At 41.9% G+C, this 63,253-nt stretch overlaps 1 protein-coding gene across 3 annotated transcripts; it reads right to left on the reverse strand.

The window, feature by feature from the left end:
* Positions 1 to 1,304: 1,304 nt before the first annotated feature.
* On the reverse strand, positions 1,305 to 32,502 carry LOC137286136 (uncharacterized). 3 transcript variants are annotated; one of them, XM_067817818.1, is made up of 8 exons: positions 32,281 to 32,502; positions 30,398 to 30,458; positions 13,273 to 13,323; positions 12,694 to 13,032; positions 9,539 to 9,597; positions 6,295 to 6,561; positions 5,580 to 5,695; positions 1,305 to 4,344 (listed from the first exon to the last, which is right to left on the reverse strand). In XM_067817818.1, the coding sequence occupies exons 2-8, from the start codon at positions 30,402 to 30,404 to the stop codon at positions 3,093 to 3,095; spliced, it is 2,091 nt and encodes a 696-aa protein (XP_067673919.1). In that variant the 5' UTR covers positions 30,405 to 30,458; positions 32,281 to 32,502; the 3' UTR covers positions 1,305 to 3,092. The 3 variants fall into 3 exon arrangements, with proteins under 3 accessions (XP_067673919.1, XP_067673910.1, XP_067673926.1); XM_067817809.1 differs by having other exon boundaries at positions 2,363 to 4,344; positions 27,650 to 30,458; XM_067817825.1 differs by lacking the exon at positions 12,694 to 13,032 and having other exon boundaries at positions 2,363 to 4,344.
* Positions 32,503 to 63,253: the final 30,751 nt, after the last annotated feature.

Here is a 63,253-nt window from a genome sequence, read left to right on the forward strand (position 1 = left end):
GGTGTGACCCATCGTTCTTTGACACCTAGGTAGGTATAACCCACCGTTGTCTGACACCTAAGTAGGTATGACCCATCGTTGTCTGACACCTAAGTAGGTATAACCCATCGTTGTCTGAGACCTACAGTAGGCATAACCCATCGTTGTTTGACACCTAATGTGGGTATCGCCTATCGTTGTCTGACACCTAAAGTAGGTGTAACCCATCGTTGTCTGAGACCTAAGTAGGTATGACCCATCGTTGTCTGACATCTAACTAGGTATAACCGGTCGTTGTCTGACACCTAAAGTAGGTATATCCCATCATTGTCTGACACCTAAAGTAGGTATTGCCTATCGTTGTGTGACACCTAAAGTAGGTATCGCCTATCGTTGTCTGACACCTAAAGTAGGTATAACCCATCGTTGTTTGACACCTAAAGTAGGTGTGACCCATCGTTGTTTGACACCTAAAGTAGGTGTAATCCATCGTTGTCTGACACCTAAAGTAGGTGTAACCCATCGTTGTCTGACGTCTAAAGTAGGTATAACCCATCGTTGTCTGACACCTAAAGCAGCTGTAACCCATCGTTGTCTGACACCCCAAGCAGCTGTAACCCATCGTTGTCTGATACCCCAAGCAGCTGTAACCCATCGTTGTCTCACACCTCAAGTGAACTGGCTCTTTGGATATTTTGACGATTGCTACACTTAGGCTGTCATGGTGCCCTACTGATTATTCGTCATGTGATGCTTGTTAGCATTGTAAGCGTGACGACACACTTTCATTCATTAAACGTCTTCACGTGGTACTGTATTCAGCTGTGGACAGATTGATGGAACCTAGGTTTCAACCTGCATAATACTGTTAAAAAGGTACCAATCTGATCACATTAGTGGCGTCACATGCTCATGCCATACCCCGCAATATGTGACATCATGCAATATGAGCCTATGTTCAATCAAGCAATGTGAACCTATGTGACACCCAGCAATATGTGACATCCAGCAAAATGTGACATCCAGCAATATGTAGCACCCAGCAATATGTGACATCCAGCAATATGTGATATCCAGCAATATCAACGTATGTGATACCCAATAATATGAAATTATGTTATTGATAACAATGTAAAATAGGAGTAGGCGTCGTCTAAGAAATTAGCAGCAGAAATTTATATTGTTCAAATAGTTGGTACAGTTAATAAGATTGCTGTCAAAAGGCAGCTTCGCCGTTCATGTAGAGTACGAGCGGCAGTAAGGCTAGTAACACACCGACCACACCTGTATAATGTCTTCCCTAGCTTCACATGAACACGCTTATATGTGGAAATATCTCATTTATTGATACATCTGAATTTCCTTCTCCCGGAAAAAGCACATGCCAGCCACCAGGAGGACGAAAAGATAGATCTTCCACTGGCCCCCGAGACCGTAATAGAACATTGGTTGATGCGGACGTACAATATAGCAATACACACAACACTGCCCGTCGTCCAACAAAAACACAACAGAATTAACTTTGGAACTGCACGTTGTTGCTGTTCATATCCACCTGATCGTATATACAACTATCCACCTGATCGTATGTACAACTATCCACCTGATCGTATGTACAACTATCCACCTGATCGTATGTACAACTATCCACCTGATCGTATATACAACTATCCACCTGATCGTATATACAACTATCCACCTGATCGTATATACAACTATCCACCTGATCGTATATACAACTCAAAGTCTGCTACTGATGTACCCCTAACTATATGGTTTATGGCGAGCTGGGTCGTATCCCTGTGAGCATTACAATCGCTAAGAGGATGATCACATTTTGGCATAATCTACAAACCACATCTTCCCCGTACAGGTTGTCATCGCGTGTATTTCATATCTTCAAATTAGACAACTATTTTAATCTCCGTAATAATAATGCATGGATATCTCACCTAAAAAATATTTGAAACAGCTGTAGCCTATCTTATGTATTTGATAACCCCTGGAGTGTTTGTAAACAGTGGCTAGCCTCAATGGTCGAAACAACTCTTAAAGATCATATATATATCTGCCGTCGTTTGAAAAGTATGTAAACCTGTATACGTTTCTCGGCATCAAACCATCAATTAATGTATACCACGAATAAACAGAAATTATTATCTTTGTAACTCACCGTCGATAGCCGACGAATTTCACTACCTATTTAAAATGTTCGTTTTTTGACTGTATAAGATCCCAATATATCCCTACTTATTACAGCAAATGACCGAACCTTGCAAAAATGAAACTACTGTTTACTACTGATTATTCACTTGTTATGAATATTTCAACATTTATAAGAACAATCAATAACACGATAAATGGATAACACACTAACATATTCATTGTTGCCAAGTGACCATAACAATTTATTATTTATATGATGACTTATACCACCAATAGTGGTCTGTCGGAATAAACAATGAATTGAATTGAATTGATAAGATAAGATAAATCAACAATACATCAAGGCTGAAATAGCCGGGTACCTGTTACCCAATCAGACCTGGAAAACCTGGCATGAGGAGACAGAGATGTGTCATTTCCACGTCATTGTCAGGGAACATGTGCTGCTTGGGATTGCACCAATGTCATGGAAGACCGCCTGTACCAGAGACATGCACCTGGTGGACTGAACAGGAGGACAGGTTCCTTTTTCAACAATTACACACGTTTCATAGAGTGATTCTCAGCAAACGTGGGTAGTATAAGGGCAGGTGCCCCGTTATACCGTGACAAATGTGTTTCTTCGCTTGAGACACTGGACTAACGACGCTGGGTACATATGCTCATTCAGTCGAAAAGGTGACATACAGTTCAAACTCTTTGTCATGGAAATAAAAGCATCCACACCCACTTGTGAACCCTCGACAGGAGAAAATATAATATTTATACACATCACTATACTGTGAGGTGACAGTTGACAGGCAGGAAAATACCAATGTACGAATGTGCAAAAGAGAGAAGTTAATGTCCATAAACGTCTACTTTCTTAACAACACTACCATCTTCCTCCAGTTTCAGCCCCCCCCCCCTAACCCCACCCCCACCCCCCTTCCCCTCTTCTCTCCCTGCTACTTCTCCTCATCAGACATATCTTCTGTTATGACCATGCTTGTGGTAATGATCTTCCTCCTCAAAGTGTTCGCCTTCGCCGGTACCTCCTCTACCTGCTGCAAGACATTCACGATGTCGCTGAGACTCTGCATTACCACCTTAGCTGCGTCAAACAGGCTCTGATTCGGAAACACCACTGACGTTACTTCTTGTTTTCGGTAAAGCTTAAGCGCTAAAGCTGTCATCCGGGTTGTAGCACAGTTCTTGAAAACAGGAAGTGGACAAACGACCTCGGACTTAGCCACGAGTTTGGACACATTGGGCGTCTCCCTGATCACCGCGGAAGACACGGACTTCAGTTTGGACCACTTATGGCCAGTTCCCCTCCGAGACTTCTCCATGGACTCAATCAGCTTGTCCAGATTACACACCATCGCCCGCGAGAAGTCTGCTAGTTTGTGCTTGGTCTCCTCCCGTTTGGCCATCACTGTATAATGTTCCATCAACTCTTGCAGCTTTGTCTTCGCGTCATGCAGTGCGGTCCCCGGGTCCCCCTCCTCCGTGAGTACCATGGCTGCCTCCCGACATCCGTTATGGAAGGTATTGCGCATGTCCGCCTTCGCGCTCAACAGCATGGCCTTGTCATATTTCTCTGGGTCCTTGAGTGGGGTAAGACGATCGCTGAACCTGATCGTTCTGGTCACATGATGAACTTCCCCCTCAGCGTCGCAGTACTCCAGGTTGATACAGACAACATCCTTGTCGTCGTCCCTGTTGTAGGCAGACAGGTCGATAGCGATGCTAAAATGCTTCTGACTTCCGGCCTGCAGGTCGTGGAGGTAGTATGTAATGTTGGGAACCTTCTTCCCACTGCGCCTGCGTCGAACACTGTGCTCACGCGTACACTTCTCCTCCATCAGTGCGGCGCCATTGCCCGGCTTGATGTCCAGGGTCACATACTGAGCGATGGCGGACTTCCGCAGCATAAGCGGAATAAGCATGTCCACTTCCGGGTGGGCAAGATCGCTGTCGACGTAGTAGTAAGCGTCGCAGCCGCAGTGCTTTGAAACGAGGTACATCGCATCAGACACATGACCTCCCGTTGTCACGCATGACACACTAAGCCACAGTTCCGCTAGAGGGTTTCCTGAGTTTGGGTTCGACTCCCTTATTCGCTGACGCACGGCATGGACAACATCGTCAGCGTTGGTGATGCCAGAGTTGATCTCTCCATCCGAGAAGACAATAATGGCGTTCCGATATGCGGTGCTGCAACAATCGTACACCATGTGCACTATGGACCTATGGATGTCAACGTGAAATGACGTCCCCAAAAACATTTCAACCTCTCATACTAGGTTTTGTATTTACATACATCAAATACCACAACACCCACACCCTGGTGTCCACACTACACCCACATCACCTACAGCAACCACTCACCATCCTGATGTGCACCCCTACACCCACACCACCTAGAGCACCCATTCCCCACCCTGATGCCCACTCTACACCCATACCATCTACAGTGCCCACTCGCCACCCTGGTGTCCACTTTAAACCCATGCCACCTACAGCACCCATTTACAATCCTGATATCCACCCGCCATCCACACCACTAACAGCACCCACCCACCACCCTGGTATTCACCCCTACATCCACACCACCTAGAGCACCCATTCACAACCATGGTGCCCCCCCCCCCTACACTAACACCACCTACAGCACCCACTCACCGCTCTGGTGTCCACCCCTTCACCAACACCACCTACAGCACACACTCACCCTCTGGTGTCCACCCCTTCACCAACACCACCTACAACACCCACTCACCGCTCTGGTGTCCACCCCTTCACCAACACCACCTACAACACACGCTCACCGCTCTGGTGTCCACCCCTTCACCAACACCACCTATAGCACCTACTCACCACTCTGGTGTCCACCCCTTCACCAACACCACCTACAGCACATATTGTGTCCACCCTACGCCCACATTTTCTACAGCACCCACTCACCACTCGCTTGTCCATCCCTGTACCCAGAATGCCTTTTTGCTATCCTGGTGTCCACCCCAACACCCAGCATGCCTACGTGCTATCTCGATGTCCACCTCTACGCCCAAAATTCCTACTTGCTATCCTGCTGTCCACCCCTACAGCCAGAATACCTACTCGCTGGCCTGGTGTCCACCCCTACACCCAGAATACGTGTTCGCTGGCCTGGTGTCCACCCCTACACACAGAATACCTACTCGCTGGCCTGGTGTCCACCCCTACACAGAGAATACCTGTTCGCTGGCCTTGTGTCCACCCCTACACAGAGAATACCTACTCGCTGGCCTGGTGTCCACCCCAACACCCAGAACGCCTACGTGCTATCCCGATGTCCACCTCTACGCCCTACTTCCCTGCACTTCCTACTTGCTATCCTGGTATCCACCCCTACCTCCCGAATACCTACTCGCTGACCTGGTGTCCACCCCTACACCCAGAATACTTACTCGCTGGCCTGGTGCCCGCTCTTGAGAAGCTCTACTGCCCTGTGTATACCCTTGACAAGGTCAGTCCTGCTGTCGATGGCCTTGTCGATCTTGGAGATGGCCTCTTTCAGGTTTCCCTGGTAACGAAATGGTGGTAGATGTAATTGTGTATTAGCAAGTAATGGCTGGGAGAGTGAACATGTCCCTTAACAAACCAATGTGCTCGAAGATCACTACCGACTACATGACATGAAAACAAAATCGCATCTGGCTCTCGACTGGAGTTTAATAATCGCAAGAAAACATATTCTGTCTGCTGTAAAATGATTAATTATGTTGCAAACGAGTCAGTGAATAAAATACTTTGCAAGCGAAATTCCATAAACTACACGTATACATATTGAACTCAGAAACAGCTGATAGAGTGGTTTTTCACACATTGTGCTATTCACTAATCGTATCTTATTTAGTTAAAGTAAAACCCGTTTGTAGAGACATGTTCTGTATTGACGCTGAGGAATTCATTGTTTGTATCCTCCATAATCTTTAACAACGTTTCTTTGTGAAATGACCACTTATGAATTCCTTGTAGCAAAAAAGGAAACATGTCACAACCGGGTTAGTAATGTATCACAAAAGTACCCGAGCATACCGAATTAACTTTGAAACACGCACCCGTCTCTACCTCTGGCATAGGTCTATAGAATTTTTACACGTGAACTTTCTCTTTGCCTACCCTTGACCTCTCATCGACCTTGGTGAGCGGGCAGACAACTCGCGTCCCCTCCCCAAAAGAGACGATGCCGAAGTAGTCATCTCCCTCCTCCATTACGTCCACGAGATCGGCGGCCATCTTCTTGAGCTTCGTCAGCTTAGAATGTTGTCTGCTCCGTCCGCACTTCAGCAGCATGCTTCCGCTCACGTCAAACACGCATACAACGCGCAGCTTGACCTTGTCGATGACGTCATGATGCAGTGTCGAGAGTTCAAGGACACCACGCAGCTGAAGAACACGTTGTGGCTCTACACACATTATTACATCAATAGAGCTACACACATTCTTACATCCATAGAGCTACACACATTCTTGCATCAATAGAGCTACACACATTCTTACATTCATAGAGCTACACACATTCTTACATGAACACAGCTACACACATTATTACATCCATAGAGCAACACACATTCTTACATCCATAGAGCTACACGCATTCTTACATCAATAGAGCTAAACACATTCTTACATCAATAGAGCTACACACATTCTTACATCAATACAGCTACACACATTCTTACATCAATACAGCTACACACATTATTACATCCATAGAGCTACACACATTCGCACACCCATAGTGCTACACACATTCTTACATCAATAGAGCTACACACATTGTTACATCCATAGAGCTACACACATCATTCCATCCATAGAGTTACACATATTCTTACATCCATAGAGCTACACACATTCTTACATCAATAGAGCTACACACATTCTTACATTCATAGAGCTACACACATTCTTACATCAATACAGCTACACACATTCTTACATCAATACAGCTACACACATTATTACATCCATAGAGCAACACACATTCGCACATCCATAGAGCTACACACATTCTTACATCAATAGAGCTAAACACATTCTTACATCAATAGAGCTACACACATTCTTACATCAATACAGCTACACACATTCTTACATCAATAGAGCTACACACATTATTACATCCAAAGAGCTACACACATTCGCACATCCATAGTGCTACACACATTCTTACATCAATACCGCTAAACACATTCTTCAATCAATAGCACTAAACACATTATTCCGTCCATAGTGCAACACACATTCTTACATCCAAAGAGCTACACACATTCCTACATACATAGAGCTAAACACATTCTTACATGAATAACGCTAAACACATTCTTATATCCATAGCGCTACACACATTCTTATATCCATAGCGCTACACACATTCTTGCATTGGTGGTGTCACACATATTCTTGCAATCAAAGTCATACAAATATTCTAAAAGTCATAGTCGTACAGATATTCGAACATTTATGGTGCAGCACATATTCTTACACAGACATTGTCCACTTGTATCCATGGTGCCTACCCTCACACACTCTATACTACACGTATCCCAACACACCCTATGCAACACGTTTCCAAACACACCCTATGCTAATCCTATCAGTACACACACTATGCTTCCCGTATCTGCACACACCCTATACTACACGCATCCACACACACCCAATCCTATACACGTATCGTCACACACCCTATGCTACATGTATCGTCACACACCCTATGCTACATGTATCGTCACACACCTTATGCTAAACATATGCTCACACACCCTATGCTACACGTATCCTCACACACCTTATGCTACACGTATCCTCACACATCCTATGCTATACGTATCCTCACACACCCTATGCTACACGTATCCTCACACATCCTATGCTATACGTATCCTCACACACCCTATGCTACACGTATCCTCACACATCCTATGCTACACGTATCCTCACACACCCTATGCAACACGTATCCTCACACACCCTATGCTACATGTATCATCACACATCCTATGCTACATGTATCATCACACACCCTATGCTACATGTATCATCACACATCATATGCTACATGTATCCTCACACATCCTATGCTACATGTATCCTCACACATCCTATGCTACATGTATCATCACACATCATATGCTACATGTATCCTCACACATCCTATGTTACATGTATCGTCACACATCCTATGCTACACGTATCCTCACACATCCTATGCTACATGTATCCTCACACATCCTATGCTACACGTATCCTCACACATCCTATGCTACACGTATCCTCACACATCATATGCTACATGTATCCTCACACATCCTATGCTACACGTATCCTCACACATCCTATGCTATACGTATCATCACACATCCTATGCTACATGTATCCTCACACATCCTATGCTACACGTATCCTCACACATCCTATGCTACACGTATCCTCACACATCCTATGCTACACGTATCCTCACACACCCTATGCTACACGTATCCTCACACATCCTATGCTATACGTATCGTCACACATCCTATGCTACACGCATCCTCACACATCCTATGCTACACGTATCCTCACACATCCTATGCTACACGTATCGTCACACAGTCTATGCTACACGTATCCTCACACATCCTATGCTACACGTATCCTCACACATCCTATGCTACACGTATCGTCACACATCCTATGCTACATGTATCCTCGCACATCCTACGCTACACGTATCCTCACACATCCTATGCTACACGTATCCCCACACTCCCTATTCTAAGCGTATCCTCACACAGACTATGCGTCTCGTATCCTTACACATCCTATGGTACACATATTCACATACACCCTATATCAAACGTATCGTCACACAACCTATGCTTCCCGTATCCAAACACACCCTTTGCTACATGTATCGCCACACACCCTGTGTTACACGTGTCCATACTCACCCTACACTATACGTAGCCGCACTCATCCTATGCTACACGTATTTACACACATCCTACGCAACACGTATCCTCGCACAGCCTATGCTACCCGTATCCCCACACTCCCTATTCTAAGCGTATCCTCACACACCTTATGCTACTCGTATCCACACTCACCCTTTGCTACATGTATCGTCACACACCCGGTGTTACACGTATCCATACTCACCCTGCACTATACGTAGCCGCACTTATCCTATGCTACACGTATTTACACACATCCTATGCTAAACGTAGGCTCACACACCTTATGCTATTCGTATCCCTACACACCCTATGCTTCCCGTATTTGCTCACACCCTATGGTACACGTATCCTCACACACTCTGCATTACACTTATGCTCACGGAGGAGTAACCCTGCCCTCGTCTCAGTCCTGGACGTACCATGTTCTGGGATTCTGTCAGAAAGAGTTCAAAATCCACGCAGTCCTCTCCTTTCTTACCTGTCAGAAACAGAGGACAGGACGTGAGAAATAAAGGACATGATGACATGACGAGAAACAGAGGGCAGGACGTGAGAAACAAAGGGCATGACGACATGACGCGAAACAGAGGACAGGACGTGAGAAATAAAGGACATGATGACATGACGAGAAACAGAGGGCAGGACGTGAGAAACAAAGGGCATGACGACACGACGCGAAACAGAGGACAGGACGTGAGAAACAAAGGACATGGTGACAGAAACAGAGGACAGGACGTGAGAAATAAATGACATGATGACATGACGAGAAACAGAGGGCAGGACGTGAGAAACAAAGGACATGGTGACAGAAGCAGTGGACAGGACGTGAGAAACAAAGGGCATGACGATATGACAGAAACAGAGGACAGGACGTGAGAAACAAAGGATATTGCGACAGAAACAGAGGAAATGGCGACAGAAACAGGACATGACGACAGAAACAGAAGACAGGACGTGAAGAACAAAAGACATGACTACAGAAACACTGGACTTCTCCCGTTTTGGAGGATTTTTTTGGCGTAAAGTGTTGTAAAGAATTCGTCAATTGTCCTGACATTAATCTTTTCAACGTTGCTAATTTGTTTTACAGTGCATCAGTTCATGTGTATATAGTACCTTTAAACAGTATCGAATATTTTGCAAAAGCTACTTTAGAACAGTTTACTGAAACAAATGGCTACATTTATACTGGCGAGTTTAAACTTTTGATTGGTTGTATATAAAGGTAGGCAAGAGCGAGGTGCAAGGAGAGGCGGGTAGTCAGGTTTCCCTGATGTTCAACCAGTGTAAGGAATGGGTATGTATTTATACTGTTCTCATTGAGATAACAGTTCGTGACTCTACTTCGGCAAAGAAACATGCAAAGGCTCGAAAGGACTATGCAAAATGTTATGGATCGTCGAAGATTGCGGGGTCGTGGGCAGAGGCTGTGTGGGAAAGGCAGCCATGCATCAACGTGTAGACCCAAGTGGACTCCATGCTGTCTGTAGCAGGTATGTCGAGGCGGCTTTAGGTCGACAGTCTGGGCTGACGCGGGTCGTGAAATTCATATTGGTCACTTGGAGTATTGCTACAAAACCCAGACATACAGTTTCCAGGACGGATCTGCCAATGCCCTTGATGAGGCATATTTCTGATAACCATAAATATCTCGGATCTCCCCCACCTCTCCTTGACACAGGTATCTACGCATGCCATAACTAGGAATGTTGCATCACTCAGCAACTTCATAATACCAGAGGTCACAATATGAACTACCTATTAAGAAACAGGCAAAATGTCATGTTTCAGACGGTGCTCCAGCTCGCTAGGACAACAGAAAAAAACTGGGAACAGCAGTTCTGTAACAGTCGGGTGTCTCGCTAGGACAACAGATAATGCTGGGGACAGCAGTCCTGTAACAGTCGGGTGTCGCTAGGATGATGGAAAATGCTGGATACAGCAGTCATGTAAGAGACGAGTGTCTCGCTAGGACAACGGATAATGCCGGATACATGAGTAGTAGATAGAATCTAATATACTGCCACGAACTTCTGTATGTGTGCAGTTTTTTGACAACGTGTAGAGACAGGATATAGTTGGCAGTACCGTGACTTGTCAGTGTTTGGCTTTTAGCAATATTCCTGCAAAATCAAAATGTCCCCTTGTTGGGAATCGAACTTGGATCTTCAGCGTGACGAGCAAACGCGTTAACGACTAGACTACTCCATCGCATCTCCCTGAAGTGAAGGAAATTAATATAAGTTTATTGCTGGATTGTGCCATGACTATTGAATTGTCAAAGCGTTCCAGTCAGTGGTTGATTTTGGCGTTTCCGAATACGTAATCCCAGTTATTACCAAAGGTGCTCAATTGGGGACAGATGGTGAAGAGCTGGAACTTGCCTTCGTCACCACGCTTCGCCAGTTTCGGTGCTGCCAGTGTGACACAGTCCTGATTCACAACAGCTTGTCACGTCGGTGTTGGCACGTCAACGTCATGCCCTTGAAAGATTCAGAGACCATGAATGCTGAGTCGTCTGGTCACAGTACGTCTGCTGACTGGATGTCCAATCCTGTTGGCGCTTGATGACGTCACAGTGACGCATCGGTTCCTCAAGTGAAACAGCAGTAAATATCGATCTTCTTTTTGGGTAGTGACCTTCAGTCTACCACCCTTTGGCCTGTGCAGTACTGTCAGTCTGTTGTAGACGTGTGACAGGTCTTCCGACGGTGGACATTTTTTCACAAAATACGAAATGCGAGTATTCAGTGGGAATAGACATGTTGTGTTCGAGAGATGTGTTCTTACCTATTTACAAACAGATTGACAATTAGTCTGATAGTTCACAGTCGCATTTATTATGGTGGCGGTTCTTTGTTGCTAGTTTAGTTTAATACCTTCCCCAGTGACACCTTTACACACCAAGACAAGTCCAACAGGTGGACACACAGGTCATGCGTGCCTTGTATGTACATTATCTTTATGTAGTTTGTATGGGTATGTCCTTTGTGTGCCCTGTGTATCTTGTATGTGAATGTCCTTTGTCTGTCTCCTGTGTGTGTATCCTGCGTATGTCTTTGTATGTCCTCTGAGTAAATGTCCTGTAGGTCTTGAATGTATGTGTCCTTTGTGAGTCCCTGTGTCCATATCTTGTTTATTTGTTGCATGTGTAGGTTAATTGTGTGTTGTGTGTGCGTCCTGTCTGTGTCTTGTATAGGTTTGTCCTTTGTGTGTCCCCTGTGTTTGTGCCCAGTATGTGCGTTGTATGGCTTTGTCGTTTGTGTGTCCTCTGTGTGTCTTGTGTGTATGTGTCCTTTCTGTGTCCTCTGTGTGCTATGTGTGTATATTTCCATTGCCTTCTGAGTGTGTCTTGTATGTCCTTTGTGTGCCTTCTGTGCGTGTGTCCTGCGTGTCTCTTGTGTGTTTATGCCCTTTGGGTGTCCCCTGCGTCCGTGTCCTGCGTGTGTCTTGTGTACATATGTCGTGCGTATTCTTGTGTATGTCTTGTATGTGTATGTCCTTTGCGCGTCCTGTGTAGTTTTCCTGTTCAGCCTATGAAACGTAGAATGATTCATGTTTTTTAGTCACTTACGGGTTGATGTGCGTCTCAGGACCACCTCCTGTACTTCGCCCTGTATACCGTTCTCCGCCGACGACGTCCTCCGGGGTATATAATCGATGGACCGCTCACGATGAACACCGTTCACGATGCCAACCGCAATGTCCTCCTGTCGTGGAAAGCTAGACGTCCTGGAGTCTCGCACTTGTACCGGAGATGCCCGAGGCGGGATGGCAGGGGCCAGCCCTGACGCCATATCGTTGTAGTCGTCGTCAAAGCTCACCTTCCTTGACTCTTTCCTGTGTCCCTCCCGTCGAGGCACAGTGACTAGATCCCCTGGGCTCGAAGTAGGGGATGACGGGCGCCTCGAAACTGTGAGATGTAAGATATTATCTATCTGACTCATCTAGAGGAGACGGGTTTGTTTTGGAAGCTTAGGTACAGTTGTAGCTTGACGTCACAGAAACAGACATTTGGCTTCAACTCACCCCTTGTCGTCGCTGTGTAATCACAGTACTTCAAAACATTTCCGCGTACTTTCAAATTATCAGGCAGTGTATCTATATACTGCAGTTATCTCATACACAGTTATGCATCTGAAATGTTACCTACCCTTAGGTAAAGCGGCATACTCGACTGGTATCTGGAACTGTTTAGGGTTTTCTGCAACAAACAATGGTTCAGTAGGAACTGTTGAAAGGTAGATAAGGAGATATACAGAGATGTCAGATACAAGAGACTCATCTAGTCAGGTGTCAGAGAGGTGTCAGATATACTGAAGTCAAGCGGTGAGATGTCACAGAGGTGACAGTTACTGTGAAGACATGAGGTGAGGTGTCAGAGACCTGTCAGGTATGTGAAGTCACGAGGTAAGGTGTCACACAAATACCAGCTACTGTGACGTCATGTAGTGAGGTCTCCCAGTGGTGTCAGATACTGTGAAGTCACGTAGTGAGGTGTCACATATACAGGTGTCAGACACTACTGTCATATGGTGAAGTGTGACATGCAGAGGTGTCAGATACTGTGAAGGCACATAGTCAGGTGTCACGCAGGTGTCAGATACTGTGATGCCATGTAGTGAGGTGTTGCATACACAGGTGTCAGTACAGTGGAGTCATGTAGTGAAGTGTTGCATACACAGGTGACAGATACAGTGAAGTCATGTAGTGAGGCGTTGCATACACAGGTGTCAGTACAGTGGAGTCATGTAGTGAGGTGTTGCATACACAGGTGTCAGATACAGTGGAGTCATGTAGTGAGGTGTTGCATACACAGGTGTCAGTACAGTGGAGTCATGTAGTGAGGTGTTGCATACACAGGTGTCAGTACAGTGGAGTCATGTAGTGAGGTGTTGCATACACAGGTGACAGATACAGTGGAGTCATGTAGTGAGGTGTTGCATACACAGGTGACAGATACAGTGGAGTCATGTAGTGAGGTGTTGCATACACAGGTGTCAGTACAGTGGAGTCATGTAGTGAGGTGTTGCATACACAGGTGACAGATACAGTGAAGTCATGTAGTGAGGTGTTGCATACACAGGTGTCAGTACAGTGGAGTCATGTAGTGAGGTGTTGCATACACAGGTGACAGATACAGTGGAGTCATGTAGTGAGGTGTTGCATACACAGGTGACAGATACAGTGGAGTCATGTAGTGAGGTGTTGCATACACAGGTGACAGATACAGTGAAGTCATGTAGTGAGGTGTTGCATACACAGGTGTCAGTACAGTGGAGTCATGTAGTGAGGTGTTGCATACACAGGTGTCAGTACAGTGAAGTCATGTAGTGAGGTGTTGCATACACAGGTGACAGATACAGTAGAGTCATGTAGTGAGGTGTTGCATACACAGGTGTCAGTACAGTGAAGCCATGTGGCTTCAGAGGTGTCACAGAGCTTTCTGATACTTTGAAGTCATGTGATGGCATGTCACAGAGGTGCAATGCTATGAAGTCATGAACTGAGATGTCACAGAGGTGTCTCATATTGTGAAGTCATGTGGTGAGGTGTCATATAGAGAAGTGTCAGATACTGTAATGCCATATGGTGAGGTGTCACATAGATAGGTTTTTAGATACTGTAATGTCATATGGTGAGGTGTCACAACGGTGTCCGATACTGTGAAGTTATGTGGTGAGGTGTCACAGAAGTGTCAGGCACAATGAAGTCAAGTGAGGTATTATAGAGGTGTGAGCTACTGTGAAGTTATGTGGTGAGATGTCACAGAGATGTCAGTTACTGTGAAGTATGTGGTGAGGTGTCACGTAGAGGTGTCAGATAATGTAATGTCATGTGGTGAGGTATTAGATACAGAGCTGATAGATTATACGTTACCATGTGTTCGCGAGTTTGATATGGAGATTTATGATGTGTCTGAGTTAACACAAAATGCTTTAAATATGTACTGAAAAAATTAGACAATCAAAATAGCTGCCAGTTGTGTCGGTATGAATGTACCCTGGTTGGTTCACATATAATTGTATTCACTTAGATGTAGTACCGTGTAACGTATTATACATATTAAGCTAAAGGGTAGCTGAAACGGCGATGTCTTATATGTGTTTGAATGGTCACGTCACCTCGTACCGACACTCCACCTTAGAAACGGTGTAATCAAACGTTCGAAATCCGTGCTGTCATTCACGGACTTTCATATGTTGAGGAACTCTCAAATAACACAAAACAATGAAAGAAAAAACGGCTACTCTGTTAGTATCACAATTTCATCATCTTAGGGATACTTGAGGTTATTGCATTTGGTTATTGTAGACGTGCAACAGGGAAACGCATGGGCACAGCTGTAGTGAATGTGTGGATTGCTAATGGCACACACTAGACGTGGCATTTGTGGCCTAAAAGTTACAGTATTTTCGTCGCTGACCTCAGGTGGAAGTCAACGCATCGGTCAGGATCGCCGCTTGGAAGTGTCATGGCGGACTACGGGACCTGGCAAGAAAGTGTGTGGCTAGCATCAAGACAACCCAACTCGCTGATAAACACAATATGTGTACGCTCTTGTGGCCAGAGACGGCCATAACTTAGCTGCACCGAAGTGACACCTCGACAATAGTGTCACGTGAATAGAGTGATTGATTTTTGTACACTGTGGATAGATTTCAACTCTTGCTTGCTGATGACATGGGTTTCTTGAAAATATTGACTCCAACCGGAAAGTTGCAACACATAAATGCGTCGTCTAGTGTTTACCAACAAAGCAAACAAGGGAGGTAACTCTTGACGACACGTTTCAGGGACGCGCATGGTCCACCCAGAGACCATATAATAGATTATATGGTATCTGGTCCACCTTAACATAGAAAAGACATACCAATGGGTAAACGACATATCTGTGCAAGTCGAGATAAACTGCACTGTCATGAGATGAGGTATTGGATACAGACATGTTAGGTATTCTGATGTCATGGGGTGAGGTATTAGATACAGATGTGTTAGGTATTCTGATGTCATGGGGTGAAGTATTAGATACAGACCTGTGAGGTATTCTGATGTCATGGGGTGAGGTATGAGATGGAGAAGTGGTAGATACTGTGATGTCATGAGGTCAGGTGTTAGATATAAAGAGCTGTCAGGTATTGCGATCTCCTATGGTGAGGTATTAGATACAGAGGTGTCAGATACTGTGAAGTCATGTCCTGAGGTGCTACACACAAAGGTATTAACAGAGAACTACAAGATACCGTGATGTCATGAGGTGAGGTAGTAATAGACAGGTGTCTGACACATTTGGCCATAGGGTATCAGATTCTTTGGGTATTGGGGTGGCAGATACTGTGGATGTCACTGGGGTGTCAGATACTCTTGGTAGTGGGGTGTAATTTAAGATACTGGGATGTAAGATACTGTGGATACTGGGCTGTAAGATACTGTCGGTACTTGGCTGTAAGATACTGTGGGTACTGGGATGTAAGGTACTGTCGGTACTTGGCTGTAAGATACTGTGGATACTGGGCTGTAACAGACTGTGGGTAATGGGCTGTAAGATACTGTCGGCACTTGGCTGTAAGATACTGTGGATAATGGGCTGTAAGATACTGTCGGTACTTGGCTGTAAGATACTGTGGATAATGGGCTGTAAGATACTGTCGGTACTGAGCTGTAAGATACTGTCGGTACTGGGATGTAAGATACTGTCGGTACTGGGCTCTAACATACTGTGGGTTCTGGGATGTAAGATACTGTCGGTACTTGGCTGTAAGATACTGTCGGTACTTGGCTGTAAAATACTGTGGATAGTGGGATGTAAGATACTGTGGATACTGGGATGTAAGATACTGTCGGTACTGGGATGTAAGATACTGTCGGCACTGGGATGTAAGATACTGTCGGTACTTGGCTGTAAGATACTGTCGGTACTTGGCTGTAAAATACTGTGGATAGTGGGATGTAAGATACTGTAGATACTGGGATGTATGATACTGTCGGCACTGGGATGTAAGATACTGTAGATACTGGGATGTAAGATACTGTGGATACTGGGATGTAAGATACTGTCGGTACTGGGATGTAAGATACTGTGGATAGTGGGATATAAGATACTGTAGATACTGGGATGTAAGATACTGTCGGCACTGGGATGTAAGATACTGTGGATACTGGGATGTAAGATACTGTAGATACTGGGACGTAAGATACTGTCGGTACTGGGATGTAAGATACTGTGGATACTGGGACGTAAGATACTGTAGATACTGGGATGTAAGATACTGTCGGTACTGGGATGTAAGATACTGTGGATACTGGGACGTAAGATACTGTCGGTACTGGGATGTAAGATACTGTGGATACTGGGACGTAAGATACTGTAGATACTGGGATGTAAGATACTGTCGGTACTGGGATGTAAGATACTGTAGATACTGGGATGTAAGATACTGTCGGTACTGGGATGTAAGATACTGTCGGCACTTGGATGTAAGATACTGTGGATACTGGGATGTAAGATACTGTCGGTACTGGGATGTAAGATACTGTAGATACTGGGATGTAAGATACTGTCGGCACTGGGATGTAAGATACTGTAGGTACTGGGATGTAAGATACTGTAGATACTGGGATGTAAGATACTGTCGGTACTGGGATGTAAGATACTGTAGATACTGGGATGTAAGATACTGTCGGTACTGGGATGTAAGATACTGTGGATACTGGGATGTAAGATACTGTCGGTACTGGGATGTAAGATACTGTCGGCACTTGGATGTAAGATACTGTGGATACTGGGATGTAAGATACTGTAGATACTGGGATGTAAGATACTGTCGGTACTGGGATGTAAGATACTGTGGATAGTGGGATGTAAGATACTGTAGATACTGGGATGTAAGATACTGTCGGTACTGGGATGTAAGATACTGTGGAAACTGGGATGTAAGATACTGTAGATACTGGGATGTAAGATACTGTGGATACTGGGATGTAAGATACTGTAGATACTGGGATGTAAGATACTGTCGGTACTGGGATGTAAGATACTGTCGGTACTGGGATGTAAGATACTGTGGATAGTGGGATGTAAGATACTGTAGATACTGGGATGTAAGATACTGTCGGTACTGGGATGTAAGATACTGTCGGCACTTGGATGTAAGATACTGTGGATAGTGGGATGTAAGATACTGTAGATACTGGGATGTAAGATACTGTGGATACTGGGATGTAAGATACTGTAGATACTGGGATGTAAGATACTGTGGATACTGGGATGTAAGATACTGTAGATACTGGGATGTAAGATACTGTCGGTACTGGGATGTAAGATACTGTCGGCACTGGGATGTAAGATACTGTAGATACTGGGATGTAAGATACTGTGGATACTGGGATGTAAGATACTGTGGATAGTGGGATGTAAGATACTGTAGATAGTGGGATGTAAGATACTGTAGATACTGGGATGTAAGATACTGTGGATACTGGGATGTAAGATACTGTGGATACTGGGATGTAAGATACTGTAGATACTGGGATGTAAGATACTGTCGGTACTGGGATGTAAGATACTGTCGGCACTGGGATGTAAGATACTGTAGATACTGGGATGTAAGATACTGTGGATACTGGGATGTAAGATACTGTGGATACTGGGATGTAAGATACTGTAGATAGTGGGATGTAAGATACTGTGGATACTGGGATGTAAGATACTGTGGATACTGGGATGTAAGATACTGTAGATACTGGGATGTAAGATACTGTCGGTACTGGGATGTAAGATACTGTCGGCACTGGGATGTAAGATACTGTAGATACTGGGATGTAAGATACTGTGGATACTGGGATGTAAGATACTGTGGATAGTGGGATGTAAGATACTGTGGATAGTGGGATGTAAGATACTGTGGATAGTGGGATGTAAGATACTGTAGATAGTGGGATGTAAGATACTGTAGATAGTGGGATGTAAGATACTGTAGATAGTGGGATGTAAGATACTGTAGATACTGGGATGTAAGATACTGTGGATACTGGGATGTAAGATACTGTAGATACTGGGATGTAAGATACTGTGGATAGTGGGATGTAAGATACTGTAGATACTGGGATGTAAGATACTGTGGATACTGGGATGTAAGATACTGTGGATACTGGGATGTAAGATACTGTAGATACTGGGATGTAAGATACTGTGGATAGTGGGATGTAAGATACTGTAGATACTGGGATGTAAGATACTGTGGATAGTGGGATGTAAGATACTGTAGATACTGGGATGTAAGATACTGTGGATACTGGGATGTAAGATACTGTGGATACTGGGATGTAAGATACTGTAGATACTGGGATGTAAGATACTGTGGATACTGGGATGTAAGATACTGTGGATACTGGGATGTAAGATACTGTAGATACTGGGATGTAAGATACTGTGGAAGTGGGATGTAAGATACTGTAGATACTGGGATGTAAGATACTGTGGATAGTGGGATGTAAGATACTGTAGATACTGGGATGTAAGATACTGTGGATACTGGGATGTAAGATACTGTGGATACTGGGATGTAAGATACTGTAGATACTGGGATGTAAGATACTGTGGATACTGGGATGTAAGATACTGTAGATACTGGGATGTAAGATACTGTCGGTACTGGGATGTAAGATACTGTCGGCACTGGGATGTAAGATACTGTAGATACTGGGATGTAAGATACTGTAGATACTGGGATGTAAGATACTGTCGGTACTGGGATGTAAGATACTGTCGGTACTGGGATGTAAGATACTGTGGATAGTGGGATGTAAGATACTGTAGATACTGGGATGTAAGATACTGTCGGTACTGGGATGTAAGATACTGTCGGCACTTGGATGTAAGATACTGTGGATAGTGGGATGTAAGATACTGTCGGTACTGGGATGTAAGATACTGTAGATACTGGGATGTAAGATACTGTGGATACTGGGATGTAAGATACTGTGGATACTGGGATGTACGATACTGTCGGTACTGGGATGTAAGATACTGTAGATACTGGGATGTAAGATACTGTCGGTACTTGGATGTAAGATACTGTGGATACTGGGATGTAAGATAGTGTACATACTGGGATGTAAGATACTGTCGGTACTGGGATGTAAGATACTGTCGGCACTTGGATGTAAGATACTGTGGATACTGGGATGTAAGATACTGTAGATACTGGGATGTAAGATACTGTCGGTACTGGGATGTAAGATACTGTGGATAGTGGGATGTAAGATACTGTAGATACTGGGATGTAAGATACTGTCGGTACTGGGATGTAAGATACTGTGGATACTGGGATGTAAGATACTGTAGATACTGGGATGTAAGATACTGTGGATACTGGGATGTAAGATACTGTAGATACTGGGATGTAAGATACTGTCGGTACTGGGATGTAAGATACTGTCGGTACTGGGATGTAAGATACTGTGGATAGTGGGATGTAAGATACTGTAGATACTGGGATGTAAGATACTGTCGGTACTGGGATGTAAGATACTGTGGATACTGGGATGTAAGATACTGTAGATACTGGGATGTAAGATACTGTGGATACTGGGATGTAAGATACTGTAGATACTGGGATGTAAGATACTGTCGGTACTGGGATGTAAGATACTGTCGGCACTTGGATGTAAGATACTGTGGATAGTGGGATGTAAGATACTGTAGATACTGGGATGTAAGATACTGTGGATACTGGGATGTAAGATACTGTAGATACTGGGATGTAAGATACTGTAGATACTGGGATGTAAGATACTGTCGGTACTGGGATGTAAGATACTGTGGATAGTGGGATGTAAGATACTGTAGATACTGGGATGTAAGATACTGTCGGTACTGGGATGTAAGATACTGTGGATACTGGGATGTAAGATACTGTAGATACTGGGATGTAAGATACTGTGGATACTGGGATGTAAGATACTGTAGATACTGGGATGTAAGATACTGTCGGTACTGGGATGTAAGATACTGTCGGCACTTGGATGTAAGATACTGTGGATAGTGGGATGTAAGATACTGTAGATACTGGGATGTAAGATACTGTGGACAGTGGGATGTAAGATACTGTCGGTACTGGGATGTAAGATACTGTGGACAGTGGGATGTAAGATACTGTGGATACTGGGATGTAAGATACTGTCGGTACTTGGCTGTAAGATACTGTGGACAGTGGGATGTAAGACACTGTAGATACTGGGATGTATGATACTGTCGGCACTGGGATGTAAGATACTGTAGATACTGGGATGTAAGATACTGTGGATACTGGGATGTAAGATACTGTCGGTACTGGGATGTAAGATACTGTCGGCACTTGGATGTAAGATACTGTGGATAGTGGGATGTAAGATACTGTAGATACTGGGATGTAAGATACTGTGGATACTGGGATGTAAGATACTGTAGATACTGGGATGTAAGATACTGTAGATACTGGGATGTAAGATACTGTCGGTACTGGGATGTAAGATACTGTGGATAGTGGGATGTAAGATACTGTAGATACTGGGATGTAAGATACTGTCGGTACTGGGATGTAAGATACTGTGGATACTGGGATGTAAGATACTGTAGATACTGGGATGTAAGATACTGTGGATACTGGGATGTAAGATACTGTAGATACTGGGATGTAAGATACTGTCGGTACTGGGATGTAAGATACTGTCGGCACTTGGATGTAAGATACTGTGGATAGTTGGATGTAAGATACTGTAGATACTGGGATGTAAGATACTGTGGATACTGGGATGTAAGATACTGTAGATACTGGGATGTAAGATACTGTAGATACTGGGATGTAAGATACTGTCGGTACTGGGATGTAAGATACTGTGGATAGTGGGATGTAAGATACTGTAGATACTGGGATGTAAGATACTGTCGGTACTGGGATGTAAGATACTGTCGGCACTTGGATGTAAGATACTGTGGATAGTGGGATATAAGATACTGTAGATACTGGGATGTAAGATACTGTAGATACTGGGATGTAAGATACTGTAGATACTGGGATGTAAGATACTGTCGGTACTGGGATGTAAGATACTGTCGGTACTGGGATGTAAGATACTGTGGATAATGGGATGTAAGATACTGTGGATAGTGGGATATAAGATACTGTAGATACTGGGACGTAAGATACTGTCGGTACTGGGATGTAAGATACTGTCGGCACTGGGATGTAAGATACTGTGGATACTGGGATGTAAGATACTGTAGATACTGGGATGTAAGATACTGTCGGTACTGGGATGTAAGATACTGTGGATACTGGGATGTAAGATACTGTCGGTACTGGGATGTAAGATACTGTGGACAGTGGGATGTAAGATACTGTCGGTACTGGGATGTAAGATACTGTGGACAGTGGGATGTAAGATACTGTGGATACTGGGATGTAAGATACTGTCGGTACTTGGCTGTAAGATACTGTGGACAGTGGGATGTAAGATACTGTAGATACTGGGATGTATGATACTGTCGCCACTGGGATGTAAGATACTGTAGATACTGGGATGTAAGATATTGTGGATACTGGGATGTAAGATACTGTCGGCACTTGGATGTAAGATACTGTGGATAGTGGGATATAAGATACTGTAGATACTGGGATGTAAGATACTGTCGGTACTGGGATGTAAGATACTGTGGATACTGGGATGTAAGATACTGTCGGTACTGGGATGTAAGATACTGTCGGTACTGGGATGTAAGATACTGTGGATACTGGGATGTAAGATACTGTCGGTACTGGGATGTAAGATACTGTCGGTACTGGGATGTAAGATACTGTCGGTACTGGGATGTAAGATACTGTGGATACTGGGATGTAAGATACTGTAGATAATGGGATGTAAGATACTGTCGGTACTGGGATGTAAGATACTGTGGATACTGGGATGTAAGATACTGTCGGCACTTGGATGTAAGATACTGTGGATAGTGGGATGTAAGATACTGTAGATACTGGGATGTAAGATACTGTAGATACTGGGATGTAAGATACTGTGGATAGTGGGGTGTAAGATACTGTAGATACTGGGATGTATGATACTGTCGGTACTGGGATGTAAGATACTGTCGGTACTGGGATGTAAGATAGTGTAGATACTGGGATGTAAGATACTGTCGGTACTGGGATGTAAGATACTGTCGGTACTGGGATGTAAGATACTGTCGGTACTGGGATGTAAGATACTGTCGGTACTGGGATGTAAGATACTGTGGATACTGGGATGTAAGATACTGTCGGTACTGGGATGTAAGATACTGTCGGTACTGGGATGTAAGATACTGTCGGTACTGGGATGTAAGATACTGTGGATACTGGGATGTAAGATACTGTCGGTACTGGGATGTAAGATACTGTCGGTACTGGGATGTAAGATAGTGTAGATACTGGGATGTAAGATACTGTCGGTACTGGGATGTAAGATACTGTGGATAGTGGGATGTAAGATACTGTCGGCACTGGGATGTAAGATACTGTCGGTACTGGGATGTAAGATAGTGTAGATACTGGGATGTAAGATACTGTCGGTACTGGGATGTAAGATACTGTGGATAGTGGGATGTAAGATACTGTCGGCACTGGGATGTAAGGTACTGTGGATACTGGGATGTAAGATACTGTCGGCACTTGGATGTAAGATACTGTGGATAGTGGGATATAAGATACTGTAGATACTGGGATGTAAGATACTGTAGATACTGGGATGTAAGATACTGTAGATACTGGGATGTAAGATACTGTGGATAGTGGGATGTAAGATACTGTCGGCACTGGGATGTAAGATGCTGTCGGTACTGGGATGTAAGATACTGTGGATACTGGGATGTAAGATACTGTCGGCACTTGGATGTAAGATACTGTGGATAGTGGGATATAAGATACTGTAGATACTGGGATGTAAGATACTGTAGATAGTGGGATGTAAGATACTGTCGGCACTTGGATGTAAGATACTGTGGATAGTGGGATATAAGATACTGTAGATACTGGGATGTAAGATACTGTGGATAGTGGGATGTAAGATACTGTCGGCACTGGGATGTAAGATACTGTGGATACTGGGATGTAAGATACTGTCGGCACTTGGATGTAAGATACTGTGGATAGTGGGATATAAGATACTGTAGATACTGGGATGTAAGATACTGTAGATACTGGGATATAAGATACTGTAGATACTGGGATGTAAGATACTGTGGATACTGGGATGTAAGATACTGTGGGTACTGGGATGTAAGATAGTGTAGATACTGGGATGTAAGATACTGTCGGCACTGGGATGTAAGATACTGTGGATACTGGGATGTAAGATACTGTCGGCACTTGGATGTAAGATACTGTGGATAGTGGGATATAAGATACTGTAGATACTGGGATGTAAGATACTGTAGATACTGGGATATAAGATACTGTAGATACTGGGATGTAAGATACTGTGGATACTGGGATGTAAGATACTGTGGGTACTGGGATGTAAGATAGTGTAGATACTGGGATGTAAGATACTGTCGGCACTGGGATGTAAGATACTGTAGATACTGGGATGTAAGATACTGTCGGTACTGGGATGTAAGATACTGTGGATAGTGGGATGTAAGATACTGTAGATACTGGGATGTAAGATACTGTCGGTACTGGGATGTAAGATACTGTGGATACTGGGATGTAAGATACTGTGGATAGTGGGATATAAGATACTGTAGATACTGGGATGTAAGATACTGTAGATACTGGGATGTAAGATACTGTAGATACTGGGATGTAAGATACTGTCGGTACTGGGATGTAAGATACTGTCGGTACTGGGATGTAAGATACTGTGGATAATGGGATGTAAGATACTGTGGATAGTGGGATATAAGATACTGTAGATACTGGGACGTAAGATACTGTCGGTACTGGGATGTAAGATACTGTCGGCACTGGGATGTAAGATACTGTGGATACTGGGATGTAAGATACTGTAGATACTGGGATGTAAGATACTGTCGGTACTGGGATGTAAGATACTGTGGATACTGGGATGTAAGATACTGTCGGTACTGGGATGTAAGATACTGTGGACAGTGGGATGTAAGATACTGTCGGTACTGGGATGTAAGATACTGTGGACAGTGGGATGTAAGATACTGTGGATACTGGGATGTAAGATACTGTCGGTACTTGGCTGTAAGATACTGTGGACAGTGGGATGTAAGATACTGTAGATACTGGGATGTATGATACTGTCGGCACTGGGATGTAAGATACTGTAGATACTGGGATGTAAGATACTGTGGATACTGGGATGTAAGATACTGTCGGCACTTGGATGTAAGATACTGTGGATAGTGGGATATAAGATACTGTAGATACTGGGATGTAAGATACTGTCGGTACTGGGATGTAAGATACTGTCGGTACTGGGATGTAAGATACTGTCGGTACTGGGATGTAAGATACTGTGGATACTGGGATGTAAGATACTGTCGGTACTGGGATGTAAGATACTGTCGGTACTGGGATGTAAGATACTGTCGGTACTGGGATGTAAGATACTGTCGGTACTGGGATGTAAGATACTGTGGATACTGGGATGTAAGATACTGTAGATACTGGGATGTAAGATACTGTCGGTACTGGGATGTAAGATACTGTGGATACTGGGATGTGAGATACTGTCGGCACTTGGATGTAAGATACTGTGGATAGTGGGATGTAAGATACTGTAGATACTGGGATGTAAGATACTGTAGATACTGGGATGTAAGATACTGTGGATAGTGGGATGTAAGATACTGTAGATACTGGGATGTATGATACTGTCGGTACTGGGATGTAAGATACTGTCGGTACTGGGATGTAAGATAGTGTAGATACTGGGATGTAAGATACTGTCGGTACTGGGATGTAAGATACTGTCGGTACTGGGATGTAAGATACTGTCGGTACTGGGATGTAAGATACTGTCGGTACTGGGATGTAAGATACTGTCGATACTGGGATGTAAGATACTGTCGGTACTGGGATGTAAGATACTGTGGATACTGGGATGTAAGATACTGTCGGTACTGGGATGTAAGATACTGTCGGTACTGGGATGTAAGATAGTGTAGATACTGGGATGTAAGATACTGTCGGTACTGGGATGTAAGATACTGTGGATAGTGGGATGTAAGATACTGTCGGCACTGGGATGTAAGATACTGTCGGTACTGGGATGTAAGATAGTGTAGCTACTGGGATGTAAGATACTGTCGGTACTGGGATGTAAGATACTGTGGATAGTGGGATGTAAGATACTGTCGGCACTGGGATGTAAGATACTGTGGATACTGGGATGTAAGATACTGTCGGCACTTGGATGTAAGATACTGTGGATAGTGGGATATAAGATACTGTAGATACTGGGATGTAAGATACTGTAGATACTGGGATATAAGATACTGTAGATACTGGGATGTAAGATACTGTGGATAGTGGGATGTAAGATACTGTCGGCACTGGGATGTAAGATACTGTCGGTACTGGGATGTAAGATACTGTGGATACTGGGATGTAAGATACTGTCGGCACTTGGATGTAAGATACTGTGGATAGTGGGATATAAGATACTGTAGATACTGGGATGTAAGATACTGTAGATACTGGGATATAAGATACTGTAGATACTGGGATGTAAGATACTGTGGATAGTGGGATGTAAGATACTGTCGGCACTGGGATGTAAGACACTGTGGATACTGGGATGTAAGATACTGTCGGCACTTGGATGTAAGATACTGTGGATAGTGGGATATAAGATACTGTAGATACTGGGATGTAAGATACTGTAGATACTGGGATGTAAGATACTGTGGATACTGGGATGTAAGATACTGTGGGTACTGGGATGTAAGATAGTGTAGATACTGGGATGTAAGATACTGTCGGCACTGGGATGTAAGATACTGTGGATACTGGGATGTAAGATACTGTCGGCACTTGGATGTAAGATACTGTGGATAGTGGGATATAAGATACTGTAGATACTGGGATGTAAGATACTGTAGATACTGGGATATAAGATACTGTAGATACTGGGATGTAAGATACTGTGGATACTGGGATGTAAGATACTGTGGGTACTGGGATGTAAGATAGTGTAGATACTGGGATGTAAGATACTGTCGGCACTGGGATGTAAGATACTGTAGATACTGGGATGTAAGATACTGTCGGTACTTGGATGTAAGATACTGTGGATAGTGGGATATAAGATACTGTGGATACTGGGCTGTAAGATACTGTCGGTACTAGGATGTGAGATAATGTGGGTACTGGAATGAGAGATGCCAGGTGGAGTTTGTTTCGGACTTGGCGTTAGATAAAGTATTATCAGGGAGACTAGAAAGGGGATTCAAACTACATATTCATCGGGTTGTTAAATGTTAAATGAGTGAAAGCAGGGCATACGATACTTGACCTTTACAAGCCAATGAAGAAACTCACGTGCAATGAAATCTAGCAATTCCTCCTTGCCCATCATCTTCATGCTACTCCTCGTCACGTGATTACGAACTGACGTCCGATCTGTGTCTGTAATGTATATGCATGCACACATGGCAGGTGAACGTCAGCTCGTGGGCACAGAGTGACAATACTACTGTCAGTCTCTATGTCATACATGCCCGTGTTCACGGTGTCGTGGTGTCTGTATGTTATTCAAGACATGGCAGGTGAACGTCAGCTCGTGGGCACAGAGTGATAATACTACTGTCAGTCTTTATGTCATACATGCCTGTGTTCACGGTGTCGTGGTGTCTGTATGTTATTCAAGACATGGCAGGTGAACGTCAGCTCGTGGGCACAGAGTGACAATACTACTGTCAGTCTCTATGTCATACATGCCCGTGTTCACGGTGTCGTGGTGTCTGTATGTTATTCAAGACATGGCAGGTGAACGTCAGCTCGTGGGCACAGAGTGATAATACTACTGTCAGTCTTTATGTCATACATGCCTGTGTTCACGGTGTCGTGGTGTCTGTATGTTATTCAAGACATGGCAGGTGAACGTCAGCTCGTGGGCACAGAGTGACAATACTACTGTCAGTCTCTATGTCATACATGCCCGTGTTCACGGTGTCGTGGTGTCTGTATGTTATTCAAGACATGGCAGGTGAACGTCAGCTCGTGGGCACAGTGTGATAATACTACTGTCAGTCTTTATGTCATACATGCCTGTGTTCACGGTGTCGTGGTGTCTGTATGTTATTCAAGACATGGCAGGTGAACGTCAGCTCGTGGGCACAGAGTGACAATACTACTGTCAGTCTCTATGTCATACATGCCCGTGTTCACGGTGTCGTGGTGTCTGTATGTTATTCAAGACATGGCAGGTGAACGTCAGCTCGTGGGCACAGAGTGACAATACTACTGTCAGTCTCTATGTCATACATGCCCGTGTTCACGGTGTCGTGGTGTCTGTATGTTATTCAAGACATGGCAGGTGAACGTCAGCTCGTGGGCACAGAGTGACAATACTACTGTCAGTCTCTATGTCATACATGCCCGTGTTCACGGTGTCGTGGTGTCTGTATGTTATTCAAGACATGGCAGGTGAACGTCAGCTCGTGGGCACAGAGTGACAATACTACTGTCAGTCTCTATGTCATACATGCCCGTGTTCACGGTGTCGTGGTGTCTGTATGTTATTCAAGACATGGCAGGTGAACGTCAGCTCGTGGGCACAGAGTGATAATACTACTGTCAGTCTTTATGTCATACATGCCTGTGTTCACGGTGTCGTGGTGTCTGTATGTTATTCAAGACATGGCAGGTGAACGTCAGCTCGTGGGCACAGAGTGATAATACTACTGTCAGTCTCTATGTCATACATGCCCGTGTTCACGGTGTCGTGGTGTCTGTATGTTATTCAAGACATGGCAGGTGAACGTCAGCTCGTGGGCACAGAGTGACAATACTACTGTCAGTCTCTATGTCATACATGCCTGTGTTCACGGTGTCGTAGTGTCTGTATGTTATTCAAGACATGGCAGGTGAACGTCAGCTCGTGGGCACAGTGACAATACTACTGTCAGTCTCTATGTCATACATGTCTGTGTTCACGGTGTTATAGTATCTGTATGTCATGCCTATGTGTTCACCGTGTCATGGTGTCTGTATGTCATGCCTATGTGTTCACGATGCCATGGTATCTGTATGTCATGCCTATGCGTTCACGGTGTCATGGTATCTGTATGTCATGCCTATGAGTTCACGATGCCATGGTGTCTGTATGTCATACATATCACGTTGTATTGAATTGTCTGTAAGCTGTTGCAGGCGGAACCATCTATCATGGGACACCGGGTGTTCCGGCTCAATACTACACCCTGACAGAACCTGTCGGACATTTCTGTGTTCACGGTGTCTATATACTTATTACTCGCCCCTTGAAAATACTGCAGTGTAATATTTTCACTTCAATATTACACTAGTGTAATACCGCTTGACGTATGACGTCATAAAGGTTGAAAGTTGTGACGTCACAATGCTAATGCTGATGTCGCGATTTTACTAGACCTTGCCTGACTTGAAAGCTTCGAGTCCTCACACTGTAGGCAATTTCGCCGCAGTTTCTGTCAATTTATGTTGGCGAGTAATAAACAGAACACTAAACTCGCTTCCGTGAAATACCATTTTCATTAAACTCGTTAAAGATTTAGTATCAAACGAGCGAAACCAAATCATTTTCTCGTTTAATAAAAATGGTATTACACGGAAGGTCGTTTAGTATCCTCTATATCTGTCATGGGACACCGGGTGTCCCGGCTCAATACTACATCCTGACAGAACCTGTCGACCATGTCTGTGTTTCCCTAGTATAAGAGTCTCGAGAACGTTTAACATCCTACACTGTTAGCCGGAAACGGAGCTGTGACATATACACTTCCTGGTGGCGAAGATCACGAGAGGGCGAGTCATCCTTCTTTCCTTCATACAAGCATGATTAATATTAGTAAGTGTAGGGTATGACATTGTTATTACAAATACACGATAATTATGACAAGAGTATATAATGTATATTGAGATAATGACCTCACTGTGTGGTAGAAATAGCGTCTTTTAGTATACCATTAGTGTCTAACATTAGCATGGACGGCACAGTGTGGCATAGAGCGGCATAGAGCGGCATACACAAGCGGGGGGGGGTAAACAGGCTTCAAAAGTAAACAGAATTCTTGAAAAAAAAATCACCTGTCATGTTTGTGCTGGCGTCACCTCTGTGATCTGTGATCTGTGATCTGGGACCTGGGACCTGGAGAGGAAGCAAAGTGAGTAGCGCTATAATAAGGACGTGGTGAATCAGGAATCCTATTGATACCAAATAAACATCTATTTACACAATCTCCCCATTGTTTATACTTTGACATGTTACAAACAAAAAGAATGGGAACACCCTAAAATTTGATAGTCATGTATTAACTGAAAAGTGGTGAGGTCATTTATACTCTAAGACTAATGCAACTTTTTGTCTGCTAAATGACACGGTGAACGACATGTTACATCTAGCAGTGAAGCAAGTCATTCAATATTCCTTGAGTCAAAATGTATGCTTTCCCTTGAAATGAGACACTGACAACAATGGACAACAAGGGTGCAGAAATACACAGCACCATTCCTGATTAAAACACCCAAACCCCACGACCTAGTGCATGTGGACCTCCCTTCTCTTTCTTTGTAGTAAAGAAGCTTACATCCGTAAATCTGGCTTTTCTTATACAACGTGCACCTAATTCAATGAAGCCATTTTAAACATGCATTATTCATCAAGAATTTCCACCATGTTGTGAACGTCGGTGATTCGTCTCGTCTTTAATTATTATGCTAAATTGTTTTTAAGATGACATAAAAAGTACAAGTGCAAGTGGCAACACCTAACTCAGCCCCGGAGTAGAATAAGTACGGAGTTTCCAGAGAGTATTAACATATGTCAATACAACATGAAGTTTATTTTAGTTACCCCTGTTACATAATGAACAAATCTCCAGTCATATCGATACCCAGCCTCCTCCCAATATCACGCACATGTTCTGGTTCACCAATCTTTAATATCTGAGAATACGTCTTAGAAAACGTTTTCCTTTCATAGCATACTTACCAAGAAGGGTTCTATTACCAACAACCTACTATACATTGAATAAAGTTCTTGTTTTGAATACACTATGTTTGTATATAACAGTCTTTAACTCTAGTGATACATAGGTAATATTACATGAGCAAGTCTGCCATACAACCTATCCCAAGCGAATGGGAAACTGTGCAATACACAATTTTACACGAGTTTAGTATTAGCCGTGTGGAACACTTGCAAGTGTAATAATTTCTCTATTATCCAGTTTATTCACGTACATTTGTGCAGTAAAACACCGTAAGCAAGTGTGACTGCCCTTTTCACTGACGTCACTTTCAATTCTTAATGACCTCACAGACGATGGATTACAGTAACAATGGTTGCTACACTTGATAAATGGCAGTGTGTATTAATGGCTGATGAAATTAATAGCTGGAGCGATTCGGTGTTTTATTAGCAAGTTGTGGGAGACTAGGATGAGATACAGATGCCTTGTGTCGGAGGGTTTGAACCGCTTCGGGTAGTTTTTCTTTTTTTAAGTCCTGGAGATCTGATTGATAATATTTCTACAGTGTTGCGGTTGAGTTGGGGTTGTGAAGATGATGATGTGGGTTGAATTGGCTGATTTTCGATCTCAGTTGACGGTATGCGTTAATTTAACTTTACAGGGCAAGACGTGAAACGTACATGGGCCCCTACGTCTCTCCTGCATATCCCCAAAAGCAAACATCCACACCTTCGACACGTTTTCACCCAGAGATTACCACCTCTCACAAATCCAGCTGCTCTTTACGTGTGTTCACCCAACAATCCAACCACTACCCACCAAAACTAGTCTACATGAGCAGTCCCACCCTTCACCACACAGTCGTGTGAGAGGGAGGGAGGGGGAGGGAGCCGGAGCGTGTTTTAAGCATGTATACAATTTAGTGAAATGAACAGTGAGTCAGCCAACCGTGACAGTGACAACACACACACACATACACCAGTGCGGTAAAACAGTTACCTGGTTGGGTTCTCCACGAAGGCAATGCTGCCGACACAGGGCTGTCAGTTTCAACTTCTGGGGGCCTGGAGGCTATTCCTGTTCCCCCAATCCACCCGGGACACACTCCTGTAGCACGGGGCGGGGAAGGGGCAGTTAGCGGGTAGACTTGTGTGTTGGCCCTGCCTCGTCACTGAACAAAGACTTCCAACAAGGATGTAAATATGGAGGCCAGGCTGTTGTGACTTACTTCCTGGTTGCGGTCTACGTCAATGTGCACCACACTGTGGGGGAAAGTACTAATCTCTTTATTATACGTGGATATGCTTTGGGTGTAATTTGTTGTCATTCAAATGTCAAGGGTCTGTTGTGATCTGGTTATCTCCCCGACGGACAATGCGCGTGCAACTTTCCTTCTCCTCCAGTGATAGCACAGACCAGCGTACGTGCTAGCAGAGAAAACTATCAACCATACGCCCGACCAGTTCGAGAGCCCTCAGGAAACGACCAGCCGTATCCAGTCTACAGACGTTTCCTACAACACGTGCAACACGTGCTCATATGTTATAGTACTGCAGCGTGAAAAGACGAAACAGCTGCAGGCTGGTGAGTCTGGTCGTGCGCGATATTTAACCACTGGGCCATGTCGTCACTGGCCACATAGCTTGTTGCTACTAAAATTACAGTCGGGCCTGTAAATCCTCACTTTTAAGGATTGGTGAGTTGCGAGGATATTATTCTTTTAAATTACATCCGAAGTATTGGTACTTTTATAAGCTAGAGAAACCATGAAGGTCTTACAAATAAAACTGATACACATCGTTCCATTCCTGAAAAGGAATGGAGCGAGCAGACAGTGGAACGACGTGGCAAATGTGATGTGTGGGGATAGCTAGCCCGACTGGCCAGCAAATTTTGAAAACCATTTGACACGCTGCATTCACCTCTACCTTACCTGTATTCCTCCATGCTACACTCCTCCCATCCAGGCAAGTTGTACAACCGTCCCTGAAACATTCTTCCACTGTGGACCTTTGATTAACACGTCTCCAGCTGCAACTCTGACTAGCCACTGAACGGTCTTCCAATGAACGTCTCTTCGTGGCTTTTAGAATCTGGTATGATGAACAGGAACTATTTTGGTGTGGATAAACCTATTTGTTGCAATGGAAGAGACGTTTCGGTGCAGACACCTTCATCTATTGCTTGACAGAGGTGCCAGTATCTACACCGAAATGTCGTTCCTGTACTTCTGCAGGCATATGGACTGGCTAGTTGCCTTCACTGCAACTACCCTGACCTAAGAACTGTCTCATCTCTTTTTGTGGAGCCGATGTCGCGAGTGTTGTGCTGCTACCGATCCAAATTCAAACCGTCCAATTTCGACATTTAGCTGCTTTGGCAAACTATTTACTTCATTTCTCCATGACCAAATTCTGAGAAAACTTTGAAATCATTTCCCATTCGCAGTCGGTGTTACGCAACACTGTCAACAATCAGTTTCACTTTAATTCTATTTGCATAAATGCATACAGTTGGAACTCACTGCAATCTAGTCCTATTGTGACGACAACGAAACACTATCAGTATGTATTGCAAATGCACCCTATCACCTGGCGAGTCATAATCAAATATAACGATAGGCCGTCAACTATACAGCCTCTCGCCAGTCTAACACTATATTGTAGCAGAGGTCGTCGACAACACGACCGTTCAAGTCCGAAGTTCTAACATAACTGGTCAAAACTGCTATGGGGGGAACCTCGTGCAGGCTCAACTCAATGTGTTTCCCGAGGTGAAATTCCTCGAAGTCAAGGGTGTTTGTACAAATGTTCGTATTTCAGAAACAAAAATCGCATGCGAATATTGTACGTTTACAAACGCAGTTCCTTCTCCTGGACAGTCGGCCTGTTCAACAGAGATTTTCAACAGAGTCTTAAATAAAAATAGACATAATAATTTATAATGTGCTTTCATCGATTTCTTTAGGGCTTTTGACGAGGCATAGCAGGTGGCCCTTGGACAAAATTACGTTGTGGTCAGAAAGATAAAATACTTAATCTTATCCGAAATATGTGTATAATAACATTAAATCATGTGTTGTGAAAAATAAGGGGAAATCAAGCTTCTTTCCATATCTGTCGGGGGGCCTGCAAGGGAAAACCTATTTCCTCTTCTTTTCTCATTTTATCTTAATGATCTTGTAGAATATCTCATTTGTAATGGAAGTGATGGTCTGAAACTAAAATGCGATAATGACCACTGACCATCTACCTTAAACATTTTAGTGTTTCTATTTACTGATGACATTGTATTTTTAGCCGAAAGTAACTACCATTTGATGACAGCACTTGACTGGTTTTCACGTTATTGTGCTATCTGGAAACGTGAAGTTAACTCACATACTTATATTTGTATCGGGTTCGGTGAGAATAATAATCCATAAATCTTGCTTTTCCTGAAAGTGACTCTAATTTTCAGGCTAAGGGACCGGTATTTGCAGTGCTGGAGTAGTGCCATTCGGGATTCCCCGAAAAGGGAATTCCATTATTAAAGATTCTGCATGTTTTGAAAAGTAGTTATTACACACAGGCAACATTTATAAACCTTTAACATCTTTTGAAAAGTAGTTATTACTCACGGGTAACATTTATAAACCTTTACTATGTTTTGGAAAGGAGTTATTACTCACGGGTAACATTCATAAACCTTTACTATGTTTTGAAAAGTAGTTATTACTCACGGGTAACATTCATAAACCTTTACTATGTTTTGGAAAGTAGTTATTACTCACGGGTAACATTTATAAACCTTTACTATGTTTTGGAAAGTAGTTATTACTCACGGGTAACATTTATACACCTTTACTATGTTTTGGAAAGTAGTTAGTCACAGGCAACATTTATAAACCTTTACTATGTTTCGGAAAGTAGTTATTACACACAGGTAACATTTATAAACCTTTACTATGTTTTGGAAAGTAGTCTTTACTCACGGGTAACATTTATAAACCTTTACTATGTTTTGAAAAGTAGTTTTTACTCACGGGTAACATTTATAAACCTTTACTATGTTTTGGAAAGGAGTTATTACTCACGGGTAACATTTATAAACCTTTACTATGTTTTGGAAAGGAGTTATTACTCACGGGTAACATTCATAAACCTTTACTATGTTTTTGGAAAGTAGTTATTACTCACGGGTAACATTTATAAACCTTTACTATGTTTTGGAAGGTAGTTATTACTCACGGGTAACATTTATAAACCTTTACTATGTTTTGGAAGGTACTTATTACTCACGGGTAACATTTATAAACATTTACTATGTTTTGGAAAGTAGTTATTACTCACGGGTAACATTTATAAACCTTTACCATCTTTTGAAAAGTAGTTATTACTCACGGGTAACATTTATAAACCTTTACCATCTTTTGAAAAGTAGTTAGTCACAGGCAACATTTATAAACCTTTACCATGTTTTGGAAAGTAGTTATTACACACAGGTAACATTCATGAACCTTTACTATGTTTTGAAAAGTAGTTATTACTCACGGGTAACATTTATAAACCTTTACTATGTTTTGAAAAGTAGTTATTACTCACGGGTAACATTTATAAACCTTTACTATGTTTTGGAAAGTAGTTATTACTCACGGGTAATGTTCAGAAGGGTTTCTCCAAAATGCATCCATGTGTGAAACTGTTCGTGTACATATCATGAAACGTGACACCCAAACTCACCAAAAGGCACACATATCACGAAAGGCATGTGCTCTACATGCGATGGAAGAAAGAAAAACACATGTGTTCAGTTTTTTAGTTGTTGGGGCTTAGGTTTGACAGTGAAAACTTGCCTCGTTAGTATTGGGAGAATAATAGTTTCTTGAGCCCAATTGTTAGATATTTAGTACTTAGAAATTTAGTGTTAAGACATTTAGCTGAGCATATTTTCAAACGGGCCTGAAATTTACTGTATTTGTGAATACATTTCTTGTTGAATCAATTTGTGGGTCCCTTCAGTTCGTTTAGTTGGTTTTCACTGTAAATATTATTTAATTTAGTTTTGGTCCAAGGTTGAAATATTACCTACAGCCACCAAGTTTATTTTTTACTTGCACATAGTTTTTTTTTAAATAAAGACTTCCACTGTGCATTCCTCCGCTACATTTTTTGGTAGCAGAGCGTGGTTTGAATCTCAGTCGTTATTTTAGGTGTTTAGTTCACATTGTACATTAGGTTGTGAAACCATACGGCAATGTCGTCAGGTAAAGAAGAAGTGTCAGTTAGTAAACTTGAATCTGAATCAAAGAGAGCCGACCTTAAAAAGAAAAAGAGGGCTGCTAAAACGGCTTTAACTAAGGCAACAAACAAACTGACAGGCTTGTTAGAACAAGAGTATCCCAGTCGCAAGACTGTTAGGGGAACAATAGATCAGGTTTGTTCCTTACAAAATAAAGTCGTAAACATTATCTGTGATCTAGCTCTTGTCTACCACTCAGCTGGAGATCTTGAAAACTTTAAGAAAACAAAGAGATAGATACAGTTGAGGAGACTATTGATGAAATGGTCACTAAAGCACAAGTGTTTTTAAACAACACTCTTAGTACTACTGTTTCGTCACACAGTGGCTGTTCTGGTGTTGCAAATTTGTTCAACGATGAAGCAGTTTCAAAGCAACTAAAGCAAGACAGTCAGTCTTTATCAAGCATAGTAGATACTGCAAACGTAAAACCTACAAATGTAACTCACCAGAATACCTCTGCTCCTGTTCAATTAGACCAAGAATTAGGTGTTGGTAATAAGAGTCCACAGATTGGGCAGGACTTATGGCGTCAATTAAAGCGGGTTTCTATCCCGACTTTCTCAGGTAAGGTTCAGATGTATGACAGTTGGCGTGCTGCATTTATGGCATGTGTAGACAGTGCACCTGCCACAAATGAGTACAAACTCCTCCAATTAAAACAGTATCTGTCAGGCGAAGCAGCACAACTCGTCTCAAAGTTAGGTCATAGTTCATCTGCTTATAATATTGCCCTGGAAAAACTTGATAGAAAGTATGGGGGTAAACGTAGGCAGATATCTTTGCAGCTGGAGAAAATTGCAAATTTCAGACCAATACGTCCAGGTAAGATTAAAGACTTTGAGAAATTTGCAGATATGTTAGATGTTGTGGTTGTTAACCTTAGGGAAAATGACAAAATGGAGGAACTCAGCGACGGCTGTTTGTATGTAATTTTGAAGCAAAAGATGACTGAGGCGATGCTCGTGCAGTACCAAAGGTTCATTTTTGAACAACAAAGACAAGAGTCTGTTGAAACCCTCAGAGAATGGGTGCTGCAGGAATTTGAGTTTTTCACAATTGCCAGTGAAACAAAACATGGATTATCTGAAAAGGCACGATCTGAGAATAAGGGTTTGTCAAAATCTGATTCATTCTTTGGTGCTGATCCAAAGGTTGTCACCTTTCATTGTCACATATGCCAGGCCACAAATCATACTGCACAAAACTGTGTGAAATTCAAATCTTTAGATGTCGCCAGTCGTTGGGCTAAGGCCAAACAGCTAAGACTTTGTTTTCGTTGTTTGGGCCCAAATCATGTCGGGAAAGCATGTAGTATGAATGAGACTTGTGGTATTGATGGCTGTAAAGCTAACCACCATCATTTGTTGCATGCTTCCAGTAGGAAGCCATCTGATCAAATATTGGAAAACAGCGACAGTACATTGCTTACAAAAGAGAGTGGTCAAAGACAGGACACTGTCACCATGTCAACCAACAATGCTAATCAACATTTCTGTGCTTTGAGAACAATTCCAGTTGTACTGAAGAATGGTAACAAGAAAATAACTGTAAATGCATTGTTGGATGATGCAAGTACACAGACATACATCAACGATGACATAGCTTCAGAATTAGGTCTTCATGGAACTCAGGAAAAGGTATGTGTAAATGTGTTAAACAACCGGAAACAAACCTTTGACAGTTGTTTAGTTGAGTTTGGTTTGGAGAGTGTTGATGGCTCTGTTGAGATGATGATGACAGGCTTGACAGCTTCCAAGGTCACTGGGTCATTAGAGGTGATTGATTGGCAGCAGTACAAAAAACATTACCCTCACCTGATGGACATACCATTTCCAGCACTCCCGTCACATCCTAAGGTAGATTTATTGATAGGTGTTGATTATGCAGTCCTGCATTGTTCCCAAAAAGACATCAGCGGACGTCCAGGTGAGCCTATAGCCAGACATACGCCGCTGGGTTGGTGTTGTATTGGCAGCATAAATCACTTAGCTGGATCAACATCGAACTCCTTCTTTATCCAAAGAAATGAAGATAAACAAGAGAGTTCTTTAGAGGAACTTATGCATAACTTTTGGGAGGTTGACTCACTTCCAAATACATGTAAAAATTTCAGCATTGAGGATGAAAAGGTTGTAAAAACTGTAGAAAATAGCCTTTGTTACAGCAATGGTCGGTATCAGGTGAGTATACCATGGCGTGACAATGTTGACACTCTTCATAACAATTATGACATGGCTCAGAACCGGTTGATTCACACCGAGAAGAAGTTGAATAAAGATGAGGCTATTGCAGAAGCATATTCAGATGTGATACAGCAATATGAAACTAAAGGGTACATCAGGAAGGTGTCTGAAAAAGAGAAAGCTGAAACACAATGGTACTTACCTCATTTCCCTGTTGTAAAGCTTGAAAGGGAAACAACAAAAGTCAGAGTAGTCTTTGATGCTTCTGCAAAAGAGAAAGGTGTTTCATTGAATGATGTTGTACATGCTGGGCCCAAACTCCAAAACGATTTGTTCGCCATTTTGCTCAGATTTAGTAAACATGCAGTGGCAATTGTCTGTGACATTGCCGAAATGTATTTGCAGATTGAAATTTCGGAAGAAGATCGAAAATTCTGTAGGTTTCTTTGGCGAAAAGATAAAAGTGGACCACCAGATGTATACGAGTTTTCTAGGGTCATTTTCGGAATGAACTGTTCACCATTCTTAGCTCAGTATGTCACACAGAGACATGCAAAACTTCATGTTACTGAGTTCCCCCTTGCAACGGAGACTGTTACTGCCTCAACGTACATGGATGATAGTTTAGATTCAGTTGAGACAGATAGTAAAGCGGTTAAACTGTCTCACGAACTCATGGAACTTTGGAATTTGGCAGGTATGCACGCAAGGAAGTGGGTATCAATTCCTTGATTGTCATGAAAAACATTCCTATTGAAGATAGGCTCAAAGAAGTCAACATTTGCATGTCCAGGCTGCCTCAGCTCAAGACACTTGGTCTTATTTGGGATCCTGAACGAGATCTTTTCAGATTTGCACAAAGTAACACTACAGAAGTACAATCTTTTACAAAGAGAAGTTTCCTCAGAGAAACAGCTCGACTGTTTGACCCTTTAGGCCTTCTTGCTCCTTTTACTGTCAGAGCAAAAATGCTCTTGCATGATATGTGGCTACTGGGTGTAGATTGGGATCAAAGCATTGACCAAGACATTGACAGCAGGTGTTGTCAGTGGTATGATGAAATGAAAGCCTTGGCATCTTTATCATTCAAAAGGTGCATCTTGACAAGCAACAATATTGATGACGTAAGATTTCATGTTTTTGTCGATGCCTCAGAGAAAGCATATGGCGCCGTGGTATACAGTGTTGATGCCAAAGCGAAAAACATTTGTGGTCATCTTGTTGCTTCAAAAGGTCGAGTAGCACCTTTAAAAGCTCTTAGCATACCACGAATGGAACTACTTGCAGCTGTTCTTGGTATTCAGTTGGCTTTGGCAGTGGCTGATGCTTTGAAATGTAAGCTGTCATCTATGATCTTCTGGTCAGATAGTCAAAATGTCCTGAGCTGGATAAGAAACCAAAGCAGAAGCTTTAAGCAATTTGTAGCTAATCGGGTTGGTTTTATTCATGAAAACACAATGCCTTCCCAATGGAAATATATCCCAACAAGTATCAACCCAGCAGATGTTCTCTCTAGAGGTTCAGCACTTGAATTTTTGAACAACAAACTTTGGCAAAATGGACCAGATTTCATTAGTCATTGTGAAGATGAATGGCCTGAACAACCAGAGAGGTTTCACAACATTGAAACGTCTGAATGCAAACTACCCAGTTTTCCTGTCTCTGATACCTTCTTGACAGAGATTGACAGATCATCTTGGAGATTAGACTCTTCCAATTTTTCAGATTCGAAGAGACTTTGTCGTGTATTGGCTTGGACATGTAGATTCCTCAACAACGTTCGTTTAACCAGCTCCAAAAGAACATTTGGAGAGTTAGAGGTTGAGGAATTACAGGATGCAGAGACTCTGGTTTTGCTAGATTGTCAGAAACAATCATTTCCTGATGAATATGCATCCTTGTCAAAGGGAAGGTCTGTGTCCACAAAAAGCAAATTACTCAGTCTCAAACCATTTCTTGATGAAAATGGTCTGATTAGATCAGGTGGGAGACTGCAGTTTTCTGATGTTATGCCTTATGAAGCACGATGTCCAATCATCCTTCCAAGGAGACACTGGACAACAAAGCTGATTGTCAAACACCACCATGAAAAGAATTGTCATTTGGGCACCAATGGCACTTTGGCAGCTTTATCATCTCGATTTTGGATAATATCTGCTCGTGAGGAGATCCGCGAGTGGGAACGTCAGTGTGCCTGGTGTTAACGTAGGAAACCTAAGCCGTCTACTCAGATAATGGCAGACCTTCCCAAGGTTCGAGTAAGATCGTCCAAAGCTTTTGAACAAGTAGCTGTTGACTTTGCTGGTCCCTTCATTACCATTCAAGGGAGAGGCAAACGTCGTAAAAGAGATATTTGTGTTTGTTTACTTGCCTCACTACAAGGGCAGTCCACCTAGAAATTGCTTTCGGCTTAGATGCTGATTCTTTTCTTAATGCATTCTTCCGAATGACAAGTCGACGAGGAATGCCGAAAGAAGTACTATCGGACAACGGCACCAACTTTGTTAAAGCTTCAAAAGAACTAAAAGAATTGGTTCAAAGCAATCTGGACTCTGATAAGGTTAAAGGTTCCTTGTCTAACAAAGGTATCATTTGGAGGTTCAATCCACCTTCAGCTCCCCATTTTGGTGGAGTATACGAATCTCTTATCAAATCAGCAAAACGAGCCATATGTGGAATTCTAGCAAAAGGAGACCTTTCACATGAGGAGCTAATGACTGCATTTATTGGTGCAGAGGAACTTCTCAATTCAAGACCTCTGACTTACCAGAGCTCTCATCCAGATGGCAATATTCCCCTCACGCCAAGTCATTTCCTTCATGGGATGCTTGGAGGAAGTTTGGCTCCTGACATTGATTGTTCTCCATACAACCCAAAGAAAGGCTGGCGCCGCATTCAAGAACTTCTCAGACATTTCTGGAGACGATGGATGCGAGAGTGGTTGCCAACATTAAATCTGCGCAGAAAATGGTGCGAGTTCAGTCGAGACTATCAGGTAGGTGATGTTGTAATTGTAGTGTCGCCTGAAACTCCACGAGGGTGTTGGCCACTTGGAAGGATTGTTGGCATTCATCCTGGTGCAGATGGTCACGTCAGAGTGGTGGATGTCCAGGTGGGAAAGACGAAGTTCACCAGACCAATCACAAAAATCTGTCCATTAGAATGGAATGGTGAATAAAGACTCCTGAACATTCTTTGCTGCAAATAGTCTGAAATGTAAATAGTTTTGTTGGATTAGTTCTGTAAATAGTTGTCTCATGATAAACAGTATGTTATCATGGAGGGGGAAATGTTCAGAAGGGTTTCTCCAAAATGCATCCATGTGTGAAACTGTTCGTGTACATATCATGAAACGTGACACCCAAACTCACCAAAAGGCACACATATCATATGTGCTCTACATGCGATGGAAGAAAGAAAAACGCATGTGTTCAGTTTTTTAGTTGTTGGGGCTTAGGTTTGACAGTGAAAACTTGCCTCGTTAGTATTGGGAGAATAATAGTTTCTTGAGCCCAATTGTTAGATATTTAGTACTTAGAAATTTAGTGTTAAGACATTTAGCTGAGCATATTTTCAAACGGGCCTGAAATTTACTGTATTTGTGAATACATTTCTTGTTGAATCAATTTGTGGGTCCCTTCAGTTCGTTTAGTTGGTTTTCACTGTAAATATTATTTAATTTAGTTTTGGTCCAAGGTTGAAATATTACCTACAGCCACCAAGTTTATTTTTTACTTGCACATAGTTTCTAGGACCCTTTCAGTTCGTTTAGTTTGGTGTATTTCTTTTCAGACTGTTTTTTTTAAATAAAGACTTCCACTGTGCATTCCTCCGCTACAGGTAACATTTATAAACCTTTACTATGTTTTGGAAAGGAGTTATTACTCACGGGTAACATTTATAAACATTTACTATGTTTTGGAAAGTAGTTATTAGTCACGGGTAACATTTATAAACCTTTACTATGTTTTGGAAAGGAGTTATTACTCACGGGTAACATTTATAAACCTTTACTATGTTTTGGAAAGTAGTTTTTACTCACGGGTAACATTTATAAACCTTTACTATGTTTTGGAAAGTAGTTATTACTCACGGGTAACATTTATAAACCTTTACTATGTTTTGGAAAGTAGTTATTACTCACGGGTAACATTTATAAACCTTTACTATGTTTTGGAAAGTAGTTATTACTCACGGGTAACATTTATAAACCTTTACTATGTTTTGAAAAGTAGTTTTTACTCACGGGCAACATTTATAAACCTTTACCATCTTTTGAAAAGTAGTTTTTACTCACGGGTAACATTTATAAACCTTTACTATGTTTTGGAAAGTAGTTAGTCACAGGTAAAATTCATAAACCTTTACTATGTTTTAGACCAAGTAATTTAGATGTCGCGGGTCGAACATTCCTCGTGAAGAGAGATTTTGTACATGGTGCAATTCTCAAAACATCAATGTCAAATTCCATCATTTATTACGATGTAAAGCATTGGTGACTGAGCGTTCTTCTATTATCAGTGATTATTTTCATAAATGGTCTAATATCTAAACAATTAAACCAGTTATTGGGAATCATAAGATACATGTCCTGACAAAATGTCATGATATCTGAATCTGGTTTATTTAACCGATAAACTTTAAAAAATCAGTTTGTGGCCGCCAGTATAGTTACTGGTTTACCAAAATATGCTACTAGAGATGCGCTAATTTATGAAACAGGTTGTTAAAAGAGAGAAGGTGTCATAAACTGTCTTTCGTCTATAATATCTACAACAAAAATGCTCAATCCTAACCTGTGATCTTAAGCCCCAAATCATAATCTTAGAAACATCCGTGATCTTTCCTTGCCCTATTCCCAGGCTCCGCACTCAGTGATTCCCCCCTTCATCTTCACAACTTTAGAATATTAAACACGTTACAATTTAATTCTGGACTCACAAAAGTCCAGAAACTCTCCGCACTCTGGCCGCTCTCTCACAAAGGATTTGGCAAAAATAAGTATGCAGCTATTATGTATATGTGCTAAGGATGAAAAAGTCAAAATCTTTTTCGAAAACTCAAATTTCAACTCATTTTGATGTAATTTTGCTAACTGAGAGCGATATTAAAAAGTCTCGCCCATGGGTGAAAAAAACATTTTGGCCCATGGGCAAGAAAATTTACTTTCACTCAAGATACATTTTTTTCAGGCTTTGCAGGTTGGTAATGAATGCAAGTATATTTATGAGGGTCATGACAGAAATTTCAACTCATTTTGAACTAATTCTGCTAATTTAGAGCGATTTTGAAAAAATCTCTCCCACGGGAGAAAAACATTTGGTCCATAGGCGAGAAAATTTACTTTTACTCCAAATACATATTTTCCAATGCTTTTGGAGTATGTAAATGAATGAAACTGCCTTTATGAGTATCATGACACAAAATTCAACTCATTTTGACTTAATTTTGCGAATTCAGCGCTAGTTTTAAAAACTATGCCAAAATAATTACTTTTACTTCAAAATTCATCTTTTCCTGTGTTTTTGAGGTTGTAAATGAATGAAGATATATATATATATATAAGTATCATGGCTCAAAATTCAACTCATTTTGACTTAATTCCGCTAATTATTAACAAGTACAAGAATCTGCACTTACACTCAAAGTTCATAGTTTTTTTTATTGTCTTGGAGGTTGTAAATGAATGAAAGTGTGTTTATAAGTATCATGACAAAACAGATGAACTCATTTCGGTCTTAATTCGACTAATCTCGCTCGTGGTCGAACATTTACATTTGCTTGTTTTCTTTAAAAAAATTGCAAACATATAAAAATAGATCAAATTGTAATGACAAATAATTTCAGTTTAATTTAGTGAGTTTAGTTTTATGTCGCACTCAGCAATATTCCAGCAATATGGCGACGGTTTATAGATAATCGAGTTTGGACCAGACGATCTAGTGATCAACAGCAGGAGCATCGATCTGCACAACTGGGAACCGATGACATGTGTCATCCAAGTCAGCGAGTCTGACGACCCGATCCCGTTAGTCGCCTGTTACAAGCATGGGTTGCTGAAGCCCTGTTCTAAGCATGGGTTGCTGAAGCCCTGTTCTACTTCACATCTTCACGGGTCCTGAACACAGAGCTTTACTTCCAGCAACATATACAGACTTAGAATACTAAGCCTTGAGATTCTTTTGAATTTAGGTATTCTATAAATATAACGACATTCAAACTACATCTATGAAGTTGAAGGTATTTCTGAAAGTCCTAATCAAGAGTGACATAAAGACTATGCTGGGACACATTAATAAACAGTGTTGTGTGATCTTTCAACTGTATCGTTTGGGTAATTAATGAACTCAAAATATTGTCACCTTCTGTCCGGGACGTCACGCATTACCACTCGTGAGCTAATGGAATTGTAAAAACTCCCACAAAGGAAACACAAAGCACCAAAACTGTGCTTCTTCCCAGGTGACATGCGATATGTAGTCAATGTTTACGTTGTTGAATACATTCTATCGTGGACAAAACCTTACGCTCGGAAAGTGTACCTACCCAGTAGTTTTAAGTGTACCTACCCAGTTTAACATGTTTCGTTTTAATATTGTGGTCTCCATTTTTAGTAATTAACATTTGCACGTCCCAGCTTTCCTTTGACCGAGGTTTTATGGGGTATTCTCCTGTTTAAACAAGGAGACAGTAACACGCCTTCCACAGAACGAAATGTTTAATCTTCTAGCTTGTGTTTCTGGACAGAAAATCTATTTCTGGATGTATTCGTGGGATGGTTGTCTTTTCACAACATATAACCGTTGACTTTCCCAAAAATTGACAGGTTTTTGCCAAAGTGTGTTCAACACTGAGGAGATAAACGTACTGTTTTGGGAAATTATATGAATGTTATGAAGAATTAATAGTGTCTAAATTTCATTTGGAGATGAACGCGCAGCCCGATCGCTCCAGGATTTGTTTCCTTTCCTCGGAAAGCAAGGCGAAGGGGACACTTCTCCAGTAGGGTCTCGATGACTTCCGCCGTGTCAGGCTCGCCCCGAATTCACGTGTATCGGGCTCACGACATGTGGTATTTACTCTTCGCTTCGAACAAACAACCCAATCGGATCTTGACATTGGCTTTGCGCAATAGCTTAGTTCATGACATTGTTCTATGCCTGTGTACCTGCATGCATGTCTCTAACAAAGAATGTCCCTAAAGATGTGTTCAAATACAGCTGCACCTCGACGTTTTTTTTCTTTTCCTTCTTATTTTATCATTATTTTTTGCTTCACGGTCCCGGTGTAAAGTAGGCCTTCAGCAACCCATGCTTGCCATTAAAGGCGACTATGCTTGTCGTAAGAGGCGACTAACGGGATCGGGTGGTTAGGCTCGCTGACTTGGTTGACACATGTCATCGGTTCCCAATTGTGCAGATCGATGCTCATGTTGTTGATCACTGGATTGTCTGGTCCAGACTCGATTATTTAGAGACCGCCGCCATATTGCTGGAATATTGCTGAGTGCGTCGTAAAACTAAACTCACTCACTCACCGTACCCGCTTCCTATTACTACTCGTTTTGCTGCATAGTTTGCAGAGACAGGTATGCATTTTTACAAGGTTTTCTGACTTTTTAAGCTACATATCGTTTGTTGACGATAGTAAAATGGGCGTTCTGGAACAGGAGCCGCAGGAGCCGTCTATAAATAGGAATGACATCATTTTAAAAATAGAATGACTGACGCCACAGTGACCTTTGACCTTCAATCTTACGTCATGCCAAACATAGATATCTTCTGATTGTTCATGAGAGTGACGTCATCAGGTGGGATGTATCGTGACTTCTGATTGGTTAAGATCATAACATCACCTTCATCAAGGTGCCGTGACCCTATGTGACCTAGGTCTTTGACCTTTAAGCTAATTAATAGATATGTAATTAACCTAGTGTTGATTGGTCGATATTGAAAAATGTCATTTGAAAATGACAACGGAGGCTGGTTAATGACTATTGACATAACCACACTTATTACGCATTAGATGAACCTGCGCAGTAAACGCGTTTGTGACAAGTAGGCGGGGCAAGGAATGTAGACGAATACACTCGACTGCTACAGGTACGTGAGGTAGGTCGGGGACTAAGCACGTGCAATACACGCTGACGGTGGCGTGAAATCAATACACTACTGTTTATCACGTGTCTCGTAGAGAGATTTCGTTAAGCAAGACACGATTTGCACTAGGAAATTGAACATTTTAATATTTAGACGACAACCTGTTTCCCTCTTGTTTCAAATGGAATGTTCTGGAGGGCGTTCCCATATATGCAAATTGAGGGTATTTGTCAGGTCGTGGCTCATCTAATACTTGCCAAGCAGTAGTGAGGATGTGGGTCGATTGAACCATGTTATTTGAAAAGCATTGTGATGATTGGATAATGGGTATTGAGGATGGCATGACATTAATACATTTTGAATGCTCCTTTCACATCTAAATTATTCCCACCCTATTTGAACCTGTCCACGTCTATATTTAACTATTTCGTCATAGGTTGTGTACAGTGGAAACAGCAGCTAGTCGCCAAGAGCTAGCTCCTTTATGTAGATGTATGTCAAGCATAGTAAACCGTTGAGTAAGTGTTTATTGAACTAGCTGTGAGTGACAAGTTGTAACTGTCTGAATTCGCTGCAACATAATACTGTTAAGAAATAATGATATTTTGTCTTCATTCTACTTTCTCTATATCTGTATAACATCTTCTTTTTGTTTATTCATCTTACAGAAGTAAAGGAGCTTTCAGTTTAAGCATATAAAGTAGACATAGGGTTATTCAGTGTGGCTACATGTATGTAATCACACTTATGCATCATAATTACATCATGCAACAAATGTTTCATAACAAATTAATGAAAAACATCAATGTTTCAGCTTGGCACAGTCCTAATTGTAGTCTATATAAATATAACTGTCACAATATATTAAATCACTTCAGTTTTGCCAGCTGATGGCTGAGCCGACTATTTGGGTCATCCAGCATCCTTCTCAGGACCCAACAAAGTGTATCAGTTAGTGAGGAAAGAAGGAAAGTTTGATATTAGCTTACATCATATAAAGAAGTGGTTAGCTAACCAGGATACTTTTTCCCTACAACGGTTATTGCGATATAACTTTAAACGTAACAGAGTGGTGGCAACGGGTTTGAATTCACGTTGGGACATGGATTTACCAGATGTGTCCAACATTACATCTGAGAACGATGGTGTCAAGTATCTGCTAATTGCTATTGATGTGTTTACACGATTTCTGTGGGTTGAAACTCTGAAAAATAAAACCCCAGATGCAGTCATTGTGGCCATGAAGAAGATATTTGCTCGTGCTACTCCTCCCAAAATTATAAGCTCAGACAAAGGGAGGGAATTCAACAACAAAAAAGTGATAAGTTATCTTCAAACAAAAGATATTGCTTATTATGTCACCCAGAACGAAACTAAAGCATCTTATGCTGAGAGGGTGATCCGCACTTTGAAGGTTTCGATGTACAGATATTTCACTTACAGGCAGACTTTTCATTATCTTGATGTTTTACAAGATTTGGTGAATGGCTATAACCAGCGACCTCATAGATCGGTGATTGAACGTTCGGAAGAAGTTTTTGTGAAATGGATGGGTTACCCTGAGAAGTTCAACAGCTGGATGCCTGAGGCTGATCTACAATCTGTGCAGTGGATGTAAGAGCATACAGTTTATGACATGTTCTCAGTCGAAATAAGACTGTTGACCTGTCAACATGCATTGTTGTTCTCTCTGTTCCAAGACGTATGCGTATATGACTTTATTCAGCAGGAAGGCCACAGGCCCATGTACAATGTACGATACAATATAAGACGACTGATGTGCACAATACTGGTAACTACAACAACACTGTATACATTTACAATAATAGTGTGTTGCGTCGCATCAAAGCTTCCTTAATATATTTTGCATACCTATATAAATAGTTGCTGTTTTCACATTGCAGAAGGAAGTTAGAGAGTTGGAATCTTTACAGACAATATTTAGCATATATCTTGTTCGTAAATCATTGTATTGTGTATCTATTATATAAAGTTGACAAATATGATTCCATGTTTGATGACAAGTGTGAATGGTGGAGCAACTGCTGGGATGCTTGGCAGAGGCTGTTTGGTGACGCTGAAACCATTCTCCGCATTGAAGGCAGGAGAGCCCTTCGTTGTCCACATCACCACAGAATCCAGGACACTGGCACCAGGAACGACAAAATTCCCGGGGTGCAGCGATGATTTTGCGGGTTACTGTATCCTTGGTCACAGGTTTCGCAGTAATAGTGACAACCTGTGAACGCCGTCATGGACGTGATAACGTCATAATGTTGGTGGTGGTAATACAAGTGCAGGATCTTGATCGGTTGAGGCACCTCGCTCTTGTACAGGATGCGATTCATGACATCTTGGGAGTAGATTTTGACTTGATAATAAGGTGCCAAACGTTGACTAAATGTCTCCCACGTGGCATGCCCTGTACATGGATCTTCGGGGATATTCAGTTGACGAAATAAGGTCTTGGCTGCTTTCAGTTGAGCTGGTCTATGATGGTCGCATAGGTACTTTCATTCCTTGGTCCATTCCTTCGTCACCGGATCCCGTTGGTGGACATGGTGGCTGGACATGGTGGCTGGCCACCACGAGGGCACGAGCAAAACAGTGTTGATCGTTTTCATTCTTGATTTGAATGATACAATGTTTCTTTTCTAGGAAAGTGTTTAAGCCAACAATGTGACTGGGACGCCTGTATCCCTCGCCCATGCGTTCAGGATCGTCAGCGTGGAGCAAGAAAATTTCCATGCTGTCATCGATGTTTAACTCACGGTTGCTTTGTTGAACTTTTTCTACCTGAGCCAAAATGTCCTCTCCCAGAATCCAGGGCGGGGTGTTCTAAACTCAACCCGACCCGATCACCATCATGCCCATTCACGCGGTCTCTCTGCTCTAACAAAACGCCGTCAAACTGTTCTCGGAGAACGACGGGTAAATCTTCAGGAGACGTTGTAGCATTCTTTTGGGTGCCGACTCCCATTGGTAGGGCACGGGCTCCTCTTCCTGTTCTGCTGCTTTAAGTTCATCGCTGTCCGTGGTCGTTGATGGCATGATGAGAACTGACAAGACCCACGCGGAGCCGGCTTTATATACGTGTATTTCGGAGAAGGGAGCGCTTGGAAGAGAGCTCAAGGAATTGGGTCGGTGGCGGACGAGTGGAGGCTCTAGAGGGGTTGGTCTCCACAACGACTCTCACTCCTAGTGAAGGGAGCAGTGTGGACATTTTGCAATTTCTCGCAGACGCGAAAACAAATACTGAATCATTATTGCAGGATTTCTTGTTAAAGATGAAAACCTCAATTTGCTAAGACTTATACGGTGATAATGGGCATAGATTACTTTTCAACAACTGATGTATATTTCAAGTCAACACAGCTGACCTAGACTACCTACAGACAATTTATGTTCATTGTTGATTATGTTATTAATAACAACACATGTCAAAATGATCAGTTATATAATTTTTAACTTAAGGAGTTTTGAACATACGTTGAAATAGTATCTTCTCACAACAGTTGTAAGGTACAATTATGTAAACATTCGTTGGTTAGCGAAGCTTACTTCAAGCATTCAGCATAAAAATAATCACATCTAGTCATCTGATTAAGCATAAGATGGATTAATGTTGTCCCCATGTTAGTTAAAGCTAGGACAATACGTGTGTCAAATTTTGTCTTGGTCGGGCTGACAAGATCGAATCAAATTTAAAGATAATTATTGTTACTTACATATTTAAGTCCTTTTAATGAACCAATTAGACATCTCCAAAGTATCCTACTTTGAGTGTTCTTCTGGAGTATACACATATATCGCGCCCAGCTGGATGAATAAATTACCGACAGTTGTCTGTTGTACTTGATATACAGCTAGTCTAACAAAGAAATACAGCTCTTACAAGCTGGCTTCGGCTTACACTGCGCTCGTCCTATGACGGAATAGTTAAATATACCAAATAACGTTCAAATAAGGCGGGAACATTTAAATAGGGCGGGAAGATATAACCACAAAGAGAACATTCAAATTTTCTAGGACACCCCCAATATTCATTAACCATTGACCATTCTGCTTATTGGAGATGAAAATGATGTCATTCCTATTTATAGACGGCTCCTGTGCCAGAACGCCCATTTTACGTTAGATTGAAGGTCAAAGGACACCCCCAATACTCATTAAAATGATGTCATTCCTATTTATAGACGGTTCCTGCGGCTCCTTTGCCAGGATGCCCATTTTACTATCATCAGTTTGTTTATGTTTGGGGATGTGCATTGTATTGAGTTTGTAGATTTTTATAACAGAACGTAATATGATAGTGAGTTTCCCTAATGTTTGCGGAAGAAAAATCATATTGTATTTTCTCGAATTTTAATAAATGTTTTGTAATCATTTAAATCTCATCTGCTGTATTGATATCAGCCATATCGGTCAAGCTGATGAAGTGGGGCAGTGTTGTATACGTGCGCAGTCAAGCACAGTGAAATCAGACGCATTTGTATAACGACCAATCAAATTCGGGCATTTCACGTGGCCATGGTAGAGTTTAGTCGAAAGATGAGCCGGGACCAGTTTTAAAACGGTAAAAGGTAAAAGATAAAAAAGATTATTATTAATGTGAGTATACAATGAAAGCAAACATTTTTATCAAAACCTCCTTTCAGAGTATCATGCCAATACAGCTGAGGTAATATGTGAAGTGATGTGTTTCTGTCCTGCTGGTCTCAGATGAAGTCCTGCTTTACTCTCAAAGAATGCATGAAGCGAGGATGGAATATACAGGTCTTTCCATTCGCTGCCCACTGATGTTTCAGCTTCTTGTTTACGGCATCATTGTTTGCACGGCCTTGTTGCCATCTATTCGGTACCTTGGGGTGACACCAGAAAGAAATGTTACCGCCCTTTGCAAACACAGTATATAAAACATTATGTGCAGCCATCAGTTCTTTGCCCAACCGAGGAAGTCTGAAAAAAAGTGTTAACTCAAACATAATATATCGTCTGACAATGCTTTGGACTATGCGTGACCTTACTTTGCAACCGTTTCTTTACAATCAAATGTCAGACTGTGCTTCGCAGTTTATAAAAAGGTGCACAAATGTGATAAAAAAAATCGATACTATTCAGAGGTGACATGTACAGCCTCATAATACTGTGCTGATACAAAATCCCTTTACAAAGAAAGACGATTTTTGTCATAAATCCATGCATTTATTGCATGTGAAGAAATAATGTACAGCATTTTCGACCGGATGACCACAAAAAAACACGAAGGGCTGTCTATAATGTCTGTCAAATCAACATGACGGAGATTGAAGCGAGAATGAAAAATATGACATATTCCTGATCTATAGTTTAGGTCAAAGATACTATTTTTGTTATTAGGTCTGCAAGCTATTGGGAATTCCACTGTTATATTGTTTGAGATACAAGTGATCTGGCATATGTATACAATTAACTGTACACTGATAAATGTCCACTGAGGTTATAATGATTAGTGTTGGGTTTTGTAGGTGAAAGGTTATTCTTCATTTAATAAAGTGTTGCCAGTTTACAAACATATCTACGTTCTTTAATTTCTTTATATACCATGTTCTGGATTCATTTTCTAGTAACATGGGCCTTTCATGGGTACAGTTGTCGCCTATGTGGCCGTAGTAATAACGAATAGTAAGATGAAACATTTATAGATAATTTCTAAACTTTTACGCGATTCCCGATATTTCAAACTTCTTAAGTACTTCATCAATTGACCAACGTTCTTAATGACTGAAAATGTGAACAGTAACAGTCATTTTGAAGGGTCAGACCTGGATGCTTGTTATTTTCTACGTCTTGAAGTCACACCATTCATTGTAAGATCAGGTTTGATGCTATAGTTTTGCTCTCTAATATGTTTATTCCGTTTTGTTAGGATCGAATAAACCTTCCCTTTTTTGGCCCAATATGAAATTTTTCTAGCTCATTATTTGAACAGTCTTCAGCTATGTCGTCTATAATATCATTAATATATCTTTTGTTATCTTCTGACGCTGAGTTGAATAATTCAGGCTTATGGCCGTGGTTGTCTAAGGATATGTTTTAACACCATTGATAACTCAAATTCATATGACCGAGACATATCGCGTCATACCGTAATTCGGTAACTTGTCTCATTTGATCATTTTTAATATTTCTACTGACCACTGATTATCCATGAAAAAAATTATCAATTCAATTCAGTTCATTTAGACTAAAAAAAGAACCACCCATGGTGGTACGGGGGAAAATGTTTACTGACCACAAATGATTGGCGACATTAAGACATTGTGACTGAAAAAAATATGAATATTCAAATCTATAGAGAGAATTTTAAATAAATGGCTGTAGCGATTCGGCACACTTGTGTACAATCACACTGGAAGGCGCTTATCTATTATACAGATGAATTGTGCAAGGTTCTTGATTTCTTTTACATTTCTACCACTCAAACATTTTCGTATTTTATTATTCTTGGGAACCTTATGTATTTATTTGGGATTAAATTGGATCTACATTCACAGAAAGCTTTACAATCAAACAGGAAGTGGAATTCATCGGCTATGGCTAGCGACATACAGATTTTAATGTCCCAAATCTCTCTCTACGCCAACGTCCAGCTTCCACAGACACAGCATGAGTAGTTAGGATGTGGTGGTTCTGCCGCAGATGCGGCTTGGGGATATATTTAGCTTAATTCCGGTAAAATATCAATTAAAACTATGGAGGGTATGTGTCAAGGCATTCCACGATGTGTCCCAAAAGATGTTACCTCAGTCCGATGGGAACATAGTTTAGCCAGGATGTATGGAGTGGTAATAATCAGCGACAACTTGCTGATGTGGGTGTGCATTGTTAAAGTCTTTTTTGAAAACGTAGGCGTAATATTCGGCAACGACTTGATGAAGTGGGTCTGCCATGAATTCCTCAAAGTGGATGAGGGAGTACGGGACACTACATTCAAGGGTTTCGAAACTATAAGCAATTAACGCATCCATGAGACGAGACACCCTTCGGTGACGTCGAGACCTAAACTATCGTACAGGCTGTCGAATTACCCTCGACTGACGACCAACACTGGGCAGCGTAAGTATCAAGTCCATCTCTCCAGTCTGTCTTGCAAGAAATACAAATTTGGTTCACCGTCTTTTAAGTCCACTCGTTTGAGGTGGCACGTTTTCATGGACCATATGGGGACTGTGGCATGACATTTATCCCATCCTTCGAGTTCACCGCGCTGGTACACGAGAACCCAGTCTGGTAAGGGTTGTTTTCTCTTTGCCATGTGAGGGTGCAGCCGATTTGGTCATAACAGATTTCATGCAAATGACTTCGAAGGGTCCTCTGTCAAGGAGTTGAGTGACGTCACTATTAATCGCCGACACCACTTGTGGTAAGTGCACCACCCATTTCGGGATTGAGTATCTCTCAGGCACACTGATGTCTGTTTACCACTTGGGAATCGTCAAGGAATAAGGCAGATCTCAACGCCCATCTTAAGCAGCATCCTCGATATCTCCAGGGTATACGTTCCGATAAGTCTCCACTATAGCCTGGATGCATGTACGGCTCAGTCCGATGTATTTATTACCTCCCTTGGCTGGCTTTTTATCCAGTCAGGTACCTACGCTGGGAAGTTGAGCGAACCAATCACAACTCACTTTCGCTTTTTAATTATGTAACCAATAAAAAATTGGCAACACAAATCATGCAGAGGTTCTCTGAAAGAGGTGGAAGGAGTTCTTGCATGTATATTTTTTTAGATTTCGGTTTGCCTGTGTCATTTCCCCAAAAGTCTGAGTCATACTGCAAACAAACCTTCACAGCTGCGACCACTATCTTCGTTGACACTGCATAATAATTGATAAACTGCAGATGATTCAAAACACCTCTGCTTGCATTATCAGTAGAACTTCCAATCGTGCCAACATCATTCCTGTCCTTAAAGAACCCCATTGGCTTCCAATCAAGGCAAGAATTCAAAATACTCTGTCTGATGTACAAATGTCTTTGTGGTTTGGCCCCGTCCTACCTCTCTGACCTGCCTTACCCATATGTACCAGCCCGCAGTCTCCGTTCCAACTCTCAGAATCTTCTTGTGATACCCTCCAACAAGTTGAAATCTTTCGGACACCGCAGCTTCTCCTACAGAGCACAAGTCCTCTGGAATGCTCTTCCATGTGACATCAAATAGTCGGACAGTTCTGATAGTTAAAGCAAAACTGAAAACCTACCTTTTCTCAGTATACTTCACATAATTTCACTTATCTTCATCTTTGTACATATTTATATTCATTTTCTGTAGCGCTTTCACCATACCAAAGAGTGTGGAAAAGGCGCATTATAAATGTTCATTATTTTATATTATTTTTATGTTTTGGAGATTAAGATTGAAATGCAGCAGAGAGAGTTTGGGTGATCCTGGCACAGTCAGGCTGGTAAAGCTCATCATCAGCTTAGGGCCCTCGCCCCCTCTACACGCAGCCCAGACAGCGAATGGGACTTCTCACAGGAAACACTGCCTAGTCAAACCCACCATGAACTTTCCGGAGAATATGGAGGCTCCCCAACACTGCAGCCTTCTGCATTACGCAGATTGTCAGAAGGGCTGTGCTCCCGGTGAACCCGGGCACTCTCCTGATCTGCGCCAAGAGATCAGGAGGTACCAAACCAAGGGCACCGATAACAATGGGGAGCCTGACGACAGTGTACTTGGATGCAAGCGAGACATTTCAAAGGCGAGGTCCGCATATTTATCATGCTTTTCCTGAATCTTGCCAATCACATTGCTGTCAAAAGGGACAGAAAATTTGATGATATAAATAATTTCATTGGTTTTATCAAAAAGAAAAAAATCAGGTTTGTTGGCTGGAATTCGTCTCAGGCTGTATATTGGCCTATTCCAGGGAAGTTTAAAATTGTCATTTTCCAGGACGCCCTGGACATGTTCAGGGTCGTACCATGGATGGACCTCGGGGTCAAAGCCACAGGCATGACGGAGACGATAGTAAAAGCAGCGAGCCATGCCATCATGTCTTTTAAGATATGCTGTTTGTGCCAAGGAAGGGCATCCACTGACAAGGTGTTGGGCAGTCTCTGTGAATTCATTGCATAGTCGACATTATTATTATTATGTTTTACAGATTGAGATAGAAATGCAGCAGAGAGGGTTTGGGTGATCCTGGCAGTCAGGCTGGTAAAGCTCATCAGCTCAGGGCCCTCGCCCCTCTACACACAGTCCAGACAGCGAATGGGACTTCTCACAGGAAACACTGCCTAGTCAAACCTACCAAGAACTTTCCGGAGGATGTGAAGACTCCCCAACCCTTCTGCATAACCCAGATTGTCAGAAGGGCTGTGCTCCCTGTGGAGAACCCGGGCACTCTCCTGATCTGCGCCAAGAGATCAGGAGGATTAAAGGATGATTTCCTGCTTGCCTCAGAAATAGGGCACAATGACTCGGTGCTGCCATCCGTGATTTTTAAGCGTCATTTTTTATCATAAGTTGGTATTTGATACTTTTCAAATCTTTCAATTCTCCGTCAAGTTTACTGTTGATTAAGGGTTTGAGTTTATCGGTATCGATATTGGAAGCGACCTCCATTTTCCAGCCTCTCCGATACTCACCCACTGCGTGTCACAGTTGAAGGTGCTCAAAGCTTGGTGGATGAACTTAAGCTTGCTCGAATGGTGCTTAAGCTAACAAACTATGTAGGCTACAGGTTGGTCCGTTTTCAGTAGGAATTAGGCATGATTCATTAAGGCGAGCTTTGTTTGTTTGGTGTTTTTTTGTTTGTTCTAGGATGAAGAGCGTCAACTCCCCTTTCCAAAAACTTCATTTTATAACATTTATGATAAAATGGATTCAAATTGAGGTTGTAGACAGGGTGACCCAACGCCACCGTACAATGGTTAGACAAAATAAAGAAATCAAAGGTATTGTTTTACATGATATTGAACATAAGTAGGACAGTATGTTGATGATACAGAATTGTTTCTAGACGGATCAGAATAGTTCACAGGCAGTGATGAACATTCTAGACACATGACGCAAAATGTCAGGACTAAGAATAAATAATAAAAAACCAAAGGTTGAGAGGCTAGGCCCTATGGCAGGGAGTAGGCTAAAAATGTGCAAAAACTCCAACTAGACTGGGAAGAAGGTAATTTTGATGTTTTGGGAGTCACGTGAAATACAGAGCTGAAAGACCTACGGATGATTAACACACGTAAAAAGCTAGACAATATTAAAAGAATATTAGGAAACTGGAGAAAACTCAATTTACTTTTATTGGCAAAATAATCGTTATTAAATCTGTAGCGTTGTCAACACTACTGCAAATATTCACCACTTTACCTAACCCACCAGACTTTTTTATCAAAGAGTTACATCAGATATTTTTTTTACTTCTTATGGAATGGTAAAAGATATAAAATTAAAAGACCCGTGAAGGTCCCGGGGTAGAATAGACCTTCAGCAACCCATGCTTGCCATAAAAGGTGACTATGCTTGTCGTAAGAGGCGACTAACGGGATCGGGTGGTCAGACTAGCTGACTTGGTTGACACATGTCATCGGTTCCCCATTGCGCAGATCGATGCTCATGTTGTTGATCACTGGATTGTCTGGTCCAGACTCGATTATTTATAGACCGTCGCCATATAGCTGGAATATTGCTAAGTGCGACGTAAAACTAAACTCACTCACTCACTATAAAATTAAAGAGGAAATTATAGTGCGAGATTATGATGAAAGGGGCCTTAGAATGATAGATGTCACTTTATTTATTACTTCCTTAAAACTACCGTATCTCCAGAGATATACTAGAAACAATAACCATGTACAGTGTGTCCTGTAGATGACTCGGAGCCAAAATCATTACAATTGTTTCATTGGAGAACCCCTTTTGTCAAGATGTATTGGAACCTTGGAATGTGTATTATAGATTGTATATATGTGATGGAAATAAGGTAGATGATATGTGATGGAAATAAGGTAGATGATAGGTGATGGAAATAAGGTAGATGATATGTGATGGAAATAAGCTAGATGATATGTGATGGAAATAAGGTAGATGATATGTGATGGAAATAAGCTAGATGATATGTGATGGAAATAAGCTAGATGATATGTGATGGAAATAAGCTAGATGATATGTGATGGAAATAAGCTAGATGATATGTGATGGAAATAAGGTAGATGATATGTGATGGAAATAAGCTAGATGATATGTGATGGAAATAAGGTAGATGATATGTGATGGAAATAAGCTAGATGATATGTGATGGAAATAAGGTAGATGATATGTGATGGAAATAAGCTAGATGATATGTGATGGAAATAAGGTAGATGATATGTGATGGAAATAAGCTAGATGATAGGTGATGGAAATAAGGTAGATGATAGGTGATGGAAATAAGCTAGATGATATGTGATGGAAATAAGCTAGATGATATGTGATGGAAATAAGCTAGATGATATGTGATGGAAATAAGGTAGATGATATGTGATGGAAATAAGGTAGATGATATGTGATGGAAATAAGGTAGATGATAGGTGATGGAAATAAGCTAGATGATATGTGATGGAAATAAGCTAGATGATATGTGATGGAAATAAGCTAGATGATATGTGATGGAAATAAGGTAGATGATATGTGATGGAAATAAGGTAGATGATATGTGATGGAAATAAGCTAGATGATATGTGATGGAAATAAGCTAGATGATATGTGATGGAAATAAGCTAGATGATAGGTGATGGAAATAAGCTAGATGATATTTTAACAAAACCATTATGGTTTAACACTAGTTTACTTGTCAAACCGTCATTATCAAATCATGGTATTCAATGGTAGTATTCATGTACTATGACAGTTATGTGTGATTCCAATGGTATATTACCTTTCGCACAATTAAATGACAAATATGGCTTGAATGGCACTGTACTACACTAGAACAAACTGTCAATAAATATTCCTTATCAATATCTAACAGAGAATTCATCAGAGTAAATTATAACTGTCCTGAACCCTTAAGAAATGTGTTAAAATATTCTAAAAGGTTGTAGACACTTTGCTGATTGTTAACAAAGAAAGACAATCTACCTCAGGTATGTACAAAATGGAAAACCCAAACCCAGAATATATGAAATGGAAAGATATCTTTACTAAATTTAGAAAATGTACTAAGGACGTTAAACTGATCGATTTTCAATACACATTTATTCACAAGATAATTTACACCAAACGCGAATTGATGTATCTGAAAATTATTGATGATGCTGTTCGTTTAGAGAAACATCACCATGCGGCCATGGAGAAACTGCAGGCCGTGGAAGACGAGTATGCCTAAAAATGTGTTCAGAGAATCGATTTCATCAACATTTAATGATATCCTATTAGAGATTTGACCTTGCAGCAGAATATAGCCATGAAAATCCTATTAGAGATTTCATATCACAGCTGAATACAGCAACAATGCTTACCGTTCGAGAACTGAAAAAGACTGCCACGATCGGTTACTAGCTCCTGGGGAAACCTCAGCTGTTGAAGTTGCTCGATATTCCTAGTGACGAACTGCAACCCACAATGGAACAACTCCAGCTCTGAGCAAAGGAGGTAACCTCAGAGGTTATTCATGTGCGAGGGAAGCCGTGCCACTGGAACTGCTGGGGGAAGTGGAATTCCTGCCAACCAGGCACACTGTAGGTAAGTATCTGAGAGTATGGAGGATGCACGTCAACAAAAAGATCGAAACCCTTGATCGCTGCCAAAGTGTGAATAAATGATCTGGGAAGCCTCAAATTTTAACTCATAGTGGAAAAGTCGCTGAACAAACAGCAGACAGAGGGCACCACCAAGCATGTCCAGGGTTAGGTCAGAGGCAAAAAAGAAGTTGTGACTCAACCCGAGTCCGTCTCAGCACCCATTGACCCCTAGTTTGAAAACGGATTCCCTTCTGATGGAAATATGCACTAAGGAGCGTGTGCAGAAAACAACAACAACAAAAACAAAAGGGCTCGGCAAGATGAAAGACAAGTGCGCTGACACACCAATCATGCTTGAGGCCCAAGATGCATTCCGTCAAAAAAGCCACCGCCGAAATCAGGAAGACGAATGGTGCGCAAAAATCGTGGTAAAAACGCAGATCAAACACGCCAGGTTCAAGGAAGCCCTGTTCAAGAACAAACCCTTCGAACACCAAATGAACATGCTGATAAGCCGCGGACACGGGATACACCAACTGACGATCAACAAGACCTTGCTGTCTCCCGTGGACACAAAACGATGCATTGTCATCGTTGGAGTCACCACTTCCGCTTACAGGCAGCGTGTATCTGCCGATTAATTGAACGCACATACATGCATACATACATAGGAGGAGAAAATTTATCTCAGCCCGTGTGGGTATTGGAAAGGCGCGGACACTGTCCCTGAGCTTGCCAAAGCAGCTCGAGTCTCGGAAGTCAAAGCCTGGTTCAAAATAAGTCCCTTTCAAGTGGGCGGCTAGCCCTGACACCATTTGTTTCGCTTTTCTCAAAGTCCACCTGAAAAGCATTGTCTTCAATTCTTAGTAATCAAAAACCCTTTTCCACCACCAACCTCAAACTCGCTTCGAAGCCCAACATCTTGAAAACTATTTGAAGGTCTTTCTCAAGCACCCAATTTTTAAATCGCGGGATTACAATAATTCATTTTCATCTGCGTCGGACTAAACTTCGGTGATCTTGCATACACCTAAAATCAGAGTACTAAACTGAGGGGCTGAACAATATCGCACATTGAATTTGATAATAATTACACTCAATAATTAACTCAATTTAGTTTGAATTTTAGATAGTGTTGCAAATAACGTATATACTGAAAGTAAATCTGGCACCACACTCATGTATGTTATATCTAAGAGTTATTTAACAAGTACTTATTTAACATTTACAATTATGACCTGTGATGTTTCAGAGGAATTTCTATACTGTACAGTCTGAGTAAACTCATCCTCAGTACTTTTCGTTACACTCCACCACTGAGTCTAACAAAACTTTATGGGAGGTCGCGTCAGGTAACCTTTGAGATTGACGAATTCAGAACACAGCTTACCAAATCGCGAAAGTGCACATTCGCACATCCCTATGAACTTTTTATCTCGAAAAAGTTCGTACCCGAACGATTCTGAATGCTATTTAGCGTACGATCGCTTCCGGGTGATGAACACGGCGTACGTACTGCCATGACAACGGTGAGTAAACAGTCGCTGAAAATAGTGTGTTTGACAATATTCAAGGCTGTTATCTTGCGGAAATATTAGCTAAAGGTAACCATGTCAACAGAAAACCCAAAGCGTATATACTGCAGGGCAAATAACTGTGTTATGTGCGGATTTTTGTTTGTGGAGAGTTATTTTGAAAGTCCGTCCGATCCCTAAATAGTAGCCGTTGTCTGATTGGTTAAATCTATTTAACCGTCTCGCATTTGATTGGACTGTCATTGATTGCTCAAAGGTTACCTGACGCGACCTTCTACTAGGTTTTGTTAGACTCAGTGGTTGAGTGTAACGAAATACACTGAGACGAAGTTTACTTAGACTGCATACTGTAGTGGCCTACATTACCAGTACAGCCAAGTTGCTTAACACGACCTAGTGGCCTATATTACCAATACGGCCCAAGGCTTAACACGACCCAGTGGCCTACATTACCAGTACAGCCCAGTTGCTTAACACGGCCCAGTGGCCTACATTATCAATACAGCCAAGTGGCTTAACACGGCCCCGTGGCTTACATTACCAGTACAGACAAGTGGCATAAAACGGCCCAGTGGCTTACATTACCAGTACAAACCATGGCTTAACACGGCCCCGTGGCCTACATTACCAGTACAGACAAGTGGCATAAAACGGCCCAGTGGCTTACATTACCAGTACAGACCAGTGGCTTAAAACGGCCCAGTGGCCTACAATTGCAACGGGGCCCAGTTGCCTTTTCCTCGAAATAAAAACATGAAAACCAGGGCAAAGCTACTCGCCTGAGCAACGCGTAGACCTTGAGTGAGGAAACAGTCTCTTCATCCCACCTTCTAACCTTCAATCACGTGAACAAACAAGCACAACTTCTCGTGACAACACCTGCATCCAAGGTGGCCGGCTTTGACTACCGTATTTAACCTAGATAAATTTATTTATGTTCTAATTCGCTTTGCTCAAAAGAACATGAATTATTTACCAAGTACAACATACTCGTAATGCAGGGTGCTGTCAACCGCGCCTCGATATAAAAGAACGTGCCTGTTGATGCAAAACCGACTTTACTTCCAACAAATGCCACACCAAAAACATTCATATTCCCGAATTCACTGACACTAGGAGTAATGAATTTATATCGTCTTTCACGTAACCGTCTATAGCTGTCTCCGAAGACCAACGACCGTGTCTTTTAAATAGTCTGTCTGTTACACCGGCGTTAGCCACTGCACTGGCTCCCCCTGAGCGAAAACTGTGCAGTCCGATTTTGGAAGTATCTATACCGATGTACTTCATTTTTTCCAGGAATATTTTTCTAGCTCTAGCTATGTTGTATGAGAGCGGAGATTTCCCTTTCAATTTGTATTTTGATTTACTTTCACAATAACACAGCTGTCTAAATATGTAATCTACCATATCTGCTGCCTCAAGGTACCTCTTCAACACTAACTGGACATGTCGGAGAACTAGCAACTGAGATCAAAACAGTTCTCCCGTCTCTGTAAACATCAGTTTTACTCGTACTGAGAAAAATGCTGAAAAACCTTTTTCAAAGGTAATATCATTTCTTTTAATATTCACTACTTCGGAAAATCTGAAAAATCCTGCATATGAGAACAAAGACATTGATAAGAATCTTAAATCTAACAAAGTAGCATTGCTTCCGTCAAAGATAACTTTAACAACATACCATGTGTGATTGGACCCTTCTTAACCACAGGTTTGACACAGGTTCTCATTGCTGATTCTTTAACATTAATAACCAAGTTATCTGCACAAGGATCAGGGAGTCCTGAGATCCTATGTGCCCATGAAATACCAAGGACCAAAATAATTCAACCATGGCTAACCGTGAAACAAACGCTGAAAACAGCCGGGATTGGCACGCTTATGTACGACCCTGGAGACAGGTCTTTATTGGCTGTAACTATTGTTACAGTTACACATTTGCCGTGACAAAAGGTATAAGAAATCCCCTCAGAGCCAGCAAAATATAACACTGAGGAGTCTAAAAGTTTCAGTAATATGTTTCCAGCGAACAAGAGCAGGATACAAAGGTACACAATAGAGGTTTTACGCAACGCAAATAAGTCAAATCAAAAGTAATGGGTCACAAATATAATGTCAACCCACAAAAGCCTTGGTTTGAGTGAGAAAC

Source organism: Haliotis asinina, chromosome 1 (genome assembly GCF_037392515.1).
Source record: "Haliotis asinina isolate JCU_RB_2024 chromosome 1, JCU_Hal_asi_v2, whole genome shotgun sequence".
Lineage (NCBI taxonomy): Eukaryota > Metazoa > Mollusca > Gastropoda > Lepetellida > Haliotidae > Haliotis > Haliotis asinina.

Excerpts from the sequence above, each read along its gene's own strand:
- LOC137286136 (XM_067817809.1), bottom strand. The coding sequence starts at position 27,761 with ATGTGTGCATGCATATACATTACAGACACAGATCGGACGTCAGTTCGT. Across the intron at positions 5,696-6,294 it reads AGGTCGATGAGAGGTCAAGG|GGAAACCTGAAAGAGGCCAT; the intron begins GTAGGCAAAGAG and ends TTTCGTTACCAG. Across the intron at positions 4,345-5,579 it reads AGCGGGCACCAGGCCAGCGA|CACCGCATATCGGAACGCCA; the intron begins GTAAGTATTCTG and ends CGATTGTTGCAG.